At 34.5% G+C, this 52,067-nt stretch overlaps 4 protein-coding genes and 1 long non-coding RNA gene across 10 annotated transcripts; 3 read left to right on the top strand and 2 right to left on the bottom strand.

Annotated features, from left to right (window-relative positions):
• Positions 1–3,671: 3,671 nt before the first annotated feature.
• Positions 3,672–19,246, top strand: LOC105330884 (uncharacterized). 3 transcript variants are annotated; one of them, XM_066073978.1, is made up of 8 exons: positions 9,275–9,318; positions 15,421–15,459; positions 15,541–15,638; positions 16,071–16,214; positions 17,067–17,192; positions 17,639–17,767; positions 18,374–18,508; positions 18,807–19,246. In XM_066073978.1, exons 3-8 carry the CDS (start codon positions 15,542–15,544, stop codon positions 18,950–18,952), a joined length of 777 nt encoding a protein of 258 aa, XP_065930050.1. In that variant the 5' UTR covers positions 9,275–9,318; positions 15,421–15,459; position 15,541; the 3' UTR covers positions 18,953–19,246. The 3 variants fall into 3 exon arrangements, with proteins under 3 accessions (XP_065930051.1, XP_019923930.3, XP_065930050.1); XM_066073979.1 differs by lacking the exons at positions 9,275–9,318; positions 15,421–15,459 and adding an exon at positions 3,672–3,794; XM_020068371.3 differs by lacking the exon at positions 15,421–15,459 and having other exon boundaries at positions 9,232–9,318.
• A 3,218-nt stretch (positions 19,247–22,464) lies between these two features.
• LOC105330883 (adenosine receptor A2b) lies at positions 22,465–25,943 on the top strand. 3 transcript variants are annotated; one of them, XM_011432814.4, is made up of 2 exons: positions 22,465–22,795; positions 24,254–25,943. In XM_011432814.4, exon 2 carries the CDS (start codon positions 24,333–24,335, stop codon positions 25,524–25,526), a length of 1,194 nt encoding a protein of 397 aa, XP_011431116.3. In that variant the 5' UTR covers positions 22,465–22,795; positions 24,254–24,332; the 3' UTR covers positions 25,527–25,943. The 3 variants fall into 3 exon arrangements, with proteins under 3 accessions (XP_011431116.3, XP_065929795.1, XP_011431118.3); XM_066073723.1 differs by lacking the exon at positions 22,465–22,795 and adding an exon at positions 22,879–23,109; XM_011432816.4 differs by lacking the exon at positions 22,465–22,795 and adding an exon at positions 23,393–23,722.
• A 4,472-nt stretch (positions 25,944–30,415) lies between these two features.
• On the bottom strand, positions 30,416–35,763 carry LOC105341694 (glyoxal reductase). Its single transcript, XM_034452869.2, has 8 exons — positions 35,659–35,763; positions 34,890–34,970; positions 34,440–34,547; positions 33,351–33,539; positions 32,553–32,644; positions 32,085–32,195; positions 31,157–31,250; positions 30,416–30,615 (listed from the first exon to the last, which is right to left on the bottom strand). The coding sequence occupies exons 1-8, from the start codon at positions 35,702–35,704 to the stop codon at positions 30,470–30,472; spliced, it is 867 nt and encodes a 288-aa protein (XP_034308760.2). The 5' UTR covers positions 35,705–35,763; the 3' UTR covers positions 30,416–30,469.
• A 132-nt stretch (positions 35,764–35,895) lies between these two features.
• Positions 35,896–43,477, top strand: LOC105330881 (transmembrane ascorbate-dependent reductase CYB561). Of its 2 annotated transcripts, none has more exons than XM_034452871.2 (5): positions 35,896–36,001; positions 37,477–37,711; positions 38,300–38,508; positions 39,598–39,767; positions 40,450–43,477. In XM_034452871.2, the coding sequence occupies exons 2-5, from the start codon at positions 37,495–37,497 to the stop codon at positions 40,601–40,603; spliced, it is 750 nt and encodes a 249-aa protein (XP_034308762.1). In that variant the 5' UTR covers positions 35,896–36,001; positions 37,477–37,494; the 3' UTR covers positions 40,604–43,477. The 2 variants fall into 2 exon arrangements, with proteins under 2 accessions (XP_034308762.1, XP_019923928.2); XM_020068369.3 differs by having other exon boundaries at positions 35,920–36,001; positions 37,486–37,711.
• Positions 43,478–47,206: 3,729 nt separating this feature from the next.
• Positions 47,207–49,366, bottom strand: LOC136272223 (uncharacterized). The gene is made up of 2 exons (XR_010710185.1): positions 48,423–49,366; positions 47,207–47,873 (listed from the first exon to the last, which is right to left on the bottom strand). It is a non-coding gene; the product is annotated as an uncharacterized lncRNA (long non-coding RNA).
• Between the last annotated feature and the right edge of the window lie 2,701 nt (positions 49,367–52,067).

Genomic DNA, 52,067 nt, shown 5'->3' with positions numbered 1-52,067 from the left:
TACTAAACACTGTTACAGTTAAGCATAAAATTATAACACCTCTTAACATGCAATATAGTTTAGTGTATAAGACCCTTAACATTACAAAACAGTCAATTGATGACCAATAACGCCGTATAAGACTACAAAATATAAATTCACAAATAAACTAGCAAACCTCGCTTGTCACACAAACGCACCATACATGTAGCTCTACGGTAAATAAACAAGCATGTAAAATGTTAACCCGAAAATATTATCGAACACGTATACAAAAACAGATACCTAAAGTCTTACTTAAATATTACACACAAGACTAAAGTATAAAGAAAAACCAAATTACCCTTTAATGAAGATTGGTTAACGTAAAAATAAGCTCAGTTTCACATCTTGTTAGTTATGCAGTGCGTGCTAATGGACCCCGGCTCACTAACCAAATATATGGGTATTTATAGTATGATGGGAAAAAAATAGAACAGCCCGAGTACAATCTATTATTGACCAATACCTGAAGTGACAAAATTGAGGCACCAAAAAGGATATAAACATAAAATAAAAATCAGAGGTATCCTACAGGTAAATGTATGCATAAATAATCTAGTATTTATTGTGACGTTGTCAGAATGGACTAAGAGTGTTCGATGCATGTTCATTCCTTTTTTACCTTCATACTTGCGTCGACTCGATTCATGTGTACAAGTGCTAACACCATTATGTACTAGTATGTTGTTGCTAAGATCTCAGGTTCTTCATTGGGTAGTAGCAAATATCTATTGTCAATATATTTATCCTCACTCATGCACACTAACATCACAATTCTAATACGCAGCTCCTAGTGATGTTCTTCACAACCAAAACAAGCTATACTGGATAAACGAGACAGACAATTCCCGTCCCCTGGTATTCTTACAGGCTTTCTATTTGACAGTTCCGTTGGTTGGATGCAAATCGCAAGACTGTCTTGTAAACCTCTGTTTATCATTGAAATAATGATAGTTTCATCTACTTTTACGGTCAATTTTCTAAATGCATAATTTTATATGCAAGGGCTAATCACACGACATGTACTTCGTTATAATAGCACGTCTGATCGTACTGACCATTACATTTGTCGAAATGTTAATTGTCATCATTGAATTGATAAAAAATAACGAAATTTAAACATAGCAATATCCAAAGAAACTACCTTTTACGGACCAACCCTAAGGACACTTGGATATGAAGACTGAGAGCTTAGAAAAGAAATGTCGAACAATTATTATTTGCGGCTTTAATTCAAAAGAGTTATACATCATGTCAGCCTCCAGTAAATACGACTTCTTTCTTTAAGTTCAATACTATAATAAATAATTTCTCCATATTTTTTGACTTTCAGGAAAGGTTTTATGTGTATATGTTTTCATAGATCAACTAAAACAAGATGTCTAGTAAACATCTTTCATCTAATACAACCTCCCATCCCCCATCCCCAGGGGCAGACAGAAACTCTCTCTGGGGGCATTTGAACAAAAATAAAAAGCTTTAAAAGCCATCATAAGTTACTCATTTCTTTTGAATATTTAATTTAATCTTCATCTGGAATTGATACCAAAATCATTTTACATGTATCAGTGATTTTTGTTAGACAAATAATTACTTTACTATTAACAAGTCTATTTGTTTATTTAGAAAGTTAAAAACTGTTTTTGTTTCAAATGATAAAAAGAATTGCATAACTCTTTTGAACATACAACTTCTTTATAATTATATTATGTTCAAGAACTAATTAGTAAATATTAACAAGCAAAGAAAGATAACTCCGTTAACTGTTACCCCCCCCCCCCCCCCCCTTCTGAACTCTTTCCAAATGCTTTCACAATCTCTTAACTTTGATAGACAGGTCCATTTTTTCTCTCTATATATTTGTGAATTTACTCATTCCTTTCATTGAAATTCCTGAGCAATATAAAATAATAAGACAAGTATATACCCTCCTCACAACAATAACCTTTGCCTTACATGTAGGTGAAATGAAATATTACTTAAGATGACAACTCAGACAATGTTTTTTTCTCTCTAAACATGCATATATTCTGTGTCAGTAGACATTTTTTAAACATTTTATATATTAACACTAAATGACCATTTTGGCCACATCCTGCATTAAGAACCCCTACCCTATACACTATGCGAGTGTTTAAGCCCCTTCCTAGATTCAAATCCCTACATTGAGACATGAAATTAAAAATGTTGATAGGCTGCTTTATCGTCTTTCTTTATATTCAGTCAGTTTTAGTTCAAACGGGAAAATCCGGTTATTGTAATGGTGAAAATTGGGGGAGGGGGCCAAAAGGGTACCCTCATTGTACGGATAACTTCTTCTACAGTTTTCAAGATAGGAAGTTTTTCTTTTGCAGATTAATTGTAAATATATCAGAGGTGTGTATATTGCTAGTATTTTGATTTCTGATAATTCATGAAAAAAATACCAGCTTTTGAACTTGGTCATATTTCGGCAAAATATTGCATATAGGGTACTTCATTTCACAGGATACTAGTGTTTGTCAATTCAGGATTGACATGGATTGTGGATACAGTTCACATAAAAGAAAACCCAGTTTGCTGTCACATTGTCAGCTTTTCACTTGTTTAAACATTAAATGCATTAACACTATATGACTATTTTGGCAACCAACCCCCCCAACCCCCGAGTCAGAACTCCTATCTAGGGGGACGTGAAATTTAAAATTTCGGTAGAGGGCTTCCTGGTCTTAAAAACCATGAATTCAGTTTTTCTTACAGGTGTGTGGGAGTAGAGAAGATAATTTTTAAATATTATATGTATTAACAATATACATCCAAAGTGGCCCTGTCCTAGAGTCAAAACTCGTACTCTAGGGGAAATGAAATTTAAAATTTAAGTAGAGAACTTCCTGGTAAACATAATTATTAAGTCAGTTTTTCTTACACATGTGTGAGAGTAGAGGAGAAGAAGGTTTTTAAACATTATATGCATAACACTATATGGCCATATTGCCCCCCCCCCTAGGTCCTGACCCAGGAGCCATGAATTTCACAATTTAGGAAGAGGGGTTAGTACACATCATAAGCATGCAATCAGGTTTTTTCCTACACGTGTGGGAGTAAAATCGACGAATAATTTCTAAGATTGAATACATTTTCACTACATGGCTAGTGTGACCCCACTCTAGAGCCTTAACCCCTGACCCAGGAGTCATCAATTTCAGAATTTTGGTAGAGGGCTTCATGGGCATCATAACCATGTATTTTAGATTTTAACAAATATTTATGGGCGTATAAAAGCCAAGGTTTAATTCATTTTTAATATATAGTCATTTTGCCCCCCCCCCCCCCCACCAAGAGCCTGAACTCCTGACCATGAATTTTACAATTTTGATAGAGGGCTTCATGGATATCATAACCATGCAATCAGTTTTTTCCTCACATGTGTGGGAGTAGAGAAGATTTTTGGCATATTTGGCCCCGCCCGTGACGCCCTGAGAGTGGTAGAACAATGGATCTCACAATACATGTACGTATATGCAAGTCATTCTGGTCATGAGTAGTTGTGAAACTTGTTCAAACGATTTGTTTAGTACTGAACATTACGAATATCATGGGGACCTCACTATTCTTGGTCAACCTAAAGTCTTCCTCTTGTTGTTGAACCCAGATTCTTGTAACTCTCCAATGTTCCAACAAGCTTTATAGCTTTGAAACTTTTATCTGGACTTTGAAATGAAAATATAACAAGATATCTCCGAGCCAATGCTCACTAATGATACCTGCGCTCTGGTGTGAACATACATAATAAGGTAAGTCGTAATTAAACAGGAATTTGACGTCTGATTTGTTCAAAAGTGAATCCCGCCAGAAAACATGCCTTAACAAAGAGTGTTTTGATCTTTCAAGCAGCTGTGATTGATAAATCTGGGACAAAAATTTGTTTGAAAATTTATGTTAAACTGAATAAACAATGTCGTCATTTAACAAGAAGCTGAAGTCTGATTTCTACAAAAATGAGTCCCACCATGTGTCATTTTATTGTTGATGGTTATAGGAAAAACAAAAACATGACGATATAATCGTTCTTCAATAAAACATTACAATTCTAAGATATAGTACATGTTTATTGCTGTCACTGTCAAGTAATTAATTAGACATGATCGTATTTGGTTGCGTTTTCCGTGTTCAACAAATCTGGATATGTACGTGTTAAACAAAAGGATTTGTATTGTAAAAGTGAGTGTTTCCGTTCAATCCAGGAAATTTTACACTTAACTGTAAAATGTATGCAGCTATTAATCATAAGCTTTGACAAAACTCGCACCACTGAACGTATAGCGACTTGTGAGACAGTGCGTGTTCAAACTGAACGTAAAGCGACAGGTGAGACAGTGCGTGTTCAAAGTATATAATAAGACTTGTTTTTACTATGATTTACACATCTGACATATGATCGATTTTGGACATGGAGTATTGCCATATGCCTAGATGGCATAAAATGGTAAATGGATTTACTACCTAAAGTTGAAAGATATTATAAATTCGGGAAGGTGAAATTCGCTAAGGATTATTATAGTAAGTTTTACTTATTTTTTTTTTCAAAAGTTACCGACATGTTACATGAATGTGTTTCGGATTTTATCGGCGAACTCTCGATAGAGCAGGCCGAGGATATTAAACACGAAACGTGTCAATTTCACGAAGGAAAGACTTTTACAGCAAACTGTACAACGTGTGATCAACTGGTGTGTCTGAAGTGCATCGTCTCAACGCATAAAGGACACACTTTTCAAGATCTTTTGGAACTTCTTGAGGCTAACGTCGACATCATAAATCACATCAAAAAGGAGACTCTGGAGAAACAATGGCTGGTATATCTACAGAAAGAAAGAGAAAATGCACAGACCGGAGTGGACAAAATACGCGAGCATAACGAGCAAACCAAAACTAAAATTCAGAACACACATCTAGCATGCATGGAGAAAGTTAAACGGGACAAAGATATGCTTTTGGCGGCCTTAGAACTGGATGTTTGTAAGGCTGAAGAAAGGCTTGCTTTGGTACAGGGGAAAAATAACGCAGTACAAAAAGATTTAGAGACTATTGAAAATGTCTTAAGCATGGGCTCTGCATGTGAAGTTATTCAGTTATCACTTAGACTTCAGAGTAAGTATCTTCAAAATTCCCCCACGTGTCTAAACGAAAATATCATTTCAGCAAGAAAATCAAAGTTCCTTCCTCGATTGGAAGATTTCAACGTTTTAGGAGATAATCTAGTTGTACCCCAATTGGATGTGTATGGCGTTTATCAAACCAATTTGGGGCTTCTATCTACAATCAAAAACTTGTTTGAGGATGAGACTTGGGTAGCCGGGATTCAATCACCTGTGACGTATCGCTTTCACGTGCCGACACGCAAACATTCAAGAGCAATAAAGTATAAAGTGAAAAAGGCCTTTGTCTATAGCGTCGCCTTCACTTCGGGCAACACTACTGTACTAATGACTTTTGTCAATGTTCACGAAATTCGTGCGTTTAATATACAACATATGGACGAAGAAGGTGTTCTCTTTACAGACACCAGGCGACTTTTCCCACTTGGCATTGATGTGTCATTAAACGGTGACGTCTTTGCATGCGCAAGTGCACAATATTCGAATAAAATGACCCAAGACACCGAGAGGGGCGTACTTAGAATTTCCAAGACGGGAAAAGTGTTGAACTTCTTTGTTTCCGATTCTGAGAGTTTTCTCTTTAGCTACCCCTCTTGTTTGACAGAGAATGTTGATGGCACAGTGTGTGTTATCGACCGGAAGAACAACTTTTTGGGCCGCATGGTAGCAATTAACAATTTAGGGAAGAAGTTATTTACATACGAGCGACCATCATATTTGTCCCCACGTGATGATATGGATCTTAAATACATTACACACGACTCGGTAGGAAACATTTTCATTTCGGACTCCTGCAACAATCGCGTCCATATGATATCAAAGTTAGGGGAATTTCTTGCCTTTGTAATTGGGCCGGACGAGATCATCTCAATGAACCACCCTCTTGCCTTACACGCAGATCTGTACGGAAATTTATGGATTGGATGTCTGTCAGAAAGCCCAGACAAAACGTGCCAGGTGATGAAAGTCCGAATGACCTATAAATGAATGAGTTTGAACATGACGCCACAAATCTTAAGGAAAGCTGCCTAGACATAAGTATGTTTAAAAAGTATCGGCCAGACATAACCTAACATAAGGTGCGTTCCAACCGAACCCAGGGTTCGATTCTCCATGTCCGGACTTGGGCCGGGTCTACATATTATTCACTACGAATCTGCGAAGGCGACATGCCGAAAGAAAACCCCAAGCAGACACAGTAAACGAACCTCAGTTGTATACATATACCCGGTCGCTGGGCCCGATAACACTAACAGATCCGTCTCTCAGGATTACGTATATCGATAAAACGATTTACTTTTATGTATCAAAATATTTTTTATTCTTTTAAATGTTCTCAGTTTATAGCAAGAACTTACTTTTTTGATAAGTCTAATGTATTTTTGTATAAATTTATAATAATAATGAGTTAAGTCTTCGTGGTTGTCTCATAATACAGACACTTGTTTTAATCTGTATGCGACGGTTAATTTATTCTGAACTACAAGTACGACACCTGTTTGTTTACCACATATGTTTACCTTGAATTTAATTTTATTATATCGGTAGGAACCCAATCTCTTAAACATAACAAAAGTGTAAAATAATTGCATCAATCAATATATGGATACGAAGGTTCCACGCATTTTCAACGTATCATCCCTGCGAAATGTATTTATACGTATTAAGACATTTTGACAATAAACTAAAAAAAATGCCTGCACCAGAGCCTTCAAATATGATCTGATATAATTTCTAACCTACTTTCATTTTCGATAAACCAGCTCCAAATGACAAAAATGAGGTTAAAAGCTGGTAAAGTGATGGACACGCTTTGGCGGAACCAAGTGAGTGGGTGTTTGCATCAAAGTATATGCTTGCAATGAAATAATATTGAATGATTACGTAAAGTATATACAGGGATCTTACTTACAGTACACAGAGACGTTAAGATTTGACAAACATTAAACAATTAAAATGAGGCAATGTACGATGATTTTAGTTTTGATGTATAGTATAGAATGTATAGAATGCTTGCTCCTCTGGTGAGAGACTTTCCAAATCGGGGTAACCAAGGACGCGGGTTGACTAATCAACGTCATGGCGAAAAGTGTAGGACGAGTTCATTATGCATCGCGGGCAGATACCGTGGATCGGACATCTATAGTTAATGCATCTATAGTTAAATTTTAATGAAATGAAAAATTAGATTCGATTTTAGTTTTGATGAAAAGAACTTTCCAGAACGGGGTGTCCAGGTTTGACAAATGAACGTCATTGCGCATGCGGAGGTGTATGGTGACTAAACCTAATACTATGGACCTAGGACAAATACTTTGGATCTTTGGTTTAAAATATGCAAATAAATATGCATACACTTGCGTTTTTAAATTTCATACAATTTTATACCACGACAAATTGGTAGGAAACCTTACATAATTTAAATTTGTAAACGATGAACAAATGGATTGTGTCAGGACTGTGCCTATATGAGTAAGTGATGCATTGACGGGGAAGTTGAAGGGGGGAGGGGGTGTTGACAGTATTTTATCTGAAATTCTTATTTGGAACAGTGATAAAAATTTTAGTTAAATTTAACCTTAAGAACAAAATTTAGAGATTCGACGCACTAAATTTCCAGCCAAGTTGGTTTTCTCAATTGAGAAAATTTTCAGACACAGTGTATGTATAAAAATGAACAAAACAAACATGGCCAAATTCTCGTGCTTGCACGGGGTATCACCTAGTTACCATAAAAGGATAAGGTGAGTTACAAATGATGACCAACTCTTCATGATTCTATGGAACAACGCTCCTCAAATTATAATAGACCCTGCAGGTCATTTTTACACATGTAATAATAATGATATTCAAACTATTGTTGGACATACTGAGAAAATGGTAAAAACTTATGCAAATTCTCAAGATCATATCATAGTTTAATCATCTGACGGGACCTGCCTGCATCTGCCGAGGCTACCAACTATTTATGAATAAATGAAACTGATAAAAAGTGGAGTACATGTAGCTGTTATGAGTTGATATCCTAAATTTGTTATAAAGTATCTGTCACAACAACAATACTATTGTTACTGTTATCTCTTTGTTCTTTATATACTGGTACAGACATGTGTACATCACTGCTTAGGTTGACTCATCAATACATGTACTTGTTCGAAGCCGGAGATCAGGCCTTTATAGTAATTTTATCAGGCGTGCTGTAACGGTTAGCAAAGAATTCGAGGTGGGAGCCCTATTTTTCATAAATGTTGTGTTGAACCATTTCTTTTTTCTTTTCTATGCTTCGGGGTTTTTTTTTGTAAGGGTGGGGGGGGGGTCTTTTTTTAGTTTACAAGATTTTTCTAGAATAGCAACCCGCTTTAAAACCGATGCTAAATGCATGTTTGTACAGTAGAGACACAATGCATAGACGTCGGAACCGGGGGGAGCTGGTTTTTTTTTTTTGCTAAGTTAGACCTAACCATTTGGCACATAGCAGAATAGAGGGTTCAGTCCCCCACTTTTTTTGGCAGGAAACAAAATTGTTCCGTAATGTACGTTTGAAAGATTGAGAAGTTGGAGTCAAAGGCATACCCCCCCCCCCCCCCCCGCCGGATTAGGAATTTCGTTAACTTTGAAAAAAAGAAAATTTGGTAGGTAAATTTTTTTTATTGGAAATATATGGCCGAAATGATATTTTGTTTTGGAAGTATAGGTTTTTTCTTCCCCCTCCCACGGATTAGGATTTTTATGATTTTGGGAATTAGGTTTTTTTCTCGCAATATTTCTGAGGATCAGTCTAGCCCCCCCCCCCCCTTTTCAATTTGCTTCCGACGCCAGTGCAATGTTCATGTAAGAGATCGGCAAATGCGATAAAAGCAAACTTACAAACTTGATTGAAACAAATAGCTTGTAGTAATTTATGCTGAAATTGCACAAACACTGAAAATGATAAGTTATTAGTGTAAGGCAACAGCTTGCACAGAAGCACTGGCAAACTAATGATAATCCGATATAGAATGCTCACAGCTTTCTTAGCATTGAATAACAATTAATCTTCATTTGTCTTCTAAGCTTACTCAATATGGCTTCTGTTACATCAGCGGATGGCTACTTTACTAAAAATAAATTGTCAGGTAAACTACAAACGTGGAGAAAACCAGTGGACAAACACGTAAAGGTAATAAGTACAATATAGATAAGTTACTTCTATGATCACCAACTTTGATACAGGTATCTGACAAGTGTTAAGTTTGTTTTTATGCAATATTCAAATAATACATCAGTATATTTGACTCTTTTGTCAACATATGGTATCGTGGTTTTTAAAAATTATGTACTGTGTGAAGCTAAAGAAAAAGAAAAAAGGGTGACCCGCTCGTACATGTATATTGTGTCCTTAAATACCTACAAAGTTTCTTGAAACTCAGTGCAGCGGCTTAATGGTGCGCATACAAAAAGGACTTGAGTGAATCAGGGACGGACGGGTCAAAAACATAAAACGGTGTACCCATCGCAACTTCGATATGTGGGGTATATTAATTTGTGAATATGAGACCAAATCAAAATCCCATAAAATGGGTACACAAAAATAACCGATACCAGTAATTAGAAAACATAGAGGGATAGTGCATGTGTCATTAAGAAAAGGGATTACGCCTTGAATCAGTCCTGGAATTTTCACAAACCGAACTCAATATCTCAAATGGAAGAACATTATTCTTGCTGTTTCACAGACATTGTTTAAGTCCTGTGGGCTGGCTGACTATGCACTAGAAACACCATGAAGGCGCGGTATAAATGGTACTTGGCTGGTAGGGACGCCAAAGGGGTGAGATTCATGCGCTAACTTTGTAGTCGCTGTGGGTACAATACCACGTTCAAACGCTGTAACGAAAGCATAACAGAGACGCAATGATACCCGTGAAAGCGCAGTCAAGTTATCACTGCGTCTATTTTACTGCACCCGTGTCTGTTACTTTTGCGCACCAACGGAGATTAAATGGCGCTGTTGGAAACCTAACTGCGCTTTCACAGCGATTCCACTTCGTTCTACAACGTGTTTATCACAATGCAGTGTCATGGCGCGTACTTTATGCACGCTCGAAATGCGCGCCGCCGCGTGGCGTTTTATGTGATATTTCAGTAGGCTTTCAGCAAGAGTGTGTGAAAAGCCTATATTGACATATTTGGCTAGAAAAAGGATAAAAAGAGATGGGGGAAAATGTTTCATTCAAGTTCTAAAACTCATTAAAAAAACTCGATTATTTTAAATATTATGAATTTTAAAACAATACATGTGCAAACTATCAATCTTGTTGTATTGTATTGAACATATTTTCCTAACCAAAAACGCTAAAAGGATTGGACACAAGGTATAATAATTTAGATTGTCCTCTCCTTATTACATACATTATATATTGCACTGCCATTGATAGACATTTGTTACAATTATGGCCAGTACAAGGGACACAGAATTCAAATACTTATTTCGAATTCTGTAAATAAAAACTGTGTTTAAATAGAAGTTGAATAGAAAAATTATGCGAATACATTTAAATCATTTACTTAAATCTTCCACACTCATTTACGAAAGTGTGACCTTCTTTAAATATTTTCACATTTTCTTCATCACATAAAACTTTATCACCTATATGGCGTAAAAACTTCAATATAGCAATTAGCAAAACTCTTTATTTTTTTAACCATACACTACTATGTAACTTTAATATATTTGCGAAGCTTCAAGAAAATCTAACATCGGGTTCTTTTTAGGGGTCAAAATCAGGCACGTAGCATCAGCCCCTGTCCCCCACTTTTTTATGCACCAAAGTTTTTTATTAAATTTACATACAAAATATTGAAATAACATGTAGTTGCCCCCCCCCCCCTTTTATGGGACCATGTAAAAAATTGAATTGAAAATAAGGAAATGAACAGTGAAATTGAAGGTAAAAGTATACTTCTGCCCCCCCCCCCCTCTCCCCCGATTCGGATTTTCAGGATTTTGGAAAGTACCCTTTTTTAGCATTTTTTGGATGAGTCTGCCCCCCCCCCCCACTTTCAAAAACGATGCTACGTGCCTGAAAATACAGGTACATTTACTATAAGAATATGTCATTTTCCGCAATTCGAAGCAGATTTTTAAAAATACTACTGTAGCGATTTTCCTCAATTTGTGATTAGTTATATTATTTCCTACCATATATACAACAAATACTAAATCCTACCGTCTGCTTTTTAGTAGGTGTCATCTCAAAATACCAAAATGCACCATTTTGTATACATTTGGAGCATTACAAATGTAGATTTGTACAATGGATTCCTCAAAAAAATTAAGAAAATAGCCCTCGGAATAGCATTATTCTGATTATAAAATATCAAATGCGTACACTTTTTACGCTATAACATATATTCCTACAAAGCTTTATATTATCATAACATAATAAAAGCAGAGTGGCAACGCTCATCATCACCTACCGAACAAAGGGAAAATTGATTAAAAAAGGACATTTTCTTAAAACTCTTGATATTTTTATCTGTTTTTTGTTTATTGAGTTCAGTTCAATATATGGTATCGAAACAATTTCATAAAATTAAAAAATAAAATGTATTTTACTAGAATGCGCAAAAACATGTCGGCCCCCTAAAGCATTCCACCAAAGAAAAAATATTTTTGATACGGAAACGTATTAGTGCCACATTTGCACTTCACATTTTTTTTATTTTCTACACTTTAATTTGCAAAATTTGCATTTTAAAGTGTAAATTTACACTTAACCTGTAAAATTTAATTTTTTTTTTTTATTTGAAGTTGAACAATCAAATGCCAAGTTTCCCATCTCTTATAAAAATCATCTAATCTGCAATTTCGGATAGCTATATATCTTAGAGTTGATATATGTGTTTTAATATCTTTAAGTAATTCATGAATTGTTAGTGCTTCATTAAGACATCTTTTCCTATAGATATAGGATTTCATAACCAAGAAGATAGAATAAATGTCTGTAGAAATAGGGTCAGTGTGTAGCCCGAATATAAAAATTAAAGGATCTCTTTGGATTGTAATTCTCTTTGACAGAATTCAAAAAATTGCTGAAAGAGTTCTTGAACATTAGGACACTCCCATAGTACATGAAAAATTGTCTCATCATGTTGTTTACAAAAGTTACACAACTTACTACATTCCTTTCCTATTTTAAATAGATATTTATTAGTTGTTAGAATGTGGTGATTAATTCTAAATTGCAGCCATTGTAATTTGGTACTTTTAATGTTGACAAAAGGTAACTGGTATATGGTTTTCCACTGTAAGTTTGACAACATAAAAAATAATCCCCATTTTGATTTATTGAAAGATGTAACGTTTTCCATGTTTAGAATATTATACATGTACATGATCTTAGATCCTTTTCGATGTGAGCAAAATAATTTAATGTGGAAAGGTATAAAAGGCCTTGGGTTATCATCTTCTTTTGAGATTCCATGATAATGTGAACTAGTTAATATAGATTTCTGTAAACCAAGATAAGTAAGGCAGTTTGACTTGACATCAAACTTACTTTGAAGGTCTTGTAAACTTAAAAAGGACCCATTTTCATCCAGCAAATCATTGATATAAACAATATTCTTATTGAACCAATCAATAAAGAAAATTGATTCCCCCCCCCCCCCCCATTGTAATGTTCTTATTGTACCATATGGGTTGTGTAATAAATTCATGCCATGTAAGTAATTTCATTCTATCTTGTATATTTTTAAAAGCAATAAATGTATCCTTCCAAAAGGAGTTTCAAACTAAATTAGTTAATATACAGGATATGAAGTCTGACCCAGTCTTCAGCACTATGTCCGTATTAATTGATTTATTTAATAATATATTCCATTTTGAATTTGGGCTATTTATCAATCTTCTGATTCAGGATGACTTTAGACTTTGGATGTAATTATTTATTTCAATCATTTTGAGACCACCATTTGAGTATTCTTGTGTAATTTGTTTTCTTTTTATTTTGTCCACCTTAGATTTCCAAAGAAAATTAAACAATATTTCATTTAAGTCTTTAATAAATTTACTTGATGGTGTTGGAAGTGAAATAAACAAATGATTCATTTGTGATATAATAAGAGATTTGATCAAAGTAATCCTACCAATAGGAGTTGTATGTCTTTTGTTCCACTGATTGATGATTTCTTTAATTTTAACTAACTTTTTATCATAATTGAGTTTTGGAATATTTGCTAGATCTACGTCAAATTGGATGCCTAGTAATTTAAATTGTGTTGTCCAATGAAAATTCATTTCATGACATAATTTTTCAGTAGAATATTCTTTGCTGCCTATCCAGACTAATTGTGTTTTTGATAAATTAATCTTGAGTCCAGAGATTGTATTAAAATTATTCAATTCATCAATAGTTGTTTTGAGTGATTTTTCTGAGCCATTTAAAATTAGTACAGTGTCGTCAGCATATTGAGATATAAGATATTCAGTATCATCTATTACTATTCCTTGTATATTCTTATTACTTTTTATCTTATAGGCCAAAATTTCTGCACACAGTAGGAATAAATAGGGAGAGATCGGGTCGCCTTGGCGACATCCTCTGCTAGGTTTGAAAAATTTTGAAAGATATCCAGCTTGTGTGACCGATGATTCTATATAACATTGAAAAGTAGATATCCAAGATTGAATGGATACTCCAAAGTTTAAAAAATCTAAACATTTGTGAATAAATTTCCAGGAAACAGTATCAAAGGCTTTTTCAAAATCAATCATTAACAATACACCAGGGATGTCATTTTCCTCTGTATATTGCATAAGATCATATATCAGTCTAGTATTTTCACCAATATATCTCCCTGGTATGAAACCTGTTTGATCGGGACTAATAATAGTATCAAGCATATTTTTAATTCTCTGAGCAATACATCCAGAACCTATTTTATAAGCAACGTTTAGTAGTGTTATTGGTCTCCAATTTTTTTTTAAAAAAATTACTTTTACCATCTTTTGGGATACAGGTAATAATTCCTTGTTTCTGTGTGACTGAGAGTTCCCGAACTTTGTACCCATAATTTAGAGATCGAACCACGAAATGTCCTATCTTGTTCCAAAAAACTTTATAGAATTCTGTTGTAAATCCATCACTACCTGGACTCTTATTATTTGCCATATTTTTCACAACTGTAAAATTTAAAATGTAATTTTTACACTTAAATTTGCATTTTAAAGTGTCAAATTTACACTAAACATGTAAAATTTAAAATGTGATCTTTACACTTTAATCGGTAAATTTGACACTTTAATCTGTAAAATTTTTAGTTTAATCTGTACATTTTACACTTGATGATCTGTAAATTTACACTTAAATCTGTTAACTTTACACATTAATATTTTAATTTTCTACATAATAGTTTTTCTGAGATTTCGACCCTTTCATATTTCGCCTATTTTTCAGGATTTTACAGCTTTCAAGACCCTCCCCAGCTAATTCCCTGAAATGGTTGACCTTCGATGCCGTGTGCATGTTGCAACCAATGTCGCATGTCAGAAACTTATCAGTGTATAGTTTACTTTGTCCCTCCCACCTACTTTTAGTGTTACTCTACCCCCCGTCTTTGATCTGCAATTTCACTGTGAAAAGTCAACACAACAGTCATAGCCGCACATTTCGCTTTTGACTTCCGATTCTCTTGTACTTAACATTAGAGGCCTCCATAATGCATATCAATTTCAACAAGAGACATCCCTCTAACTAATGATAATCATTAAAAATCATTTCGTGAATGTTAGCAACACTCATAAGCCTTCCAAGTATAGCAACTCCTAACTAACTATTGACAGTTTCTTTATCCGAAACTGTCCCTTGCTACCTTATCACACAACGAGAAAACAGAAATAACCAAGGAGATGAAAATAAGCTGTAATATATGTTTACTGCCTGTTATAATATCCGTAATTCATAACTTGTATTAATCAATGTAAAACTAAAGGGGGGGGGGGGTTACAATTCAATCTAAATTTGATGGCGATACAGTCTCTTGGTTAAACGTTGGGAAAATGTTGATATCTGTTATCTTCTTGTTCTTGCCATTTTGTTGAAAAATCCCTTGCCGTCTTCATCTTGTCACCTTATGTTTATTAAATCTGACTGACGACTGTTTATTTTCATCGCAAAATTTATGGAATGTTGCAAACATCAACTGTTCGTTTTCAGATTGCTAAAAAAAATAGAGACAATCTCATAGATGTTGTTTTTAAAAAGCCGTTATTTGACAGGGTTCTACGGCTACGGCGACCCGTTTGGTCAACTAAAAGGTATATCATTTAGTTATCAGGTACCGTCTGGTTATTCACATGTACATCAAGTTGACAAATGAACAATTACGTATCTTACAGTATGACGTCAATAAGTCTGCAGTTGGTGGGACTTACTCTTGTGGCTTCTTTATCTCGGACACAAGGCGCCGATCCGTCAGCCATAAAGGAGTGTACAGGTTAGATAAGATCTTAGTCAAACATATGGGAGTGTGCAGGTTAGATAAGACCATAGTCAAACATATAGGAGTGTGTAGGTTAGATAGGATCATAGTCAACCATGAAGGAATGTGCAGGTTAGATAAGATTCCAGTCAGCCATAAAGGATTTCAACTTAGTTGAGATCCTTATTTGCTTCAAGTCTTTTCATTGATCCAAAATGTAGCTAGCTACATCGAACTCATATTTTGAAGGAAAAAAACGGATCAGAGAGCCAATTTTAATCGCTTAGAAAATAAATTGAACATTTAAAATTGAATTTATCATAAATTTACCTTAGAAATACTTTTGATGTATAACATTGGTTAAGAATCGTGACAAATGTTAACTTTCCATTCTAAACCAGACGATAATACTAGTTAATGTTAAATGAGCTGACAATGATGTTACAGAGCAAGGAAAGTGCTACTGGAAAGGAGAGTGTAAAACACCCGGTAGGGGGCGTGTCTGGCAGTCAGAGAACGAGTGTGCTGAAATGTGGTGCCACGCCTACAAATTTCAGAAGTACCTAGCCATCAGAGTGAGCAGATTCTACGGTAAGAGATTACACGATGTATTCCCGTTTTTACTCATATTTGATAATTGGGTATAGAACAATAGGTGTGATTTGTGTTGTGGTAGCAATTATAGTCTGCTTTCAGTCAAAGATTTTGCCTGGAATTTTACCTGTGTTTTATCAGCGCCTTTACGATGAAACAAGAAGAATATAGATATTTTGTTGTGCTTTAGGTCTAATAACTAATAACTTTCATCATTTTTTTCATTTGATAAACTAAAAATAATGATATTTTTAGTCTTAAATTTCCACTCACTGATCATCTCCGTGTTTTTTTTTACAACAAGTACTTGGTTGCAAAATATGTAAAACGCATGTTTATAAATGGTTGATTGGTATCAACAGAAAGAATATTATAAAAGGAAACAGATCTTTATCGCAAAATATTTCAATCTTTTGAAGTAGCGACTTTAACAGTAGTTTTTATGACATCACCGCTTTAGTATATATTAGTATTGTGGGTCACTTTCTGAATTTCAAATCAGTAGCTAAATACATGAAGCTAAAAAATTTCCGACCAAAATAATAATTTAAATATTGATTCGATAAGTTCTTATGACGTCACCGCTTTAGTATATATATTATGGGTCACTTTCTGGTTAAATTCAAATTAATAGCTAAATACAGTAGCTTAATTGGGAAACTGACAAAACTGTAATATTACGGAGACTGTAGTGAATTCTTGAGCAAAATCAATTAATTTCTAAAGAAGCCTGAATTTACCGATTTCATATGGTTTGTTCAAGTTTCCCAATTTAGCATTTAAGCAGAAAATCGTCATTAATTTGACCTTTATACACTTTTTCCTATAAACTCACTTATTTGCTGACAGGGTGTCGATATAAAGGACAATGTAAACAAAAAGGCGAGGAATGGGAGGAAGAAGGATGCGTAAAGAAACAGTGTCGTATTAGAGGAACACGGGGGTACGAACGGATCATCACCGTGTCACAGCTAGGTGGGGATAGACAGAACGTGGAGACAGGATACATAACATGAGACCATTTCTGTTATATAATGCCTTATTATAATAATGATATGTGTACTGTAACGCGTCATATGATTGGTCTAAACACTCACGTGCCAAGGCGTTTAAAAAGTCAAATACTTTCTGAAACCTCCTGAATTTTGTACCATGGAATGATGAAATGAAAGGAAAAGAGAAATTGTTACAGATAAACATTTACGTTGTTTATACTTTTAATTAAATATAGAAACTACATGCACCTGTATTAGAATCCGACTTATTTTGTATAATTGCATGGGGTTTTTTTTAGTGGGTTTTTTGTGTAAAATGAACAAGTTATTACATGATTTAAAAATATATACATTTCTATCAACATCATGCAATAAACGAGAATGTGTTTTAGCATGTTTCTTTACGTGAATAATGAATCGTTTTAGGTTGTAGAGACTCTAGCGGCAGGTGTCACTTCCCCGGAGAGCCCTGGGAGGAGAACTGTATCAAGTACCAGTGTGTTAACAAGCGTAACTCAACGTCTGTTCAGGGGATATATGACGTCATGGATATTGGTAACATTCAATTGTCACATTCAATGTATACAGTCTGTAACTTGTCTGTAACCTTGCCCTTTATACCCTGTACAACCATTGCATTTGTATCTTACGTTCATATCTCCAAAGATGTATTTTCAGTTCATTGAAAATTGTATTGAACATGGTATTTTAAGCTGCAATTACTTTCATTATCATATGATTGATTAGTTCCTAGGTCTCTGATTGGCTCATATACAACTATCTCGAAAAACAGAACGTTATATTCACCTGCACGTGAGGTCAATATAACATTTTATTTTCTCTACATTGGACTAAAATCGTTCAATGAAACATCGCGTTTCTCAATTTGTACGGCTATGGCTACAAACTGAAACGTTGCTTGATAACACTTAATTTGATGTATGTCTGTATCAATTCGTCGCTGAATCATATGATAAAATAAATATTGCTGGGGGGGTTTTCCGATCAATACGATGATTTAGCTACCCTAGAAGTACAATATTGTACTTCACGGGTAGATAAATCATTGTATTGACCTCAAAAACAGCAATAATTGTGTAAAGTTTAACTTGCTGTTGATTATGAGATGTTAAGGTGATTTCCTGTTTCTATCTACGCCAGGGTGTCCCCATGAAGGTGGTTGTCTTAAGGCGGGTCAGGTAATTCCGGACCCCCAGAGCAAGTGTATTACAAAGCGCTGTGTCACAGCCAAGGAGAACGGTGGTATCTTCCGGACCATGGAAACAGATGACATCAGTAGGCGGGCTATTTAATACTTTATAATGTTTATAAATATGTTTTCAGAGATTACCAATAAGGGTGAATTTAATCAGGAAATGTACGAATTCGTTTTTCGTTTTTTATATCGGCCGTTATTACTTTAAAAAATGTTTTTAAAAAACGAGCATTTCATCAACTAAAGTGTTTTTGCCGTTCCACGCGCTATTCTTTTTTATAAGACGATCGATATATACGGCGCATAATAGACAAATGTATAACACATATTGTCACATTTATGTACTTGTAAATATAAAGCTGTTTGGTTATTTTTCAGAATGCGAAGATGCTAATGGTTTGTGTCATGATGAGAGTGAGACTGGCTGGCCTCTTTATATAGACGGCACTGTTTACAACAACTGTCACTGTAAGATAGTCCGTACACAGGACGGGTCCGTCTCCATCCAAAAAGGCTGCTCATAAACGTGGTCTTACAAAGGAAGTGATATCAGTGTCAGTGTTTTTAAAAACTGAAATGACATAAAAATGACGAAAATATCATTAGTAGTTAAAACATTTATTTGTTTGGTCGCCATATTTTTTTTTCGAATGTGAAATAATCGTATGTTCTTTTATTACTTGAAACCCCTTGCCCTCCCCCGAAAAAATAATTATATGTGTTGTAAAATTAAAGTGTATTATTTGAAAAATTAAAAAATACCTTTAAATAGCAAATTATCTTACAGTTTCACGAGTCGTAAGCAGGTTTAATTGGCACTTGCCGTGAAAAAAATGAAGCGATAGTTCTCTGAAACAGCTATGAAATATTGTACATGTATGATTATTATTAAAAGTGAAATCAATACATGTAATTTATTTGTTCGCCATATATTATTTCAGGATTTTTTTTTCACAGTTTATTAACTCGCTGGAAAAGTAACAGCTTCTTTCTTAGACGTTTTTAAATGCATTTGTACATGTAGCAGTTTATTGTTAGGACAGTTTTTATTATATAGGTAGTGCCTGATGGGGAGGGTAACAGTTGAAACTGATACCCCCGAAAAAAAATTGTCAACCGACGCGAAAATTTTAATTGTTGCCCTTCACATCAGGCAGTATTTATTTTATTACAATGAATTTCTTAGTTTTAAAGAAAACTTTACTGCTTTTAAATTTTTGACGTGATTTCTACGGCGAACCGTACATGTAAGAATTCGTTGTGTTAACCGTTGCCAAGTCTGTTGCGAACGTTGGTGGTAATAGAACGGATTTCAAACTGTGTCTAAACCAATCAGATTTCAGAATTTAACATGGAAGTATAATATAACAGAATATCCTAATTGTTACAATTAGGTTTGTTTATTACAAGTTTTTAGGTTAACAAATAACAACACATTACAAACTCCTGAATTTTTGGTATTTAGAAGTAATAGAGATGTGTGCATTCTCTAATGTCTGTTCTGAATGAAAAATTGAATATGTAAAATGGATTTCAGTCGCAAATATAAAGAAATGGTTTACTAATATTTAGGACTTGTCAGTAGGCTAGATATATAGAATTTTAAAACGCTAGAGATTCGATTGTAAATATTTAGATAATTAACATATTATTATTTACCAAATAAACTTAGAACTATTCTATGAGATCTGAATCTCTAATCACCATCTCCCAGTTGAGAAAGAAATTGCAAATTGAGGTATTGCTATTAAATTTTATGTATGAACACATCGTAAACATATGCATTAAATGATATTTAAATAAACCAGGTGGTCCCCCACTTGTCTCATTTTGGGTATTATCATTTAAAGAAAAGAAGGATGAAGAGAAAATGAGTAAGTAATCTGACAGCGTTCTCGAGCGTTCACAATTTGGGGTTCTTTTTATTTAATACAATATCCATCTGCTATGTGTTTTGTTTAAGTAAGAATATTGGCATAAATATCGTATTAATTTTGCTACTCAGATTTGTTTGAATTATGCAGTTATAGAAATTTTAAAAAAGAAAAATACATGCATATTCTTTTCCCATTATGGAGTAAAACGAAACCCTCATGAGTACTAAAACTGTTTCTTATACACAATTTATCATGTATACACATAATACGAGTATTGTGTATGTGTATGCACGATGCAAAGGGTAACCCTGCAATAATATCACAGAAAATAACCTAAAATTAAATATATCGGTCTGTCCGTCACTTTATCCGTCCGTCTGTTCGTCTGAACATCACTTGTCCGGGGCACATATTTTTTCCTATAACCAAATTTATTCCATACCCATTCATCAGAATGATATTAGATAACGGATGTGTAGTGATCCTGAGCAAACATTAGATGGCAAAGGAAAAGTCAGAATTCCGTTCAAAAAACATTGGGAAGAACATTTTTCCTTTCCCTGTGGTCCTACTCCATACTTTATATCAAAAAAGTTAAAGGGTGTGTAGAGACCTTGAACCAAGTTTTAAAGTCAGAGGTGAGGCCTAGGAAGATCAGCTGGACCATAGTTTATTTCTCCTTTTCCCGATCTTACTTTGACTTTACAAAAAGACTTACTAGTATTGTGGTACATGTATCTAGGTCAGGAGATACGGGTGAGTCCTTCTTTTTACAGCATTAGCCATTTACAATCTCCTTGGTGCAAGTTTGAATTAACTTTACCAAAAAAACTGTCAATATATTAAATATATCACTCTTTTAGATTTAGGTGGGGAGAGTGCAGCACAAATAAACAATAGATGTCAACGTTATAGCAGACATTTATGGAAAAAAAAAACCAATAGTACATATGTTTACGCGTGCGTGCCTAGATGCGTGCGTGCCTAGATGCGTGCGTGCATGCGTTGGGTAAAGGATGTGCAAATATCGTGAGCTAAATTTTAAGTCAGAGATTTGAGTCCAATGAATGAATCCTAAAATGTTCTTTATTTTCTTCTATGCTACTACTATACTACTCCTACTATGTTTTGAAAAGCTTCAAATAGCACATAATATTTTTGGGGACACTTGCTTTATCCCAATATATTTACATTATCCAGTGTCTTTGTCTGTGATAATACTACGTATCGATTTTGTACTATATAACTCATAATACAAATGACGCCAAATCGAGGCGACAGCAGGGTTTGTTTATTTATATTTAAATATTTATTCGTACGATGGCCTAAAATTATATAAATATAAGTAATAAGGAATCATTCTTTGAATATTATGAGGTGATAATTTCGGTTGGGGCGTGATCAAATCTATCATAAAGCCCTTCGGGCTTTATTGGATTTGATCACGCCCCGACCAAAATTATAACCTCATAATACTCAAAGAATGATTCCATATTCCTTATAAAACTAACTATGCTGATAAAACTTCAACACGGCGCTTCTTGAAGTGAATCGACTTTTCCATTAGACAGGCAAAGTGTTGATGCTGTTACGTACATTATAGAAGGGATAATCAAAGTAGATGTGGCATGGAAGATTTTTTATATAATTAATCTTCAAGGATAATTGTTGTAAACAATAACTTTGTCCGCCTCATTTTCCCTGATAGCATTTATAACTAGAATCGCAATTCACGAAAAGTGTTTACAACTCAGTTTGGAGTTAGATATATTGTGTTATTGTTGGGCATAATGCATCTCTGTACATTATAATTTTTTTGGTTAAAATGGGATATGTCATTTGATTAACTAATGAACGCATAAGAACATGCATATGATAATGACAGATAGTTTAACACGAGTTGGTGAAAATATCGGCATTTCAAAATCTTAAACGGTGTTTAAAATACAACGTAATGGGGGGATGCCTTCTGTGAATCTTATACGATTACGAGAGGCATTCAGTTTTCCTCTTAGTGGCTTTATGATAGGATCTATACTTGGTTTGCTTTGCTTCTTTCTTTTTTTAATGATACTTATAACAGCCCAGTCATCCACAGTTACAGAACACAATTATTCAATTTACTACGTAATATCTAGGTTGTTATCTTTATATTAATATCTGACGCGCCGTCTTGCCTGTGGTTTTTTCTAGTATATAAACGCCACTTCGCAAAATAAAACTGTAATAAACAAAGGTCATCCGAGGTTATATGAAAGCAGAATTTTTGACCGATGACTCGAGATCCGCACGCCGACTGTTTACTGACGGAGATCCGCGCCCGGTGAAAGGCCGCCGGTCTATACACATTGTCACCGAATATTTGTGAAACTACGACCAACTCTATCATATATGTGACTAGTGAAGCATGTGGAAGAAGGCAAAACTCCCTGGGATAATCAGCAAACAGACCTAACCTTATCCAGCTAAGGGGACACCTACAAATTACAGGTAAGTTCAACTATCAGGTATATAGGCATAGAAGGGTTAATTATACTAGTGCGTAAATTCATTTGCCTTTATCTGTATTGTCAAATTCAGTCCTCTGTTAAGTCATCAAATGTGTCAGCGGTGCAAGTTCTCATAAAGTTGTAACTTAGTGTTCATGCAACATAAGATATATGTAAAACCATATCCACGATAGTCATCTTAAAAAAATTAACTCTGGCGTTTAAAAAAAATCGCCGCAAACAAGGTTGACACACATCTTTATATAACTGTCACCTGGCTGTTCAATGGCGAGGAGGACGTCTGTTATATACAAGGTAAGATACTGGCAATCTCTCACTGCTGAAGACTACTCTATTATAATTCGCGATTCAATCCTTCCATAATTTTACATACAATGACACGGAAACTCCACACGTTTTAGTTCATTGTAAGTAATTGTCATTTCAATCATACCAAATGGGAAAGGGAGTCAGGGGTGAGGGGTTGGGATGAAAACAACGCGATAAAATCATCAAAACGCAAATTTCATGCTTAAATTTAAATTGGTGATGAATAGATGACATAGAAAATGTTGCATAACCCCGGGCGACAATCGGCCCCGGCTGTTGCATTTCGATAACAAAGAATCTTCTCACTTTTAAAACGTCCATGAATGTAAATAGACACGATATTCTAAGAAATTGATGTAAGAGGCATTGTGGATATAATGTAGCCGCTTGTTTTGGGCGAAATTTGCATCGTTTCTGTGAACAATTGATATACAGTATACTTCAAAACCATTGCTTGTCAGTATTAAAAATGCGACATAGCTAGGGACTTTAATTTTAATTTGATAAACGTGTAAATATTTTCAATTCACAATTATTTGCTAAAATCTCTTCAGCAACACATATGTCTTAGGCTATTTGGATCAACATGGCGAGAAAGGTATGAATATATAACACATTTTAACAGAGAGAGAGAGAGAGAGAGAGAGAGAGAGAGAGTCGTTTTAACAAGATACAATTTTGTCATTTGTACATATGTATCATATAAGTGCCATCCTGAAGAAATATTGACCTTCAACAAGCAGTTTTAAATCAGAAATCTGACCTCTCCAAATAAGATTTTATTTATTTTAGATTAGTGTATGTGTGTGTGTGTTTGTTGTAGTCGGGCCCCTGTCTGCGGGTTGACCTGTTTTATATATCCGGACGCTAATAAAGCATTAGTCAAATCGGGGAGATAACACTGAACAATACCAATGTATCAAGAATTCAGTTGTATCCAAATTAAAGTGCATGTTGCCAGGACCCATGTCAATGAAAACTTTGGTTCGGTTTTTTTCTCTTTTAAAACTTTCAATCAACCAGAGAAAGTACAACTTTTTTACACTTTGGTGAGCTGGACTACTCATGAAAACTCGGAAAAAATTGGTCATTCTGTTGGAAACTTAACTATATTTTGTTTGATTTTCAGGGACAATGGGAAAGTCCAACTTGATAACCTTTAACTTGAAGTCCGGACTTAGCTGATGAAGAAAAATTAAATAGAAATCATGGATGGTCTATTGGACTTGTTGTGTGAAGAGGGTCGAGTTGCGTATAATGGAAGTAACTTCAGATATGTGGTCCTACTGTGTAGAAACCTGTCCATATACAACCGTTCTCATCAATTCAACTCTTCCTTTATGCATGCGTTTGATGGTGAACAAGAAAATGACAACTTGAAGCGACCAGAAATAATCGTGACGTTTGTGTTGTGCGTCCTGGCGCTCTTGTTGAACATTGTCTCCATCATGGCCACCTCTCAGATCGCCAAAACGTCTCACACAAAAGTGATCATAAGTCTGGCAGCCTCCGACATCCTGGTCTCACTCAGTGTGTTTATGCACGTCATCAACAGCCGGTTTAACAATCCGTCCTTTTCTCTGGACCCAGACCCTCAGTCTCGTTTGTTGGCGGCCTGTATTCAGGTCTGTGTCGTGTCTTTCAACAATATGGCGAACTTGATGTCTCTATTTAACCTTTTAGCAATGGCTGTAGATCATTTCATAGCCATTCTGATGCCTTATCGATATGTTCATCTTTTAAATAGAAGGAGGACCAATTTTATGATAGCTTTTCTGTGGACAGTTGGATTTATATGGGGATTTTCTTCCTTTTTTGGAGGCTTTCAAAAATCTGAAGATTTAAAGTACTTGAATTTCTGCGAAACTACAAATTATTCGGACTTTCATTCGGAATACTTCGTGATTTTTACAGCTGCTATTTGCTCCACCGCTATGATTGTTATTTACACCAGAATATTTTGTGTTGTTCGGAAGGTCAGCACAGAGTCAACGACTGTTCACAAAGACGGCTTACACAATACAAAGGCCCTCAGAACCTCTGCTCTCATCGTAGGAACCTTTGTCGTCTGTTGGTTTCCAAATCTTGTGTTCCAAATCAGTGTTCTTATTCAGCTAAATACTATGAACAGCAGAAACGAAGTCTATGTAGCACTTTTCCGTGCTAACAGATATTTATACATTCTAGTCGTGGTGAACTCACTCTGTGATCCTATTATCTACGCCGCAAGGTTAAGGATAGTTCAAAAAGGTTACTTTAAGTTGCTGTACCGCTTTTTTGGCTACCAGCATCCAATGTTGTTAGACGACATACAGTATAGCCAATCTAAAATGGAGTTGTTAGCCCGAAAACGGTCAAACGAACACAGAGAATCTCATCCAGAAGTTCAAACCATGTTATAGAGTCTGGTCCTCTCAGACCAGGCTTGAGGCTGGTTAGATTTTATAGAAAGAGGCTCATCTGGAATGTCACACCATGCATGAGAGGCACCAAAAGTTAAGACTATACAGATGAGGCATAAGAAACAGTTTTAATTTTTCGTGTTTTACATATAACGCCACTCGGTTATTTTTCAAGACCTCTGTTAATACCTATCCTATATTCCATTTCATATTCGGAATAAAAGAACTATTGGTGCACTTATATTCTAGTCCTTAACCTAAGCTATTGCAAGATTTAAGCAACCTTTACTTGGTCGAGAAATTCGATCGCCTGTGTCACGAAGTTGCTAACCGCTGACAATGGACCTACCCCGGGGTCAATCACTCTTCTACCTGGCCTCACAGTCTCAACCAACTTTGTATAATATCTAGAGTAAAATCTCTACCTATCGCGTAGTTTGAAGAATTAACTCCAAACATTCTCTCATCAAGGACTACGATTTCCGACCCCTGTACCTATTGTTAAGCTATGTGTACCTTCGGATTGTCTCTAATTGAGTTAAAGAATGTTCTGTTTTCTACAGTAATATCGATCTCAAAGGTCTTTCAGAGATAAAACTCCATTCTTGTGGCGGCTTTCTTTCATGCGCGCATCGTAGCTTCGTTTTTGAAAGAGTTGAAGGGGGCAGACTCATCCAAAAATTCATGATCCAAAAAAGCAATTTCGCAAATACTAATCCGTTTGGTGGGGTGGGGTGTTGTTTATCTATATAAACTTCAATTATATGTATGCTTTCCTTAATTTCACTTCAGTTTTTTACATGCTATCAAAGGGGGAGGGGGGACTTCATAGTAATTCAATTTTCTATATGTAAACAGTAAAATGTTTGCTGCTAGAAAAAGGGGTGGGACACCCCAATGCTACGTGCCCGCTCAGTACAGATTTTTTTAGAAGATTAATCAAAACGTCAACGACACATACCGTATTGACAGGGAACGCCATTTGTCAGCTCAGGTGACCTACATAACACCTACTGACTTAGTCTTACATATCATTGTGTATTGTTTCATTGTAAATATATTGTTTATGTCAATTTTGGCACAGATTATCAACATTACTGGCACAAAGGAAGTCTACAAAGGCATCAGTTAGAGATGCATTATATTCTTTGGATCAAAAGACTACGATATTAAATTATAATAACATGGCGCTCTACATTGTACAATTAAAACACAGTTTGGGATATCTTATACTAATATACATCTATTAGATACATTTTATTCCATGTTTCTTTAAAGTTCCGATCCATACAGCTACATGTACTTACCAAACCTAGAAAATAATGTAAATATACTCATTCCGCGGACTTACCCAAACGAATGATTTAACGTTATTCAAATTAATATGATACATGTAGATCATGTATACGTTGTCTAAGGTCGAATATACATGAATTATTTCGTGTTTGATCGTTACTTATGCGCGGACTAATGTTGAAATCCGAATGCTGATTTATTTGGAGTGTTTGCTATTTATGGAGTTTACAGGAATTAATTTGTAGTCAGGCACGTAGCATCAAGGGGATGAGGAAATATTTAAAAAAGACGTTTTAGGTAATACTTAAACTACCACCCCACCCCTTTCTTCAGCTGTTCTTAAGAAAAGCACTGGGCAAGTGTTTCGTACAATTGTTTTCTACGTAAAATTATCAGCGTAAAGGACATGACTGTCTCCATTATCTCCAATCTGCATGAACATGCAGTGTTTCAACATTGTTTGCCTATTAGAACCACGATATTGCTATGCATAAGTTGCAGGCACGTAGCATGATTTTGAAGATTTTGGGAAACAAATTTTTTTTTTTTATGCTTGTCAAGATTTTTTGGATGAGTCTGCCCCCCCCCCCCCCCCCCCCACTTTCAAAATCGATGCTACGTGCCTGAGTTGTTGAGTTGTACCAATTCACACGCGATCTAGAGGGAGTCAGACCGGTCAGTGAAGTTCGGACCCCCCCCCCCCCCCCGAAAAAAATAAAAATATAATAGATCAGTCTTTCAAATTCACTCAGTAAAATTACCAAAACTAGGCCTTGGATTGAACAACCAGTATTACAACCCCCCCCCCCCGTAAAAAAATATCTAGATTCGTGCTTGATCTTTAATGAAATCTAGGACTGTTGAATTACATAGTAATAATTATTGTTTAGTTGCATTTTAAATTCAACACGTGTTCCATGTGTGTATCATGGAGTACTTTTATATCTTTTGTATAAAAAAACAAACACACTGCTGTACACGAAGCAAAAGGCAATAGTGTTCCTTCCAATGGGACTCACATAAACAATGTTGCCCAAAAATGTACAGTCAACAAATAAAGAAAAGGATTTCACCGTCGGTCATTTTTTTTTTCAGTTCATCGTGCATTCGTATAATTCATAAGATCAATTTTATCGTTCAGTCTATTGTCTAAAAATCCTCACTATCAAACGGTTCATCAACAAAAGGCAGTTGAGGCGTTCCATAGACTTTCATATAGGTATGCACTATTTAGAGTAATAACAGATAAAAGTGTAAATTTTACCAATAATTGTGCAGAAAGTTACACTTTTGCTTATGAATTAAGGCGTTTACAAGTTTAAATTGAACAGATGAAAGTATAATAATATTTAAAGTTTAATATTTACACGTACATCTACCGAGTGTTTTCTCCTATATTCCTTAAAATTTCTCAACCCTTGATGTTTTTATGGTTTAATCAATGTAATTGTTTAAATCTGATGATCAATATGTAAACAAATAAACTGAACTAAAATTTTGATATGTTGCAAATATTTTTTATGCTGTTGGAGCCAACACCGGTACGCTATCAGAGAAACATAATGACGACTGAACCCATATCAAACATCACATAAATTCTTTACTGATTTCCGTATATAAAATCAAATCTTTACAGAAGTTTATCACAATCCTTTTTATGTCGCAGGGTCTTGTATGAATAGATAACGCTGGTACTGATTTCAGCTATTCACTGGTTCTTTATTTAGAGGATTGTATATTATCAAATAAAACCTATAAGTACAAACCCACTCACACTCACAATTCATACGCAACATCGCACGGTAATTTAGAATATTTGAATAAAATGAATTAAAAATAATTTACAATTAATATATTTCAATTTCAAGGTAAACGAAAGCTTACCAGGTATCCAGAACTATGAGTGAACAAAATATATGAAATATCTTGTACAGGTAAGGTAAAGGCACACTTCTGTGTCTACCATGAAGGTAAAAGTCGTGGGGGTTGGAGAATTGGCGGGGTTTTTGCTATTTATAGTGAGTTAGTAAAGTCATGCATATTAATGAATTCAGTCGTAAATTTCTATTGGTCAACTGGTAATATAGTAGTAAAGAATAAACACGTGGTCAACATACACCTGTAAACAAAATCCTCACGTGTCTAACCCAAAACTCATTCATACGTTCACTCATTCATCTCTCATACACGCTCCATTGGCAATGCGCGCCAAATATAAATACGCAAGATATGAAACTTTTATATGACAACTGCGACATATATATATATATATATATATATATTCTAAACAATTTAAGGTTATTTGAACTTGCAAGAATGAATATTATAACATTTACAAAAACCCACTCAACATTGGTACATCTGTAATTCATAAAACGTATATCTTATCGTAATGATAATCTGCAAAGAAATAATAACCATGCCATGTACATGTATATGACAGTCTTTGCACAGCTTTATTATATACTTGGGATTCATATTCCGCATTAACCAGCAAAAATTTATATGCAAGATTTACATATGGAGGCTGGGTAATTCACCATCAGATCTGTATAAAACTTTGTAATGAGATATGTATGGCCATAAACTACTAGTAAAGAAAAAATCAAAATATTCATGTTTTAAAATTTGATCATTTTCCTATATCTTTAGACAGAGATCTTCTTAAGATCAAAACAGTCTAAAAATGGCCACGAGGGAGAATTTTTACCTATTCGTTTTTAAGTGTAATTTATATCAAAACTAGGAAATTAAAAGAGCGTCAATGTAGTACTAATTGTAATTCCGTAGGTTTTAAAGTCCAAAGCGTGAAAGAGAAACTGACTATAACTAGTGACGGTTTCAACAGTTGTCTCTTACGGTAATGCAATAAAGGCTCCTTGCGGTTCGTGGCCCTGAATATTGATTAGGTTTGGGGATGTGATGTGATCGCCGTTTTTTCATCATTCCTAGACTGTAACACGGGTGTATAATAACACTGATCGAGAGAGTCACAATGCTCGAGAGAGTCGGTTGTTTTCGAGGCATTCAGTTTCAGCACACTTTAAATACGTGGTCTTTATCCCCCCTCCCCCCCCAAAAAAAAAATATAATAATACACATGTATTCTCAAAAAAAATTTGCATGATATCTTGCACATTCATTGGGGCAGTTACATATAAAATACCTGGTAGCATTGCTTTCTTCACTTTTTTAAACAAAAGTTTTTTTCATAGCCAATTCTAACAGGACTACAATTGCTTTACAACAGGAACTTTTGAAGATAACTTCCTTGGATAATGCCATCAAAGACCCCTGGACTGCGTTTTTACAAAAATAAAAAAAGTCCTAAATTTTTCCAGTCTCATTGCATGGTAGATATGGGACCTAATGGGCAACTCATGCTGACGTAGACTTCTCAGGAAATAGCATTTAGTTCCCCCTTTATTTTAGTGACTTTCAGAGAACATAAGAAATAATGAAAACCATGACATTACATGTGAGCTCATTGATTTACTTAATTATTAAACTTTTAGTCGATGGTTTATTACATGTATATTTATCAAATCCTTAAAAAATCCATACATAAGTTCAGTGTCAAAGACCACAATATGTTAGAAAGTTGCAAAATCATCTTTATAAACATGTCATGATGTGAAGATATAAATTCAAACAATGTCTTTAGGATTCCAACAGTAATGTTTTTCTCTGTTCAAAGAATTCAATTTCAGCATCTCCTCCTCTGGAATTTGGAATGAGAAAATGTCTATGTTCTCCTGAATATGCTGAGGGTTGCAAGACTTTGGAAGGACACCTGTCAAGTTAAAAAACTAAAATATACTAGTTGTGGAAGATATGAGAGAAGAATTCAGTATAATATCATTGAATTCCAAGGGATAAAAAATCTTTGTTATAAGCACATGAGGCCCATGGGCCACATTGCTCATCTGATTCTGAGCAACAGTTCTCAACAATTACACTTATAAAGATGGAAAAAAAATCCAACGGACTCTAAGGAATAAAAATCCTTCAATTGAAAATTGGAACGCTGCTTTTGTTATGCTATAATTATTCACTTTTATACACTGGGGTATCAAGGTCAATGACCTACTTTTCATGCTAGAGGCCTCTGAATATTTGTTTAAAGATCCCTCAAAATTTTACACAACATTGCCAAGATGTCAATTAACATGTGAAATAAGTAACATGACAAACTCGAAATCTCCATGTTGAAAGGGGTATTAGTTGAAAAGTTTCTTAGTTTAAAACTTCTTTCAACTATTATCATATCTGAATAAACTTGTTGTGGACATCGCTACTCTGACTTCCGTTTACATACACTGACAATAACATACCCATTCCTTGCTGGACCGCCCATCGAAGTAGCACCTGAGGTACACTTTTTCCCAGTTTTTGACTCACTTCAGTGACAACTGGATCTGTAAGAATCTGTAACAACAAAATTTCTACCTTCTTACTAAGAATCGACTTGTACTTACTTGTTACACATTCCATTTTTTATTAAATTTGGGCATGGTCTTGATTTGAGCTGAACATTTTAATTTTCTTTAATGATCTCAATGCCTCATTAAGATACTTCCAATCTTCATCCAAAAGATGGTCAGCACAGAGCAGAACGTTCTTAGTTATGTACATAAACCTTGGGCCAGAAAAGTCACTTAACTTTACTCACACTCTCTAATAATGCATACGCTATCCACTAACAATTGTATAACCTTTTTCTTCAGATTGTGTTTAGATTGCTAATCTAAAGATCTTGCCAGTTTCAATCATGTACAAATATAAACACATTTCTTGATCTTTTTTGAAATACCAGTGTTCAGTTCATTGTGTGACAAAGTTTGTTCAAACACCTAAAATAAGTCATGTGATCGTAAGTTTGTCTTCTAGTATCTTATAAGGGTTGCCTATGTGAGTATGCATGGATTAGTTTTGTGATCTATCATGAATTAGCCACTTTAGAGTCTTCATGGCCTTTTTGCCTCATTGGCTTTCTCAGTGAATCTAAGTGAATCTAATTAAAGTTATTTTCTACCGGGTGTAGAATAAAACAAAGGTTCTCTTGAATTTTCATTTAAATGGGAGGGACATTAATTTATAATTTGTTTTTCTTTAAGTCAAAAATTTAATGAGTAAATCACCACACGCCTCTCTCTATAACTGATGACAGACAATACAGCTACATTATACAATTGTGTGATGACTCAGGGCAACTGAATGTAAAGACAACTCCCATAAACCCCTCCACCCTGACCAGCGTACCGGATTGTTGGAGGTGGTGGTTCCGAGGGAGGAGTAAGCCTGGTAGAAGATCCCCGTCCGCCTACAGAACTCTATCAACTCACTCTGGACACAGTGGGGGTGGTGCTCGGTCTGTGAAGGCAAACAGAGGAATATATTCACTTCCAGATGAGCACTACAAATCACCGCTTTAATATATTTAATTAATTCATCTGTAGCTATTCATGACAGAATAAAAGGCTTATTTATAAAAAAAAACAAAACAACCCAAATACAACGTTTAAACTAGTTTCAATCTTTTACATCATTATGTTTAAAATTATAAACCAGTCAATCTAGAGTCACTTGCTAGGGTGAATAAGCTTACATACATGTACATGGGTATATACCATGTAGGTAACTTGCAGTGTACCGGTAATAAAAATGCATAATGTTTTAGTATCTGAAATAAAAAGAGTTGACATGTATACATGTATTTTTGTTTTTTACCTGTATAACATCTGGACAGACTCCTGTTTTGTCAATCAGTTCTTGTATGTGGTGTTGAAGAAAGTTAGAAACTCCAATATTCTTCACTTTACCTGAAAATTGAAATATTGTGTTAGTTCAATAATCTTATTTCAGAGCTCACAAGCCATTTTGGGGGTCATAGCAGCAGATCTGTACCTGTAGTTAGTAAATTCTGGTTCACCTGCCTTCACATACAAAAAGCTGCTACATAAGGCACACAGAAACTTGCACTAGTTCTGGACTAATTAACCTTATATCCTACACATTCTGTGAAAATACTCTAGATGAGAAAATTAACTTTCAATTGGTTTCAATTTCCCTATGTTCACGATTTACCATTTTTCCGCAAAATAAAATCCATCATGTAAGCTGTTACTTTTTACCCATAGTAGAAGTCCTTTTCAAAATAGACATTTCTAAAGCATAAGATTAAAAACTATTGCAGTTTTTACTTTGTAACATATGATTTTCATCTCATTAAATTTTAACATTGTGAAATTAAAACAACTTGCAGTATATACTTAATACATGTACCATAAAGTACTTCATGTAGTTTACTACTGATGTTGTCTCAAGCAGATTTTCTTTAACATGCAAACCCTATTTGACCTTGGACAGTATGTTTAGTTCACATGCAGATCAAGAGTTGCTATTTTTACATGTAAACAAACCACACTGTTTGACTGTACAGGGCTGGTGAGCTTTCCTACAGAGCTCCTGGATAATGTGACCTGGAGCACTGATACCATGTAAGCATGTCATACATATACATTGTACCTTCCTTCTGTAACTTGATCAGATCCCGCCAGCTCCCCACCCTCAGCTCGCCCTGATCTGGGTCATCTGGTTTCCTGCCCTGGGTCCCTGGCCAGTGAATCAGGTACAGGTCCAAGTACTGGCAGTCTAAGTTAGACAGAGACCGGTGGAAAGCCGCAGAACAGGTGCCCTCTCCCTGGTCTTTCGGTCCTTCAAATATTCAATATCAAATGCCACAGCATTGTTGGATATGACTGCATCACAAACCAGTAATTAAATACTTCCTGAATAAATGGAATGAATCTTCCATCCATCAAATATCACCACAAAACCAACAACAGGTCTGATACAAACCATATTAAACAGACTGATTGTGGGTTTGAAAAATAGTAAAATTAAAAAATATCTTTTTAAATAAACATTTTGTTGAAATCATTTGATAAAAAATCAATGAACACAAAGCAATCTGCAAATGCCTGACATTTTCACAAAATTACAACTATTTCATTTTAGTTCAAAGACTAACAAAAGACTTGACCCCAAGTAAACCTAAAGTAGACCCCAATAAACCCAAAGCAGACCCGGAGTGGACCCCAAGCAGACACAAATATTAAAAAAGAAGACCTTGATAAGATCCCGAGCAGATACAAAGCTAACCTGGTGTCAGCTTTTGGGGTCTGCACTGGTATTAGGTTGTGTCTGGCCGCTACTGTATATTTATATATGTACATTTGCACTGTACATTCAGGTAAAATATTAAATGTAAACGATCGTTTTCCCTGCACAATGGAATTATGAAAGAGTTGTAAACCAGAGATCTGATTGGTCGGTGCTCTGATTGGTCAATGTATTTTAAAAATAATTCTGATTGACAGGTCTATTAGTTACTTAGACAGGACCCAGCTGAATTCTCTTTTAGGGTCTACTTCTGAAATTGAGATCTGCTTTTGGTGTCCACTCTAGGTCTGTTCTGCATCATCTCTGGGTCCACCTAAGCAGACCAAAAAGCAGACCTCTAGAGGACACAGAGAGCAGACCCAGGTTTTGAATGGGGTCTGCTTTCAGTAAGATTGAGTATAGTCAATTCTATATGACCTTGCCTCTTCTTACCAAGTTTACTGGTGATAAAAATGTCCGATCTTTCTAGATTGTTGCTGGGTACATATTCTTTTAAACATTGCCCAATCTCAGCTTCATTCCTATAGACCGATGCTGTGTCTGTAATTTATAAACAATTACTGGTAGACAGAATACATGTTAATAAACATATACATTCAATTACAAAAACTCTCCATCAATATGAAAACTTACTGATTTTTGGATTTAAAGCTTGAAATTAATGCAAGTTTAATTAACTTTAATCTTTTTACACTATTTAAATGATTGTGCATATTTAGAGTTTAAGCATCATGAATACTTTCACTGTTCAGTGTCTATCACAGAGTCAGAAATCTTTCCCTAGTTGACACTGAATCTAAAACATGTCATTTAATCTCTGAGATACAACATGCAATATGTAATTTCAAGACTCAAGTACATACAATTGCCAAACTTACTGACCTATTAGCCTATAACCCACATCTAATGCTGCTTTTATTGTTTTTTGAACATCCTCTTTTGATCTGATTTTAAATGTCCCAACTGAAAAAAAAAACAATTCAGCATATACATATGCTATGATTCAGTGACTGTCACAGTATTTCAGTTTCAGTTTACCTAGTTAAGATTTCTCTTTCACATTTCACTCATAGATTAGTTGTTCGATTTTAAATATCATTTTGCATATCAAACAACCAGATACATGTACATGTATCATGTGTATTAATTATATAAACTTTCATGTTAAATATTGAAATATGATTGGTTTAAACACAGTGTATTATCCGTTCTTTTTCCCCCAACACACTTGGCAATAGGTAACACAACAAATTGCTACATGCGTGTAAATTATGGGCATGCGGTTTGCATAGAATTTACATTATTCTTTTATATAAAAGCAGTAAATTTTTCTTTAAAATTAAGACATTCATTGTAATATAATTAATACTTAATAGTGCCTGTTTGGGAGGGTAACAGTTGAAATTGACACCTCGAGAAAAGCATTGTCAACCTCCTCCCAAACAGGTTCTTTTTATTTTTAAATGGATTCCAGAGACATAAATACCCGGTAACATATTTGTCTCTGATGGCTTCAGAGAACCCTCTATCTGTAATTTATTCTTTATTTGATTCATGACAGCCTTAGGAGATCGAACCCACTGGTACATTCTAAATATTGATTTCAATTTTTATCATACCCTAAATCCGTTTAAAAAAAAAAAACACTTACAACCAACAAAAGGTATGCAATTTCCATTTCTCAGAGTGGCATTCATTTATTTTCTTGAAATGAAAGTAGAATTATTGACCAAGTCGCGCTTAGTATCATTCGTTCATCCATACACATACCTAAATGAAATGTTTTTTAGGAATTTTACACTTTTAAGTTTTTTGTATCTTTTAAGTAAATAATATTGTAATAATATTTTTAACTTCGACATTGCTAGAAAACTGAAAGCATGCTCGATTTTCCAGGGCATTATACGGACGACTTGCTATAAAATTATAAAATCGAAAAATCGATTCGGTCCAAGCAAAAAGAAGGGATTGCTAACAGTGAACCATAAGAGGAGGTAATCTCACCATATGTTTCATATTTTTCTTGTTTCTTAGTTTTTTATTGCCTCAAACTTTAACTTTAGAGTATGCAAAACTGTGATAGTTAGATGCCGTATATAGCCTAGGACTGTAGGATGCTGGTGTTTGCAGTCGTTCTGGCAATTCGGATTTTTTAACAAGTTACATTTATCAGAGGTGATATCCAATAAGTGATAGGCTACAGACAGAACTGCATTGGTTTTTCTGCCTTTGCGATCTTTATGAGTATGGGATCGTATGGGACTTGAATTAGTGGACCTATTGAACAGGTTGGAACCAATCGCCCAAATAATAGCCCATTCGGGATTGAATAGCCCAAATGGGATATAAATTTAAAGTGCAAAAAGTGAAAATGTTTGATTTCGTAATTTTTAATATAAATCCACATTAATGTATATTAAATGCAACAACTTTTGATTAGCAAGTTTTCTTAGAAGCCTATAGTTTGTAAGATCGATCCCCTAGAAGTTTAAGATATATCAAGCTCCGTAATAGTATTGGCGTGCCACCAGTTCTCGCCAAGTACCATTTCTCGCCAGTGCATTATTTAGTCATTTTTTGTGTATAATTTTATGTGTTGATAAAATGACATAACAATGCACAGGCGAGAAATGGCACTCGGTGAGAACTGGTCGCACACCAGTATGGTTACAGTTCTACCAAAAGTAATTACATTTCATCTTTTTTAATGTGGATTTACCATAATTTTTAGCAAAGTAAAAAATGTATATTTTTTGCACTACAAATTTATATCCCATTTTGGAAATATCCCTAATGGGCATCTATATTTCATTTGGGTGATTGGTCCCAACCTGTTAAACACAGCTCATGAACAGGCTAGGCACATTGAATATCAGAATGGCCCATGTATGGTGGTTAATCACATGCATGGTACCTCTATTTTACCTTCAAAATGAGTCATTTTGTGTTCATCACAGATTATGTTTTATGTAAAACCACATCATATTTACCACAAAGTCAAAATCTCTAAACTATACTTCCTGACCTAATACGAAGATTTCATTTACATTATATATTCAAGGCATGAATTTTTTGGTGCAAAGCATTTTAAAATTTTTTAATTAATGGCACTCCAGAAGTTGCATAGATTAGGTACAAATTGTTTCTGTCTTTAAAATGATCAATTTTATTCCATGAAAACTATGCCGATACAATGAATTCTATAACTATTCTCCTCGGTTACTTTATTGGCTAGTATAGGATTTCTTAATTGAATCATCCTCTAGTTTCTTACAGTCCACATAATCTTGGCTTCCATGAATTGAAATTTTTTTTAAAAATTTATTCTTTTACACTAAGTTTAACTTACTTATTTAGAGAAAAAATTATGTTGAATCAGATTTATTTAATTTCTTTCCTTACCACTCGATACGAGTATTCTGTCACAGTTGATGTGTCTGTTAATAAAATTGATTTGCTTAATACTTAGATATTTCAGAATCAGAAAATGGAAAACTCTGATAGACGTGAACAGCAGGGCAGCTTGGCCTTTTTCACGGTTCTGATCCTGGTGATACAGGTGCTTGGGCTGACCGCTGTGATCCTGGTGGCTGTGTGGATGGGCTCCTTCAGGGGTGGCTTTGCCTGGCAGTCTGACCCCGCCCATGAGTTCAACTACCACCCAGTCTTCATGGTGACCGGCATGATATTTCTTTACTCTGATGGTGAGACAGATAATAATATGCATGAAGTTTATGTATTAATCTTTTAGAAATTTCTTTATATAAAATATTTAATTCAAATTATATCTAGATTTGTTGCAAATATTCTCATCTTAAACCAGCTCTTTCATGCTGCAGCTAGGGTCATACTACAGCTATGGTCACAGACCTGTACCATTTCCAGCTACAGTCATACTTTGCTACATTGAAATTTAGGGGACCTTAATATTTTACAGAAATAACTGTTTTTCAATTTTACCATGCCCCATAAATTACAAATAAAATCATGACATGGAGAAAAAGGGGATTCAAAATGTTAATTATAAAATTCATTCCTTTTAAAAATATCTATCAGCTGAATTTGTCAATAGATTTTATTACATGTTCAACAGCTTCATCCGAGTTGCATAAAATGAGCATGCCTCAGTTTAATAGATAACATAATCCTCTATCGTTGTGTCTATCAATACACAGCACCATTCACCCAAGGGCATGTCATTAAATGCATTTGTTTTTCCCATGTAGCCATGTCGGTCTACCTTGCTTATGGTTAAAAGAATACATTAAGATATTTTTCATTTTGTTTGGCAGCTATTCTGACTTACCGAGTGTTCAGGAATGCAAAGAAGACATACCTGAAAGCAATCCATGGCATAATTCAGGGGGTGGTGCTAATCTTTGCTGGGGTCGGGCTGAAGGCTGCCTTTGATTCCCACAACCTGAAGAACCCTCCAATACCCAACCTGTACAGCCTGCACAGTTGGATCGGACTCATCACTGTCATCCTGTTTGCCCTGCAGGTATCTTCTTCTTTTCTCCCATATTTATTTAAGAAAAAATAAATGTATGGTTATGATGTCCATGAAGACCTCTACTTATATTATGAAATTCATGGTTCCTGGAACAGGGGTTGGCCACATAGCGAAAATGTTTTGGTTTAATTATATTTTCTTCTTTACTCATGTTACTATCACAGTCATGGTAGATTAAGTCATGCATTGTTATTATGTTCATAATGTCCTGAAGATAAATTCACTGCCCAGACCATGGGGCAGAATTTGAGGGTTGGTTTTTTTTTTGGGGGGGGGGGTTGATAAATATGGCAATATATTGCCAAATAAAAGTGGGATAACAGTCAGAGGAGTCTCAGATTAGGGTTTAGACTTCTAAATGTAGCTTAAAATACAAATATTAGGTTTTCTGACATGTCAATCTAAGGGCTATGGTACTCTGGTGACTATCAACGCCTGTGAGCCTCTTATCAAATAAGATTGCTATCAAATTTTGCTGAAAATATGGACATTTTTAATTAAGTTGAAATTAGTACATGTATATATATTTCTAAGCGTTATGCTCTGTACAAACATCATTTTCAAAAAATAAAATCAAAATATCACCATAGCTTAAAGTTAAAGTATAAAATATTTTCTGCATTATTTCAATGATTTGACTGATGAATATAATTACTGATATTGTACTTTTAGAGTAATTACATGCATGTAAATGGTGGCATTTAATAAAAACTAGAAAATAATATTACAGAATTTTATGTTACATAGATATATGTGAACAAAATGTAACTTTTCCTGATCATGATTTTAAAATATTGTCTTGTGTAGTTTTTTATCATGAAAAAGAGCTTGAAAAAGGCATCACATCAATATTTCATTATTGGAAATTGATAGGTTTGAGTACCTGAGTATGTGAAGGATACAGTTGTGCAAAGTTAACATATTTTGCCATATACACTGTACCTGTATTAAAAATTATTACCCCATATTAGAAAATGTGCATCATTAATCATGGTTAGAAAAATACAAATATATTCTCTGAATTGATCCAGCCTGTTCCAATCGTTAGCATACATCTGTGTGTTTTCTCTCTTACAGTGGCTGAGTGGACTAATCTCCTTTGTTGCCCCCAAGCTGAGTATGGGGGCCAGGCAAACCTACATGCCACACCATGTGTTTTGGGGGCTGGCCATTCTGTGTCTGGCCGGAGCCAGTGCTCTGACTGGGATCACAGAAAAGGCTCTCTTCACCGACTTCTTTGCGCACATGTAAGGACTAAATTACACAACTAAAACCCATCATATGTTTTACATAATTTCTTTTAATTCAGAAAAGAATTATATAAGACCAGTTTAGGTAAATTTTTAATATATTAATATATTACCGGGGTAATATTTTTTGTTTTAAACAAACATACCAGTTCAGATCTAAATATGTTTATATTCCCATAGAGATTTATTTGGGTCAAAGTCAAAGAAAAATTTGACTGTTGAAATAGATCAAAAACTGTTCTTTATTCTTTGTATTGTTTTTAATTTTTTTTTAACTTTTATCCTGTGAGACATTCTATTCTTTTAAAATTGTATGCACCATAAATCAAGTTTCTCTTTTACTTTGATAAACATTGAAGTGCCATAGATTTTAGCATAAAAATTAAGACAAGGGAAATTAAATGCCATGGTCTCAAATTATTCTGCAAAATACAGAGTTGACCAAATAAAAAACTGGATTTGTTTGGGTTTTTTTTCTTCACTTTCAAGATTTAAAAAAAAACTACCCATGCATTCAGGGATGTAAACCAAAGAATCAAACTACTTTGACCTAATCTTTGTATATACATGTACATGTACATCCAATTTGTACATTACAGTAATAACTATTTTTAACAAACAAAAATCGTTGATAATATTAAGAAGGAGAAGTTTATGTTTGATTATTTCTCTTTCTCAGCAAATATTCCTCATTTGTGACAGAGACCTACATCATCAACTTCCTGGGACTGACCATCCTGACTCTGGTGGTCCTGGTAGTTTATGTGGTGACCCGGCCCGAGTACAAACGCCAACCCTCTGCAGAGGAAGAGCACATACAGCTAGTGCAGTAACCCCTCCCCCTCCTCCCCCCTAACCAGTCCCTGATACAGATGGTCAGCTAAATGTCAGATGCATGTTTATATTGTGTTGTGTAAAATTTATTTGTGCTGTAAATGCTCAGTATTTTGTCCCCACCACATACATATAAACATATACGTTATTTTTAATTATAATTTCCAATTAATGGCTAACCTTTGTCATAATCATTAGTGAACACTTGAATTTTAACTAAAATTCTTACCTGAAATTAATGTGCTTAGTTTGTGATGCAGGTTTTACTATGTTAATGAGTGCAATTTCATTCTTACAATATTTTGTCTTGTTGCAGAGATTATGAGGTTGTGACAATTTCTATCACAAACTAGGGTATTTAATTACATGTCATATAATAGATTGACATTTATTTATGCTTTAAGTAGTGTTGTTGACCTTTGGGTTTTTTCCCTGGTTTAATTGATTGAACTCATTTCTTAGAAGTTTGCTTGTCTTCACATCTGACTTAATGCAAATGATGTATCCATGTCATACCTTTACACATGTAGTTTTTCTATGTGTCACTCATGACCAAATATTTACATGTGCAAATATTTTTTCCTTATATGAACCTATAGAATAGTAAAAACTTTCAATTCTGTCTGAACATTTCCATGACATCACAATGAAAACTGCACTCGCTTATTGTTGACAGTTGAAATATTGTAAAAACATCATTACATTAATGATTCTGAATGGTTTGCTGTTCTCAAATGTAAATATAAGTAATAAACAGCGATATTAAAAAGTTCACCAGGATATGAACTTGGTTGGTAAGTGATCAAATCTTCTGAGAATTTGATCACTTGACCAATCACCTTCATATGCCAGTGAACTTTTTAAATTGCTGTTTATTTCTTAATTAAACAATACTATAAACGTACTATATTTGACGTGTATGATATGTTGCGGAAAGTAGTTTTGAACAAGTTGGCGTGGATTTGATTTAGCGTATTCCTGAATGTTCCTATTCATTTACATGTGTGCAAGGCATTTAGTGATGTACTTGATTTAGGGGAAGCTCCATTTCCCTAAAAATGCTACCGGTAATTAGAATACACTGACAAATGTAATACGTTTACAGTACACTGAACATAGGACAGGACCCAGTGGGTCAGACTGTCTCCACCTCCTTTATTTGCATGTCTTTAATGGATCCTTTCTTTTTTGTGATACGTAAGTGACTGTGTCAGCCATTGGGTCTCTTGTACATTTGGATATGGATGAACATTGCAGAGATGTTATCTAAAAGTACCGATAGTCCGTGCACTTTGTCACTGCCATTAGTAAAACATAGCCCCTCACTGTCAGGGTAAAACCTGTTCAATCAAGGTGGAACCAGCTCTTACAGAATCTCATTATTGTTTTATGGATATGTTAATCTTACTAAAACACAATAGGAAAAGAAATTTATTTTAATTGTAAACAGTTATACAATACTTTTACTGTGGTTTCATTAATTTTCAAGGGTATCAATTTTCATGGATAAAGTGAAAATCACAGTTTCAAGGATACATAATTTCGTGGCCAATTACCTTATCAATACAAAATGTTAATATAAATTGCACTTCAATGAACATTTAATTTCATGGATCAACTTAACAACGAAAATAGGTATTCAATGAAAATTGATGAAACCACAGTAGTTATTTGCTCATGTAACATTCGTTTGATGTAGAGGTTTACTGATATTGTGACAAGTTAGTCAGGCATTGGTTTTCCATTAAAAAAAAAAAGGTGGGTTTCTCTTTAATAAATTTGTATTGTTACAATTATATGTAGGGTAAACATTCATGATAATATTATAGATACTTGTTGTTTTCAAGTTGATTTTCAGATAATATTTTGTATTTTTCTTGATTATGTGCAATATTTGTTGGTGGTTAACCCATTATGTTTGGTTACATATCATTTTGTTATTCTTTAATAAAGATTATAATATTAATTTATGTGATAAACTCCATTTAGGGTCTCTGTACAATGTCATTGTAGAACCGGTTGAGACTTATTCAAGTAGCATCTACTATTCTCCCTGTTGATGTTCTATCCATTTGTTGTAAATGTATTATTTCCCATTTCCCATGGTTAGATTGTGTGGTATTTTATAATTTGCCAATGTATAGCTATTATTACATGATCAATCCAAGCTTTATATTAAGTCAGCATGGTCTGAGGTCAGAGTAAGATGAAGTGAGCTCCATATATGGAATTGGCTGTTACCTCTTTGTAATTTACTGATGGACAACATCAAGTCTTACAGTGGTAATTTACTTCTGTATATGGATAATTGGAAGAGTAGCAGGGAGGGAAAGAGTGACATCAAAATATTTTCAGAATCATTTGCAGTTCATAAAATAGGGTTATACAGCAATCATTACAACAACAGCCAAAAAACATAAGGACATATAAACTAAGGTGAAATACTTAGTTAGGAAAAAACCCATTAATAAATGCTTTCACCATATTCAGATAGAACAAGCTATTCTTGTATCGTTGTGATCTCTGTATGTACTCATATATAAAATATACACTGTACATGTAGCCTAGTGACAAGACGTGTATCTACCCAAACAAGCTCCAAATTATGTAAATATTTGAAATATGACCATGACATTACTCTTAATAAGTCAGTTTTAAGTAACAAACTGGATATAATATACAGTACCCCTTGACACAATTAAACTTGTGTTTCGGCAAAACTGCTTTGTACCAAAGGGTATATTTTCAATCAATGATTTAATGAACAATTCTTCATATTGTTATCGTGCTGTACCTAATGTTGTAGTGAAATGCTATTATTATAATTACTGTCTTATATTATGTTTTGAATAAAATGTTGCAGCAAAATTTAACATCTTGGTTTTTTTTTAAATTTGTCAATTTCGATTGGGAATACCACCATTGCGTAAAGAGACTGAACATTAAATTAATGGGAAACCTACTACAATTGTAACACTGAATTTTTAGAAGATGAATATCATTTCAATTTATTGTTTAAGTTCACAAGAAAAGAAAACTGTTGATTCCTGCTTCTGTATTCAATAGTAACTGAAGTAAACATTATTTTATAAAACAATAAATGCTATTATTATAATTACTGTCTTATATTATGTTTTGAATAAAATGTTGCAGCAAAATTTAACATCTTGTTTTTTTTTTAAATTTGTCAATTTCGATTGGGAATACCACCATTGCGTAAAGAGACTGAACATTAAATTAATGGGGAACCTACTACAATGAAAGACTATGTAGCTTTTGTAACACTGAATTTTTAGAAGATGAATATCATTTCAATTTATTGTTTAAGTACACAAGAAAAGAAAACTGTTGATTCCTGCTTCTGTATTCAATAGTTTACTGAAGTAAACATTATTCTTTTTACTGTACGGCAAGACTATTTTTAATAAGAAAGACTGTTCCGTGTTATCATAGAATGCAGCTCCAATGTCTGTATTTACAAGTATGGTATCCATTTGCTTTCTCCACAGAGCACTGATATAGGGGCAAAACGGTGGATTTTTAGCTGCACCACGTAGAATACGGTGCTGGGTATTTTTCAATCGATTGGCTTTGTCGTGTGCCCCACACAGAAGCGCAGTTTTTCATTATTGGTTTAAAACATGCATTCATTAGTTCATGTATGCCGCAAATCCAAAATATGCTGAGATTGATGAGATGTTAGATTTTGTAAACAAAACTTCCTAATGCTATTCTTCTTCTCCCTGGGATAATGCTTCACTGTTTGGACCAAAATGACCTTTTTCATGGAAAAAGACTCCAAGATAGCAGTATGTTAAGACTGTTTCTAGTTAGTTATTTCTAAGTTTAGGCTCACCTGCACCGAAGAATTAAGTGAGCTTTTCTGATCACCAGTTGTTCGTCCGTCTGTCTGTAAACTTTTCACATTTTTGACTTATTCTCTAGAACCACTGGACCAAATTTAACCAAACTTGATTCACAGCCCCCTAACAGAAAGATGATTTTAAATTGTTAAAACAGGGGCAAAACTCTTTTTAAAAGGAAGATACTAGCGATACAAGGAAAATAAGGTGTGAGGCTTAAAAATCTTCTCAAGAACCGCTGCACCAGAAATGCCATAATGATTATTAAAACCAAAGCTTGTACATATATTGTGAAGATTCTAAATTGTTAAAATCTTATCATGACCCTGCACTAAAACTGGAGCCTCAGGAAGGTTTCAAAGTTCAATATAGAAATATATTGGAGAAATGTTTAAAAATCTTCTTTTCAGGAACTACAAAACTACAATTTGTGAAATCACTATGCAAGCATCCTCAGATTGTGTAGATTAAAAATTGTTATAATCGTTACTTGGGCACCAGACCGAAGCTAGCGGCCACTTAGCCCGTAGATGCTAACAGCCATTAAGGATAATCATCAAAGTACTGAGAGTACTTAAACCGAAAATTATATTTTAATATATCATCGGCATACCTTAATTAATATTAAGATTATTAATGCATCAAAAATTTGTACGAACATTGACAACTTCGGATGATTTGCATGGATAAAAGTTATGAATGGGTCTCTGTTAAATAAAAATCAAATCAATATTGATATGTATTTATACGGGTCATAAGTTATGAAAATAATGTTATCAAAGTGTTGTCTTAATAAATGTGGGGAGAAAAAACGAAACGCTTTGCTTAAAGTAATATGAAAATGTACTTTTACATATTACGAAATCACGAAATTTTTTGCCCCCCCCCCCCCCCCCGACGGGTTTCTTTCTATACTCGCTCTGAAATAAGCAGCCACTCGCGGAACGCGGCCAGCCAATTTACCAACCGACCGCGTAATTACACTGTATTTAATATGTATTGTATTGTTTATTACCAAGAACCATACGATTCATAGGTTTAACATATATACATAAGTGAACAAACATATGAAAACAATTTTTAAAAACAGAAACAAAAAAGAAAGACCATCACAATCTTGTACTAGACTGCGTGTGCACACAGCAGTCTGCAAAATTTACATAACAGAAGTAAACAGGATAATGAAGAGTATACTATCAAAACAAAAACTAATTATAATTTTATCGTAATTTTGAGCATTTATATAAGTATTTTCCCAAATTGCACAACTCTTTGATATTCTTTGTTGAAAGTAATTGAATAAGTTTAAAAACAGAAGGCTTTTCATAATAATATTTTTTTACATACAACTTTCTTATTTCCTTATAAAATGGACAGATTAAAATAAAATGAAACTCATCTTCAATCTGTGATAGTGAACATAGTTTACAAACTCTCTCATTTCTATGGATATTATAAAATCTGCCACGCTCAATCTCGAGTTGATGAGAGGATAAACGGTATTTACTTATAAATTGAACATATACAGTTGGTATTGGTTTTGTTAAATATTCTTGTACTTCAAAATTATAACATAAGTGCTTATACATTGTACATTTGGGAGAATTTTCAAAGTAGCCATGTCCTTCTTGTATAAACATGTCGGTCAACCTCTGCTTCACTTCATGTAGGAATACATGTTCATTAAATTGTTCTTTACAGTTCCATATATATCCAAAACCTAAATTGTTAATCAATTGTTTTATGTATGAGAGCCAACAATTAGAGGCTAACTGTGTTTCACATTCATTTAACATATCTTGGTATATATTGCTTAAAATACAATTATCACTATTCTTTAACTTTATCCAATATTTCAACATTCTATAATTTCTATCCAACTGCAGTGGTTTACGACCTAATTCAAAATACACCATCATTGATGTAACACTTTTCTTAACACATAATAACTTCTTACAAAAATCTAAATGTATACTTTCTAATTCACTTGCTGGGTGCTGTCCCCATAATTCACAACCATAATGTACTATGCTACCAATATATGTATCAAACAGTGACAATTTTGTATTAACATTCAATTGTAATGGCTTCATTTTGGACAATAAACAATACATCGCTTTTCTACTTTGTGATGCTAAAACGCTTTGCGTTTTATGAAAACTGCCATTAAAATTCAGAGTTATACCAAGATAATTGAAGTTTTCAACAATATCAATACATTCATTGTTATAATTCCAACAATAATTATTTTTTAACCTTCCACCTTTTCTAAATACAACAATTTTTGTTTTATCTACATTAACTTTTAACTTCCACTTGGATGTATATTGCTGTAAACAATCCAGCATATTTTGTAAACCTTGCTCTGTCTCTGAAAAAAGTACAGTGTCGTCTGCATACATAATTAAGAATAAAGCAATATCTCTAATTTCAACAGGTAGACACATCTCCTTTATGAATTCAATTTCAAAATCATTTACGTACAAGGAAAATAAGAAAGGAGACAGAGACTCACCCTGCATCAAACCCTCGAGACAATCAAAAAACTCGGATATATGATTTTGATATTTTACACATGACTTTATGTTACTATACATAGACTTTATAATGTTTAACATACGACAATCAACACCACTTCTTGCTAATTTAAAAAACATTAGATTTCTATCAATTTTGTCAAAAGCCTTTTGATAATCTACAAAACAGCAAAATAATTTTTTCCTCTTTGCAATACTTCGACTAATCAACCAATGTAAAATAAAAATTGCATCTGTTGTACTATGTCCAGCTCTAAAGCCAAATTGAGCATCAGTGATTACATTATATGCCTTGGACCAATTACATAATCTGTCGTTCAATAGAGATGTAAATATTTTAGATAAACAGCTTACAAGTGTGATACCTCTGTAGTTATTACAGTCCACAGAGTCTCCTTTTTTATAAATAGGAGTTATAATACCTTCCGACCATATTTGGGGAAAGATACCGGAAGAAAAAACAATATTAAATAAGTCAACTAAGTATGTAGTAAGATAGTCACCAAACGCAATAAAATATTCATTCAAAATATTGTCCATTCCTGGAGACTTGTCCTTTTTCAAACGTTTTATGACGCGAGTTACCTCCTCTGTTGTTATTGGACCGTTAAGTTCGGGGTACGAAGAAATGTCCGTTTCAGCGAATGTTTCCTGATCGGAGTAGGTGTTGTTATCCGAGGAGGACAGCTCTTTAAAATGATCATGAAAATTTATAATAGTTGGTCCTTGTATAGGATTCTTCTTATGTTGACGAAAGAAATGGTAAAATTGTTTGGGGTTCTTCTTTTTTAAATATGCCATATGATCTCCTTGGTATCGGAGGTAAACACGCTTAAGTTTTCCTTCGTATTTTTTATAAGTTCTTTTTGCTGAAACCAGAAGAGTTCTATTGTAATGAGTTTTTGCACTATTGAACAGTTTCAGATTCCGTAAATAGATTCTCCGAAGGTTTACACATTTTTCGTCAAACCAAGGTTTGTTGTCTAAGGTTTTATAACTTTTACAATGAGTATAATTGCTAGTTTTATTTACAACAAACTCTTTGCTACAATGCGGTAAAAATACATTATTAAGTACTTGCGTTAATGATTCTATACAATTATTCACACCGTTTTTTGTTAGTTCTACATTAAATAAAACTTCATCCAATTGCGGTAAATGATCATACAATTGAATTCTTATATCATCATACAACGATTCATCCCACCGTGTTCTAATAAAATGCGTATTCGCATTACTTATCTGAACATTAGGTATAACATGTCTATTAACACATATATGAAAATATAAAGGAGCATGGTCAGACCATTCATTAAAATCGTCGACCTGGAGATAATCAATAATATGAAAGTAATTCTCTGTAACTAACGCAAAATCATTTACGCTTGCGCCAATATGATTAAAAAATGTATATCTACCTTCTTTGTCGCCAACTGTACGACCATTACATACTCTTGTACAAGTTGAACGGCAAAGCTGTAAAAGCTTTCTTCCAAAACTATTTACAACTTTATCATGTGACTTTCTAACATACATGGGATCATCACATTTATAATCTATAACGGGAGATAAAAAAGTACTCATCTCTGTGCCCATGACATCATGTTCTATATAATCTGGCAAAGTGCCTATTCGTGAGTTGAAGTCACCACTTACAATAGCACAACCTTTTTCTTTGTACATTGATATATCTTCGCTAAGTATACTAAATAGATCAATTTCATTTTTCTTGTAAAAAACATTGTTTTCATGTGGTATATACACAAATCCGATATACAGGTCAGTATTGTCATCATTAATACCGTTTTTTAGCTTGATCCACAAAATAGATTCATGTACAATATTTTCTACACACAAAAAGTCGTGCAGCTCTTTTCTGTGTATAAGTATAAAACCTCCACCTTTACATGACGTTCTAGGAAAACACTTATATAAGTATTTGTCTTTAATAAGACTATCATCAATATCAATATGTACATCGAGCCAACACTCCGACAAAAAAATGATATCATACGAGTCAATAATTGATATAAATGCTGGGTCTTTAATTTTATGGTATATCTGACGGTTTATATTCCAGGAGCATACTTTAATAGTGTTTAACGAGACAGACCCGGGGTTTGATATTTTTTCACGAGCGGAAAATTCACTATCCTGACGAGATCCCTATGCAGAGGAGGCGCCGCGAGCGGATTCGGTGGTTACGGCGGGGTCCTGGTGTTCGTACAATTTGCCATCTATGAAAAGTTTGTCCCTCACTAGTTTTGTCTTCTGACCGGCTTTTCTACAGCGTTTTTGTATTGGATACAGAAGTCGACGTCGGTCCTCGATTTCTTTTGGAAACTGCTCGTGGATTCCATAAGGCTTCTGTAACCCAGGCAGTAGACAGAACACCAGTGAGGGTCATACAATGTATTTATTCAATATATACGAAAAACCTGAAACATACAACATTGACTCATTAGACAATTATCTCAGAATACGGTACAATAACTTGGATAAAGATTATTTAATATATAGCATGGAATGGTTAAATTATAAACATAGAATATATTTATAAGTAATAAATTAAACAAGAATTACCAGACACCGGCAGCTAATCGCAGACAAAGCTTGCGCTTAATCTTCATACAGGTCTGTCCCCTCTCAAGGCAAGACAAAGTGTGCGCGGGCCTGGTTAGTTAGGCGGGAATATTGGTTAGTAGAAGTTAAATTTAGAATGTTGTCAGACAGGTCAAACGGGTAGTCGAATGGTCAAATAAAAATAAACAATTACACGTGGACAATCTCACCTGGAGATGTAAATAAAACACACACACATGCACACAGAAACAATTACGTTTACAAATAGACAAACATTATATATTAATTACTTACACTGGTTACATATTCCCCCCTTTTGTTTAAATGGCTCCTGACATGGTCTGAAATAAACAATTTATTTATTAATAAAATTCTATTGATCACCAAGCAATCATAACCACCATAGCACAAACACTAAATATCAGGGAACTTCACTCAAGATAACCACCAGCTTGATATATAAAACCCATCATCAGAACAAATAATCACTATTTACAAACATATACATAAACCTTAATCCAAACCAATTCCTCTAACTGAGACTTTCCCCAGATGACCAACATCCATGATCAACAACAAATGGATCAAGAAATGCACAATGCACCCATGACAACTTTACAGCTGAAACCAATCAATTCTCACATCAACAGCAATTTTTAAATAGCATTACTGCCTAAGGTTGCTTAATTTGCATATTATATATTGGGGATTCAGTTAAACATTCAGTATGGAATAAAGTACAAATTCAGTTTATTACCCTCAATTATAAACACAACCATATGACAACAATTATGACAATTAATATAAAAGATGGATAAAATATCAAATCATTCACTTTCACTTTGTCTTTTCCACATAAAAACATTCTATTCACTACTTGTCTGTCCAATTCCCATACCAATCTGGTCTCCTCTTTTCTCTGCCTGATCGTCTAAGAGGCGGATTCTTTTCCCTTGTAGTTTTCGTCTCTTCATTCTCTTTGTTTTCTTCCTTAGCCATGTCCTTCAATTCTGTCAAATCCATATGGGTTGGAAGGCTAAAATTCTGTTCTGCTATCTTATTTGCTTCCATAGGATCGATGGAGGCTGGATGACTAAAATTTTGTTCAGCAAACTCATACACTTCTGTAAGATCACTCGGATGTGACTGGTTAACATTCTGTAAAGGAAAAGATATATTTTTGGTTAAAGAACTTTCTTCCTCAGAAAAAATTGAACCCACATCCTCTGAATCATTGTTCCTATCAGTCGTACGAGTAACATATCTCATAATAGCCACATCAGAATCAGAATCTGATGAATTAGAAGACATCCGCTCTTCAATCACTGAACCACCAGATGTGCCTTTAGATCTCACTCTGTCATGCTTTTCTTTAGGCTGGGGCTGCTTCCCCTTTGAAAGATTGGGACAGGGTAACAACATGTTCCTATGCAATGTCCGCATTCTACAGCCCTCTGTTTTTACTTTATAAACTGGCAAATCAGGAATTTTCTCTTTCACAATATAAATTGGTTCATCCCACTTATCAGCCAATTTATTTTTTCCTTTTAACCCCACATTTCTGGTCAACACTTTGTCTCCCACTTCTAACCTTGCTTCACGTATCTTAGCATCATACCTCTCCTTGTTCTTCTCTGCAGACTTCTTTGCTTCAGCTGCTGCTATGTTGAAAGCTGTTTCCATTCTCATCTGTAACTTACCAACATAGTCGCTGTGATTCTTATGTTCCTCCTCATCAGGATTGATACCTAAAAAAGAATCAATAGGAAGCCGTGGGTGCCACCCAAACATTAAAAAGTGTGGAGAATAACCTGTCGCGTCACTCTTTGTTGCATTGTACGCTTGGACTAAAGGAGCTACATGTGATTTCCAATCTGCTTTCTGTTCATGTTCCAATGTACCTAACATTTTTAGGAGGGTCTGGTTGAATCTTTCAGCTGATCCGTTACCCATTGGATGATACGGAGTGGTGCGAGTCTTTTTGATGCCTAAAATTTTACACAGTTCCTTGATAACCTTAGACTCAAAGTTCCTGCCTTGATCACTATGCAGTTTTTCTGGAAAACCATAGTGCAGGAAAAAATTTTCATATAATGCCTTTGCTGTGACCGTGGCTCTTTGGTTGCGGCAAGGTATAGCCTGCGCAAAGCGTGTAAAATGATCAGTTATGATCAATATATCCTCTGTCCCCCCTTTACTTTTCTCAAGACTTAAAAAGTCAATGCACACTAACTCCATAGGGTGTGTACTTTCAACTGGGACCAACAGAGCAAAAGGCTTTGCTGGGGTTTTGCGCCTAATACATCTAGGGCAATCGTCTACCTTCTGACTAATTTCCCTTTCCAAACCTGGCCAAAAATACCTATGCTTAGCTAACCAAAGAGTCTTGTCCTTACCTGGATGACCGGTATCTCCATGAATTCCCTGAAAAACTACTTCTCTGTACACCTCTGGGATAACTAACTGATTCACCTCTCTGT

Source organism: Magallana gigas, chromosome 10, assembly GCF_963853765.1.
Source record: "Magallana gigas chromosome 10, xbMagGiga1.1, whole genome shotgun sequence".
Lineage (NCBI taxonomy): Eukaryota > Metazoa > Mollusca > Bivalvia > Ostreida > Ostreidae > Magallana > Magallana gigas.
Note: the sequence above shows the minus strand (reverse complement) of the source record. Positions and strands in the feature narration are given on the sequence as shown.

What these genes read in the sequence shown, in the direction of transcription:
- LOC105330883 (XM_011432814.4), top strand. Translation starts at nt 24,333, where the DNA reads ATGGATGGTCTATTGGACTTGTTGTGTGAAGAGGGTCGAGTTGCGTAT.
- LOC105341694 (XM_034452869.2), bottom strand. Translation starts at nt 35,704, where the DNA reads ATGAATGCCACTCTGAGAAATGGAAATTGCATACCTTTTGTTGGTT. An exon ending in TGTGGGTTATAGGCTAATAG is followed by an intron (nt 34,548 to 34,889) that starts GTCAGTAAGTTT and finishes TATAAATTACAG; the next exon opens with ACACAGCATCGGTCTATAGG. An exon ending in TTTTATCACCAGTAAACTTG is followed by an intron (nt 33,540 to 34,439) that starts GTAAGAAGAGGC and finishes GAATATTTGAAG; the next exon opens with GACCGAAAGACCAGGGAGAG.
- LOC105330884 (XM_066073979.1), top strand. Translation starts at nt 15,542, where the DNA reads ATGACGTCAATAAGTCTGCAGTTGGTGGGACTTACTCTTGTGGCTTCT. An exon ending in AGCCATAAAGGAGTGTACAG is followed by an intron (nt 15,639 to 16,070) that starts GTTAGATAAGAT and finishes ATGATGTTACAG; the next exon opens with AGCAAGGAAAGTGCTACTGG. An exon ending in CATGGAAACAGATGACATCA is followed by an intron (nt 18,509 to 18,806) that starts GTAGGCGGGCTA and finishes GTTATTTTTCAG; the next exon opens with AATGCGAAGATGCTAATGGT.
- LOC105330881 (XM_034452871.2), top strand. Translation starts at nt 37,495, where the DNA reads ATGGAAAACTCTGATAGACGTGAACAGCAGGGCAGCTTGGCCTTTTTC. An exon ending in GATATTTCTTTACTCTGATG is followed by an intron (nt 37,712 to 38,299) that starts GTGAGACAGATA and finishes TTTGTTTGGCAG; the next exon opens with CTATTCTGACTTACCGAGTG. An exon ending in ACCGACTTCTTTGCGCACAT is followed by an intron (nt 39,768 to 40,449) that starts GTAAGGACTAAA and finishes TCTCTTTCTCAG; the next exon opens with CAAATATTCCTCATTTGTGA.